This window comes from Henckelia pumila, chromosome 1 (assembly GCF_033568475.1).
Source record: "Henckelia pumila isolate YLH828 chromosome 1, ASM3356847v2, whole genome shotgun sequence".
In the NCBI taxonomy this organism is placed as follows: domain Eukaryota; kingdom Viridiplantae; phylum Streptophyta; class Magnoliopsida; order Lamiales; family Gesneriaceae; genus Henckelia; species Henckelia pumila.
In genome coordinates this window covers 152,182,595-152,254,683 of record NC_133120.1, presented here as the reverse complement: position 1 = coordinate 152,254,683, position 72,089 = coordinate 152,182,595, and positions in this window count along the sequence as shown.

Here is a 72,089-nt window from a genome sequence, read left to right as displayed (position 1 = left end):
GGCCCGGTCTATGAGTTTGTTTCTTGACCTGAGTTTTTGGTACCCAGTTCATCTGCATTCATGCACATTTAATAATATATAATCATACTCTCGTACTGAGCATGTTAGGCTCATTTTCGGTTGTTTTCTATTGGCTGGATGCCCTATTCCATGGGGAAGTTGCAGGTAGTTCTCCCAAGGAGAGAGAGGTTAGGTGGTGACTAAGGCTGGATAGCAGGGTTGACCACTAGGTTTTGCTTATCTGGTATTTGAATTATTTTAATTCCGTTGTTTCTCTGATTTAGATACTGTTTAATTGGATGCTTAAGTTGTGATTAGTAGGTGATCACGGTGCGGGTCACTACAATTACAAGGTGGAGAATGAAAGAATAACTTGAATTATAAAAAATTGATATTACCCGATTGAAGATAATCTAGGTAATTTGTGGAGATCCGAATGGTCGGATTTATACTCGAACTGTTCCGAAGAAAGAACTTCGTGAGTTGTTACCTGCATCACAAAGTAAATTGAGTGGCACCGGGGGTTGGCCGACAAAGACACTCCGACGCTCAATTCAGTATTTGCTCAATAAAAGTTCTAAAGAACTAGAGCATGTGACTATAGAGTAACAATGAGAGGACTTGAGCTATTTATAGATAGTCGGAAAGTTTCATGGGCTTGAGCCGCTTATGGGCTTTCAGGAATTTATGAACCTTGATAAAGTGTCCAAATAAATAACTAAATAATGTGAGACTCAAATGGATTGAGTCACTGGGCTTGGGCCTGAGAGAAAGTCAAATTGGGTAATAACACATCATAAGCCCCCCAATCTCGGGCATGTCTTGTTGAGTATAGATGGTCGAGAGTAGGAGTTTTCAGAGTAGTCTTTCAGTAGACATGTAGCAGGAGTCTGATTACAGGAGATAGTAAAATTGGGTCGTAACCTATCATAAGCCCTCCACTCTCGGGTGTGTCGCGTGCTTTGGGATGACCGAGAGTAGAAATTTCAAATTAATGTTATGTAATAATTCCAGTAGGAATGTGGTGCAATTAAATTGGAGATAGTAGGAATCAGAGTCATGTCTGAATAATGATTGTAGAAACCCAGTAGAACTCTGGCTTGATTACCATTATAAATTCAACAGCGTAGTGTTTGCATCACAACTTGCTAACTCAATATTGTTTTTGAATTTTTTATTGCAGTATTCGTGCGTCTAAAATTAACCAACCAACGAGAGTCAGAGTAATTCACATGATAGATACAAATCCATTTTTTTTGTTTTAAATTCCTCTCTCCTCTCTCCCCTCTCCCCTTTTCCTCTTCAACGTGACTTTGTGAATATGTTGTATATGTATATTTTGTGTGTATCCCCATCTATCTATCTCTACACCATCTCTATGGATATTTTTGCTCATCATCTTGCCGTCGGCGCCAGCGAGTTGTGTTGGAGGCGACAGCGTGAGCAGATTGAAGAGGGGAGGAGGGGCGGCGGCGAGGAGAAGGAGGCACGGATCTGAGAGAAGAGAGGCAGTGGCGGCAACGTAGCAGATCCAGAGAGAGGAAGGAGGCAGCGGCGGCTCTATGTGAAGGAGGAGGTGGCGGCGACTCAACAGATCTGGGCATGAAGGAGCGGTGATGGCGAGAAGCCTTGGAGGAGAAAGAATGTGCGGCGGCGTAGATCGGAGGAGAGAAGGAGGCGCGGCGGCGAATATTGGAGGATATGAATAATTGAAGATGCAACGGCATATTTAGGGAAGAAGGCGGCAGCGGCAGGTCCGCGATAGCGGCGACGACGACGCGATGAAGAATTCTTTGGGTCGTGAGAGGGATGGATAGATGCATGTATATACAAACCTATGCATATACACATATTTACATATATTATGTCTTAATTGTTAATTTGAAATTATTGTTTGTTGTGTTTATTGTTGATAATAATTATTTGTTTTTGGTTAAATGCATACCTAACAGAAAATCTTGAGAACTTTGACTTTCCCACTTTTACAACTTGTGTCAAATATTAGAAATATTATGACTTGGTTAGTTGCATTAATTGATAGTGGTAAGTGTGTTTATTATATATATATTTTTAAAATATATATTTGGTAAGGTGTCCGTCCTGGGGTAATGTGTTGTCCTTGTTGAGGGAGAACCGAAATACTAACTTATTTGTTGATCTAGCAGAACCGAGCGATGATAATGGATTTAATGAGTGAATTTTCATTATTTTCAAAAATTGTATGACGGAATATAACGCTGGTTATCGCTTTTGTCCACACACAGAAGTTGGGATGGCAACTGTTATTTCAGTGGGTTTTTTTCCTGGTGGTGATGGATTGTTTGAAGCCAATGAAAGAAGACGACGGCTTGTTCGAAGCCAACAACAGCGATGAGTCACAGACAGTGCTTGCTCGATTTTCAGGCAATGAAGGTGTAATCGAATAACATTCATGTCACATTTGTTTTCGGAGGTTCGGAGATCATGCGATGGGACCAACCGCACGATGGGTTGTTTTGGAGGCGTAGGAGCCCGACCCCTCTGATTGGTTTTGACCATGACAAGACTGTCAAATGATGATTTTTTCCAACACTTTTTAGAGGTAAGATGCCTTTGGATAGCCACGTATAATATTTCCAACGGTGAGTTTTTTTAATTCCCTTGTTATTTTTTTATTATATGAATTCACTTGAGGGAATGCATATCCTTCAATCATTTGAAGTAGTATGTTCGATGAAAATCTTTTAGTTTGTGTATTCCACGTAGCCTCTTAGGTTTGTGCATTCGATGTAACCCTTTAAGGTTATGATTTTTTATAGTCTTTAGGACTTGGTGAATTTTTATTTTAATTTTTTTTAAAGTCAACATGATTTGATGAATTTTTTTATAGTCGCTATGACTTTTCTTGAAAATTTTTTTATAGTCTCTATAACTTTTTATGAATTTTTTTCATATTCGCTACGACTTCTTCTGAATTTTTTTTCATAGTCGCTATGACTTCTTCTGAATTTTTTTTATAGTCGCTATGACGTCTTCTGAAATTTTTTTATAATCGCTACGACTTCATGAATTTTTTATAGTCATCATGACTTGATGAATTATTTATAGTCGCTATGACTATTTGAAATATTTTTTATAGTCACTATGACTTTTTTGAATTGTTTATGAAATAACGTGAATTATGAAAGACTCAAAAAGGATAATTATTGTAATCATCTAAGATCAAGAACATGAATTATGAACAATCAATTTACATATAGAATAAAAGAAAACAAATAACTAATTGGTATACATAATCAATTTTCTTTTTTATCTATATTATGGCCCCTCAAGATAGAGCTCCGAGAGGAAAGCCCAATCTTGTCCTTGAGCAACAAAAAACGTGGTTGTGGCAATGACTTGGTAAGCACATCTCCTAGTTGGTTTGTAGAGGAAACATGGGCAACGCGAAGGGCACTAGTTTGGACTCGATCTCGAATAAAATGGAAGTCAATTGCAATGTGCTTCATTCGATAGTGGAACAATGGATTGGAGCATAGGTGAGTAGTGCCAACATTGTCGCAATAAATGATCGGACATTGTGGGATATGAACATCAAGTTCTTGCAGAAGGGAGCATGCCCAGATTAGTTCAATCGTAGTGGTAGCAATTGATCTATATTCGACCTTCCAAACTCTTCGGTGGTTCCGAAGCCTTGTTTTCTTATTTTTTTTATCCGATTAAACACATGTTTCATTAGAATAATGATCCCTTAATCATATTTTACCATTTAATCTTGTAAAAACTGAGTGCGGGTTACTACACGACGAAACCCGAGATCCACTACCATCAAGAAAAATTAGGACCCGGGACCTATTTTGCCATGCCTTTTTTTCGCCTCACCTCGTCTCACTCCGCCCCGCCTCAAAACCCAGTAGTTCCAACCATGGATGGACCTGCGAACCTCCATACATTTAATTTTTTAAAAAAATTATTAATTTTATATATCTATACTATTAATAAAGAGAAAGAGGCCAATAATAAATGTAAGGTTCAAAAGTCCACTAGCTTAATCACGATAAATTAATTGTTTATATGATTTAATGCATGTTAGTTAAGAAAATTAAATTATTATGTTTAATTATGTGATTATATTTAATGCTTGAAATTTTATATGATGTGATGTTATTTTAAAGTTTTCAGTTTTGGTATTTAATTCTGGACCGTAGGGACGAGGCTAGTCTTCGAAGCGAGTTAAGAAAAATATTTTATGTTTAAATTATTAAGTTGGTATCAGAGCCGACCTCTTTTAGTACGTTATGGTTTGGGACGAACCAGGCGGAAGATGGTGGGCATGTGAGTGTTGGAAAAAACTGGTGTGTTCCCAGATCAATCACGATTGATACCCGGTGCAGCGGAAGTTTAAAAATTTTGTTATGGAACAATTCCATGGTGTGGGTATCAACCATTCAACGATTAAATTATAAGTGTGTAAAATTCAAATAACAATTAATTAAATTTTACCTTCAATCTCGAAGCGAGATTATTGGACACCAACAGAATTAATCTGCTCTTGTTGTCTCTCCCTGGAACCGATGAACTCCTTCAATCAGGTCCACGAATGAGGTTTAAATCCCTCTGACAGATTGCACTAGAAAATATGTCAGAAGTTTTCTGCGAAGAGATTAAACGAATCTGATTCGTTATTCCTGACTGCGATTCAAACTCACAGACCGAAATTTCTCTGACAGAGTGGGAGGGTGATCGGCCGAATTGAGAGAAATAGGGGCTAGGGTTTTCGAAATTTTTTCTCTCAAAATAATGACCTATCGTGTGTAATTTCTGTACTGCAATAACTTATTTATAATGCAGGCCACTAACATCTTAGGGCCCATTAGTCATAAGTTGAGGCCCGACAAGCAAAGCCCGCATGTTCAGAAATTAATATAAAATTCATCGTGACTCCGATTGATAAACCGATTTTACCAATGTGCACAGAAACCATTTCTGCACATTTTAAAGTCAAGATAAATTTTCCTGAATCCGAATTCAGTGGTTTCCAAAAATGTCCATCCCTATGTCATTTTAGGAAATCCTACTCCCTTACTCTTATTTAAGAAGTCCAACTCCTTAGTTCATTAAATTTAACTCTTTAAATTTAACTATCTCAACGGGGATTAAAACTCCATTACACTGTGTGACCCTCAATGGTTCAGGGATACAGCTAGCCGTGGGCTCACAACTCCTTGTGACTCGGAACAACACTTTCCGACTTGCCCAACGAATCATGGTAAAGCGCCTAGCAACATCGCCCCATGATTCCCTAGGTATCACTGATAGTGCCTACAAGAACCAGTAGATTTTGGTTAGCGTACAGTACGGTCCCTTCATCCAAATATCCCGATCGAATCAACAACCATTGGTATATCGAGAGTCGCTCAAGATTCGATAACTATGCAATACATCTTGAAGATCAAATTAGTGACATCGCATGTGCTACTAAGAAACCATTTCTTAAATCACATCAAGTACTCTGACCAGAGATTTGTCACACTAATATCTCCTCAGATCGCATAGGATATCCACACTCGCAAGTATGTGGTGAATCCTTGACAACAATGCATTGACTCCTATATGTGTCGTAACTGTACCCAATCTCGACACCTGATGACCCCCATAGAGTCGGTAAACGAGTCAAAGCACAGCACTAGCATATAGAGTCTCCATGATGTTTCAAGTCGTAAGGACTAATGGTGTACAACCAAAACCGCGGACTTTATCCACTCGATAAGTGATAACCACTTGGAAAGTCCGGATAGGGTAGTTCGATTATTCATCCTATGAATATCCATTTGCATGCTTCGAACATCTCCATGTTCCCTACCAATGAAACGTGGTACTCCGCATCGCAAATGCTAGTCTCAAACTCGAGCGATCCTTATCCTTATTATCGGACGGCTCAATCGACTAGGAACAGTTTAGAATATACAGTGACTATAAGATGTATTTCATGATAGACATCCCCATGTTCTACCACATCTTACATACACTATAGTATATTCAAGGTCTTTATCAAAACAACAATAGTATATCACAATATAACAATATGAAGTAATATAAAGTCATTGCCATAAAAGTGTAAATAATATTAAACAAAAGATTGTTTATACAAAGAGTCATCAAAGCCCATAGCCACACAGTTGGCTCACTGGGCACCCACTCTTACAATCTCCCACTTGCCCTATAGCCAACTAGTCATACTACGTAGACCCATTGCTTCGCGATGTTTGTCAAACAATGGTCCTGGCAAGGGCTTAGTAAGCGGATCAGCGATATTGTCTGCAGAGGCCACTCGTTCGACAATGATGTCTCCTCTTTCCACAATCTCCCGGATTATGTGGTATTTCCTCAGTACGTGTTTGGATCTTTGATGAGACCTTGGTTCCTTTGCTTGAGCAACGGTACCCGTGTTGTCACAGTACACCGGGACTGGACCAACAAATTCAGGAATGACGCCCAACTCTTGGACGAACTTCCTCATCCAAACGGCCTCTTTAGCAGCAGCTGATGCTGCAATGTATTCAGCCTCAGTGGTGGAATCCGCTGTGGTGTCCTGCTTGGAACTCTTCCAAGAGACAGCACCGCCATTGAGCATGAACACAAATCCAGAGGTTGACTTCGAGTCATCCACATCACTTTGGAAGCTAGAGTCGGTATAGCCTTCCAATTTGAGTTCTCGTCCTCCATAAACCATGAACATATTCTTAGTCCTTCGCAAGTACTTAAGAATGTCCTTCACGGCTTTCCAATGCATTTGACCAGGATTAGACTGATATCTGCTCGTGACACTCAGAGCAAATGCTACATCCGGTCTGGTAGATATCATCCCATACATGATACTACCTATAGCTGACGCATATGGTACATGTGTCATATTCTCTATCTCTTCATCAGTCTTGGGACACATAGACTTGGATAGAGAAACTCCATGACACATTGGTAGATGTCCTCTTTTGGACCCATCCATTGAAAACCGTTTCAATATGGTATCGATGTAGGTTGATTGAGTGAGTCCTATCATTCTATTAGACCTATCTCTATAGATCTGTATCCCAAGAATGTAGGATGCCTCTCCCAAATCCTTCATCGAAAATCTACCTGATAACCATATCTTTGTTGACTGCAACATCCCTACATCATTCCCAATGAGTAGGATGTCATCAACATAAAGTACTAAGAATGTCACCGCATCCTTAACTACTTTCTTGTACACGCAAGGTTCCTCCGGGTTCTTGATGAAACCAAAATCTTTTATTGTTTCATCAAATTTCTGGTTCCAACTTCTTGATGCTTGTTTTAGACCATAAATTGATCTCTGAAGCTTGCATACCTTATGCTCGCTTCCCATGGATGTGTACCCCTCAGGCTGCTTCATATAGATTTCCTCCTTAATGTCTCCATTAAGAAAAGCAGTCTTCACATCCATTTGCCATATCTCATAGTCATACCATGCAGCTATGGCAATTAGGATTCTTATGGACTTGAACATTGCAACTGGTGAAAAGGTTTCGTCATAGTCAACTCCTTGCCTTTGAGTATAACCTTTAGCCACCAATCGCGCCTTGTAGGTCAATACCTTACCATCAGGCCCAAGCTTTCTTTTGTAGATCCATTTGCTCCCTATCGGAACAATTCCATCGGGAGGATCTACTAAAGACCAAACTTGGTTTGTATGCATCGAATCCAATTCTGACTGCATAGCTTCAAACCATAAATTCGAATCCGCATCAGAAATTGCTTCCTTGAAGTTTCTTGGATCACATCCAATGTCGGGTTCATCTTGATCCCCTTCAAGAAGAAGACCATATCGAACTGGAGGTCTAGAAGTCCTTTCGGATCTTCTAGGTGCAGGCGTGTCCAGCAATGGTTCCTGAGGTGTAGGATCGTTATTTTGTATTTCGGGTTCTTTTCGAACTTCTTCGAGTTCCATCATCTCGCCTTTCTTATCCAATAAGAATTCCTTCTCCAAGAAGGTGGCATTCCTAGAAACAAACACCTTTGTTTCAGCAGGATAATAGAAATAATATCCGATTGAATTCTTCGGATACCCTACAAAATAACATAAGCTGGATCGACTATCCAACTTATCTCCCACTGTCCGCTTCACGTAAGCAGGACATCCCCAAATCCTCAAGTACGAATACTTAGGAGCTTTGCCATTCCATAACTCGTATGGTGTTTTGTCCACTGCTTTAGTGTGGACGTTGTTCAACAACAATACCGCCGTTTCAAGCGCATAGCCCCAAAACGAAGGTGGAAGCTCAGTGAAGCTCATCATAGATCGAACCATGTCCAACAAAGTTCGATTACGACGCTCCGATACACCATTAAGCTGTGGTGTCATAGGAGGAGTCCACTGAGAGAGAATCCCATTCTCTTTTAGATAGTCCAAAAACTCGGTACTCAAGTATTCTCCACCTCGATCCGATCGAAGTGCTTTAATACTTTTACCTAGCTTGTTTTCTACTTCAGCCTTGAATTCTTTGAACTTTTCAAATGCTTCAGACTTATATTTCATTAAATATAAATACCCATACCTTGAATAATCATCAGTAAAGGTAATGAAGTAGGTGTGGCCATGTTGAGTCCCTACTCTAAATGGACCACAAACATCTGTATGGATCAAATCCAACAGATTCTGACTACGCTCAGGTTTCCCCTTAAAAGGAGATTTAGTCATTTTTCCTTTTAGGCAGGATTCACAAGTAGGTAGAGAATTAATATCAGACATATCAAACATGCCCTCTCCCACTAGCTTGTTCATCCTCCTTGAGGAAATATGACCTAGCCTAGCGTGCCAGAGGTTTGCCGGGTTTTGACTATCGATTTTCCTTTTGTTTGTTGTCGCCGGTTTATCAATATAATTTATTGGAACGTCTTTTAGTTTTAAGTTGTATAGATCGTTTTCAAGTTGTCCATTTCCAATCAAACATTCATTCTTGTAAATATTGCAAATCCCATTCACAAAATTGCAAGAATAACCATCTCTATCAAGCATAGAAATAGAAATAATGTTTTTAATTAAATCTGGAACAAATAAAACATCTCTTAACAATAATTTAAAACCGTTCTGCAAAGTCAAACAAACATCTCCAATGGCCGTAGCTTCAACTCTGGAACCATTCCCGAGCCTCAGCTGGGTCTCACCCATTCTAAGCCTGCGACTTCTTGTCATCACCTGCAAATCATTGCAAATGTGAGATCCACATCCGGTATCCAATACCCAAGAAGTTGTATTAAGTGACATGTTTATTTCAATATAGAACATACCCTTTGCAGTTCCCAACTGCTCAAGATATTCCTTGCAGTTGCGCTTCCAATGACCCGGCTTCTTGCAGTAATGGCAAACATCCTTGGATTTTCCATTGTTTGAAGCCTTTGTCTTTTGCTTCTTCTCGGGCTCAACTTTCTTGGGTGGGGTAGAACGTTTCTTGCCCTTCATACTTGGCCCCTTCTTCGCAGAAGATGAGGAGCCCACCAAGAAAACTGGCTTATCCTTCTTAAGTGTGGATTCATATGTAACGAGCATATTGACCATCTCTTCAAGGGTGGCCTCTATCTTGTTCATATTAAAATTTATCACAAATCCATCAAATGAAGAAGGAAGAGACAGAAGCAATAAATCCACATTGAGTTCATGCTCCAACACCAAATCTAGGGTCGCCAACTTCTGTATGAGCCAAATCACTCGTACCCCATGATCACGGACCGAAGTCCCTTCACGCATGCGGCACGTCATCAACTCCTTAACAGTAGCGAACCTTTCAGCCCTCGACTGAGCCCCAAAAAGTTCCTTGAGTTGCGTGTGAATGTCAGCAGCATTCACCGTGTCCTCAAATCGCCTCTGGAGTTCATCAGACATCGAGGCTTGCATATAGCATTTGGTCTTGATGTCATGGTCACACCATGCATCAAGTTTGGCCAATTCCTCCGGACTTATGTCAGCTGGTGCTTCCTTCGGAGGTGCTTTCTCTAACACGTAGAGCATTTTCTCCGAAGTTAAGACAATCTTCAACTTCCGGAACCATTCCGTATAGTTGGCGCCAGTCAACTTGTTTTGTTCGAGGATCGAGAATAATGGATTTCGCGAATTCATTGTATGAAATACTGAAAAGAAAAACAGACATATATCAATGATTGTTTAACAATTTACTAAGACATAAAATAGGCGAATTTAATTTTATGAATCTCACTCCCACTATTTTAACGATTTCACCACCCTCTAGTGAAAACGGGAAACTTTTTCCTTAGTGAGAACATGGAGTCCAATTGACAAACTTATGGTCCCGAATAATATCAGCCAACCATAATTCTCAAAAGGTAGTGCCCAATTGCTTCCAAAGCAACCCCCATGTGTTTACCTCATGTCCAATAAGGGCCCAATAATATGACGCCGTTTAAAGTGACATGTCAAGATGACCCATCAATATTAAGTTGTGATGGACGGTCGCCATGTGGATCCCCCAATAATATGAGCCGATCCCATGGGAGTTCCACCCAACTTACAACATTTGTCGATCCAATGTACAGCTTTCCGACGGACGGGCCCCCCCAATAATATGAGCCGGACCATATCCGCGGGTAGCATCACATACATTGACCGTTGATGGAAGGTGGGAACATTTAAACAAATTTAAATTTCCTTTATTTATCTTGATATTAATTTTAAATAATATTTAAAATGAGGGATTTTTAATTATAAAAATATTTGTCTCATCATATTCATTTTATTGCATGCTTGCCGGATTCACGCAATTTATGTCTAAACATGCATACAATCATAATATCAAATATTATATAGGATGATCGATTCCATTTCTAATTGACCCGTGGTTGCCAATCACGGGTCTTAGTCCAATCCTAGGTAATATGCAGTATGCAAATGCAATCCTATTACATATGCTTCCAATTTACATTTCTTCAGTCTTCATTGTCTGCTGGGCCCACCATCTTCAAATCTTGATCTCCCACTAAATCTAATGTATTTACAATAAATAACAATGACAAGTAGGGGATACATTTTTAGGGGTGGGAACGGGCTATAAACCAAGCCCACTTTTATTACATATGACATTCATATCGGGCCATAAACCAGGCCCATTAATAAAACCAACAACAATAAAAACAAAATGTAAATTCCTAACATACACCTACAAAATTGGTCATGGCAATCGATCATCCTTATCCAATAACATTTAATTCAAAATTAATTTATTGGATAACATGCTGTGGCAATTCAAATTTAAACAAGATAAAATCATATTTTATATATAAAATCTCATTTCACATATAAAATCATATTTTATCTCTATATCAAATAAAATCATATTTTATCTATAAAATCCAATTTTACAAATAAAATCATATTTTACTTAATATATCATAAGATCATATCTTATCATCAATTGTACCAAAATAATTGATTTCAAAATTCAATTTACGGATAAAATATTAAAATTTTCCAAAAATTCAAATTTATCCAAAATCAATTTTAAAATTTACGGACTCGAACAATTCGATCCGAAATCTCGTGAACCAATCAAAAACAATTTTTGACCGGACCAAAAATAAAATTTTAAATATTAAAATTAATTTTTAAATAAAAATATAATTTTTCCCGCGGGCCGCCCGGGACACTCCCGGGCCGGCCCGCACCCGGGGCGCGGGCCGAGGGCAGCCCGGCTGCCCCCTTAGGGCAGCGCCTGGCGCCGCCCCTGGGCGGCGCCGAGCGCCGCCCTGCGCAGCGCCCAGCGCTGCGCTGGGCAGCGCACAGCGCTGCCCTGGGCGGCGCCGTGCGCCGCCCTGGGCGGCGACGGTCGCCGCCTTGGGCGGCGCCGTGCGCCGCCCTGGGCGGCGACGGTCGCCGCCTTGGGCGGCGCCGTGCGCCCCCTTTGGGCGGCGCCGTGCGCCGCCCGGGGCAGCAACAATTGCTGCCCCACCGGGCAGCGATCCAATCGCTGCCCGGGTTTTGCCCCGAAAAAATTTTTTTTATTTAAAAATATTTATTTTGTTTCAAAAAACCGAGACTCAAAAATTTTGTACAATTGATTAATTTAATCGTTTGATCTGAGCAACCTGGCTCTGATACCACTGTTGGAAAAAACTGGTGTGTTCCCAGATCAATCACGATTGATACCCGGTGCAGCGGAAGTTTAAAAATTTTGTTATGGAACAATTCCATGGTGTGGGTATCAACCATTCAACGATTAAATTATAAGTGTGTAAAATTCAAATAACAATTAATTAAATTTTACCTTCAATCTCGAAGCGAGATTATTGGACACCAACAGAATTAATCTGCTCTTGTTGTCTCTCCCTGGAACCGATGAACTCCTTCAATCAGGTCCACGAATGAGGTTTAAATCCCTCTGACAGATTGCACTAGAAAATCTGTCAGAAGTTTTCTGCGAAGAGATTAAACGAATCTGATTCGTTATTCCTGACTGCGATTCAAAATCACAGACCGAAATTTCTCTGACAGAGTGGGAGGGTGATCGGCCGAATTGAGAGAAATAGGGGCTAGGGTTTTCGAAATTTTTTCTCTCAAAATAATGACCTATCGTGTGTAATTTCTGTACTGCAATAACTTATTTATAATGCAGGCCACTAACATCTTAGGGCCCATTAGTCATAAGTTGAGGCCCGACAAGCAAAGCCCGCATGTTCAGAAATTAATATAAAATTCATCGTGACTCCGATTGATAAACCGATTTTACCAATGTGCACAGAAACCATTTCTGCACATTTTAAAGTCAAGATAAATTTTCCTGAATCCGAATTCAGTGGTTTCCAAAAATGTCCATCCCTATGTCATTTTAGGAAATCCTACTCCCTTACTCTTATTTAAGAAGTCCAACTCCTTAGTTCATTAAATTTAACTCTTTAAATTTAACTATCTCAACGGGGATTAAAACTCCATTACACTGTGTGACCCTCAATGGTTCAGGGATACAGCTAGCCGTGGGCTCACAACTCCTTGTGACTCGGAACAACACTTTACGACTTGCCCAACGAATCATGGTAAAGCGCCTAGCAACATCGCCCCATGATTCCCTAGGTATCACTGATAGTGCCTACAAGAACCAGTAGATTTTGGTTAGCGTACAGTACGGTCCCTTCATCCAAATATCCCGATCGAATCAACAACCATTGGTATATCGAGAGTCGCTCAAGATTCGATAACTATGCAATACATCTTGAAGATCAAATTAGTGACATCGCATGTGCTACTAAGAAACCATTTCTTAAATCACATCAAGTACTCTGGCCAGAGATTTGTCACACTAATATCTCCTCAGATCGCATAGGATATCCACACTCGCAAGTATGTGGTGAATCCTTGACAACAATGCATTGACTCCTATATGTGTCGTAACTGTACCCAATCTCGACACCTGATGACCCCCATAGAGTCGGTAAACGAGTCAAAGCACAGCACTAGCATATAGAGTCTCCATGATGTTTCAAGTCGTAAGGACTAATGGTGTACAACCAAAACCGCGGACTTTATCCACTCGATAAGTGATAACCACTTGGAAAGTCCGGATAGGGTAGTTCGATTATTCATCCTATGAATATCCATTTGCATGCTTCGAACATCTCCATGTTCCCTACCAATGAAACGTGGTACTCCGCATCGCAAATGCTAGTCTCAAACTCGAGCGATCCTTATCCTTATTATCGGACGGCTCAATCGACTAGGAACAATTTAGAATATACAGTGACTATAAGATGTATTTCATGATAGACATCCCCATGTTCTACCACATCTTACATACACTATAGTATATTCAAGGTCTTTATCAAAACAACAATAGTATATCACAATATAACAATATGAAGTAATATAAAGTCATTGCCATAAAAGTGTAAATAATATTAAACAAAAGATTGTTTATACAAAGAGTCATCAAAGCCCATAGCCACACAGTTGGCTCACTGGGCACCCACTCTTACAGTGAGGCCCGGGGCTAATAAGAGGGCGAAGAGTGATCGTCGGTGCCAAGAGGTTGCACGGACAAAGAGCGGCTCATGGCAGGCTTTTAGGCAAAGGGAGACATGAATGAACCGATATCGTACCGGAATGAGAGGGATTCTGAAATTGTGTAGGTATGAGACTGCACAGTTGAGGAGGGCTTAAAAAGATTTGATAAGTACTACTCATATCACGAAGGTGCATCTTCTTTTCGGGAGATCATCACATAAGTACTCCAAAGTTAACGTTCTTGACTTGGGGCAATTATAAGATGGGTGACCCCTTGAAAAGTTTCTCAGGGTGCGTGTGAGTAAGGACATAAGCATGCTGGAAAGACCCGTCTTGGTACAGTGGGGACAATCGTCAAATCTGGGGCGTTATAGTTTGGTATCAGAGTGCGGTTCGCTCTGGGAGTTAGCGCGCGCATGCATACTCGCCACGACTCGAATGCTTCATCTTCATGTGTGTAAGTTTTATGCTATTGATTGACTTTGATGCATGAAAGTACGTTAGAATTACGAGTTACACATGTTGAAAGTATGATTAATATGTTTAAAAAAAACGTGATTGAGTATGTGGACAATGTTGGACATCAGGAAATATGACAACTTGGAGAAGCCAGACCAATGAGACAAACGACCCAAACAATTAGGGTAATCAGAATAACCAGAACAACCAATTCTTGGCGGGACTAGCCGCTTTGTTGCAGGAGCGGAGTCATACTCGGGGGGCTCAGATTCAACATTTGATTCAGGCACAGGACACCAATGTGGGGAATAACCGCACGAGAGCGGTTAGGAACCCGATTTACAAGAAGTTCATGGATTTGGGGCCAACTGAGTTTAAAAAAGATTCTGATCCTATAGTCGCATAGGAATGGGTGCAGTCTTTGGAGACTATCTTCGAATTTATGCAGTTGACTGATGCGGATTGGGTGAGATGTGCTACTTTCATGATCCGAGATGATGCCCGTGTCTGGTGGAAAAGGGTCAAGTCTGCCGTGAACTTGACCACACTGAATTGGACAATGTTCAAAGACGTCTTCTATGGTAAATACTTCACGGTTAGTACGAGAACCAGACTTGCAAGAGAATTTTTGGAGCTGCAGTAGGGAAGCTTGACAACTGCTGAGTACATTAGAAAGTTCGAGAGAGGGCGGTACTTTGTGCCCATGATTGCTAATGATCTCGCGGAGGAGTTGGAGCACTTCATGGAGGGTCTGAATGCCTCCATACGAAGTGATGTTAGGTTAAGTAGGGAAGCTACTAATCATGCAGCAGTTGATGAGGATATTTTATCTGAGAAGGACAAGAACGATATTATCAAAGAACACAGGCCAAGAGGAAAAGTTACCAAGGTCGTGATCAGCAAGGGCCACACCAGAAGAGACCGTATCAGGCTCCAACACCGAATGAACCACATTAGCAGTTGAAACCGCGACCCCAAGAGCCAATACCTTTGGCAATTAATGCTCCAAAAGCCACGAAAGAAGCATTCTGTCAGATGTGTGGAAGATCCCACACGGACCAGCGCATGTTGGGAAAAAATATGTGTTTTCTGTGTAATAAGCATTATAATAAGTATTGCCCACGGTTCCAGAAACCCATCCCAAGATAGGATTTTGCTATGACATAGGAACAGGTGGATCCGAACTCTACAAATGTTTCAGGTATGATTAATATCGCTGGTTTTTCCTGCTCAGGTGCTGAATGATTCGGGTAATAGGGTACCCTTGTTCAACAACAACATGTTGAGAAATTGCATGGTTACAGGGTCATGAGATGTATGTGAATTTTGGGGTATGACACAATACTTTTTTTAGGGTCTGCTTAGCACATGAAGTTTATGAAAACAGTATTAATTTATCAGAGCGCAGAATGGAAGCAAGATTAATAGGACAATGGTGTTCGGGGGCTAGAAACGTAAGCGTGAGTATAATTAGTAAGATTTTTGAGAGCCTCTGTAATTAAAGTTGATCCATATAAGGTAGATGCGTTATTTAAGAGAGGTGGTGTAGGACTCCCTATCATTGGGTTGAAATTGGAGAAGGAGAGGTAACGGGACATGAGTTAGTGGCTCGGACTGTAGTGACCCACACCGTGATCACCTACTAATCAGAAGCTTAAGCTAGAATTTAACTTAAATAATAAATCTTCAGAATTAACAGCGGAAAAGCATACATAAATCCCCAATTAAAAATAATTATGATACAACCAAATCGAATAAATCCAATGTATTAACCCAAATACAACATAAACAAAAGCCTAGACAAAGCCTTGCTGGTCATCCAATGCCTAAGCTCTCCTGGAACCACCCGCATCGTCCAGCCGCAGACCTCATAAACTAGGCAAGCTAGACTAGCACTATGTCCAAGCCTACAATCCGCAATGCGTCCGTCGTCAGCCCGCTGATGACGACTGCCCCAAAACTTGGGCACCGCTCCGCTGCAACCTCGGAGCGCCTGTCCAACCTCCGGACCAAGCCTAAGAAGGCTGAAAACACCCCAAAACCCCTTGAAAAGCCTAAGAACCGAGAGAAAAATGAAATTTTGGTGTGAAATTCTGAAATTCGGAGGGTCTATTTATAGGCGGAGTTCGGACGGTCCGAACTGCCACTTGTTCGAGCCATTTTGACACCTGGGCTCTGCTGAGTTCGGATGGTCCGAACTGGTTTGGACTGCCCGAACTGGTTTGGATGGCCCGAACTGGTCCGTAAGCTCCAAACTATTTTGGTCCTTCCGAACTCATTTTGGACCCCCCCGGGACCAACCCTACCGTTTTCGGACGTTTCAGATTTGATTTTCCACTTATTTTCACCAAATAAGGACTCCTTAAACATGTTTTGACATTTTTAAAATTATATGTCATTTTCTAACATGTTTAAAATCACTTAATCTTGTAAAATGGAACCGGGCTACTACATTCTCCCCCATTTAAGATAATTTCGTCCTCAAAATACATCTTAAGTATCGATATGGACTTGAATAAGAACAACAAGTTCTTTATTCTCTTATATCATTTTACAAGACCTCATTGAATCCAAATAATTACTTGTAACATCATGGTCTCCAGACTGGGGTAACTTTCCAATAACCTTTCTGAAGTACAAAAGACTTCCAGAGCAATAATGGGAACACACACCACCACTTCCAATCCTGATTACATTCCACGTCTCTCATTATCAATCATCACTGTGTCCTGATAAAAATCGTCATCACTTGACAATTCAAAATCATATCTCTAATCTCATAGGGAAACCACCCAAATAAGTCTTACAATCACTTAATAAGAAACCTAAATCATCATGCTCATGTGCCCGATCACTATCTGTAATTCTAATAAGGCCAAATGATACTGATCAAAACTCTTGGTTCTCCCTCAGTACCTCCTGAAAATACTATCCATACAGAAAGTACACTTGTCAAAGAATCCTTCAACGAAAACTAAAATCTGTATATCTGATAAATTCAGACGATAACGTTCAAATCACTTGGCACTAATCCAGTACCAATATCAAATTTATAAGAAAATTCCTTTTGGTAATTATACCCCTTGCTATAACTGTGCAAAATATCAAGACTCAGGTAGCCTCCCCCATTAGCCTATCTGGAATAAACCTCCCAGAAAACACCGGCGTAGGTCGCGTTTCCTATCCTGTCTTGAACAAACCAGCACAGTCCTCAGCACCTGGTATAATTCATCACTGAATGTATGATGAAAATCCATCATCAATAACCAATGACCCAAACACTGAGTCATCTCAAACACTATGTCAAACCACTGAATTTTTGAATCATTCTAGAAAAAAAGCCTAGAACTATTCACTGAAAGCATGAAAAATTCTATCTCAATCATAAAATTGTCAATTCAGCATTCTATAGTCAAATAACAGATAAACTAATCTCAAATCTAGATAATCTTCATTGGTCACAAAATCCGAACCTCTGGTGACACAAAGGTTAATCCCAAGACGTACAAATCTATATCCCAAGATTTCTATGCATTCTCTAATACCATAAATGCAGTGACCCACACCATGATCACTACTAATCAGAAGCTTAAGCATGCATTTAACTTAAATAATAAATCTTCAGAATTAACAACGGAAAAGCATAAATAAATCCCCAATTAAAAATAATTATGATACAACCAAATCGAATAAATCCAATGTATTAACCCAAATACAACAGAAACAAAATCCTGGACAAAGCCTTGCTGGTCATCCAAGCCTATAATCCAAGCCTATAATCCGCACTGCGTCCGCCGTCAGCCCGCTGATGACGACTGCCCCAAAACTTGGGCACCGCTCCGCTGCAACCCCGGAGCGCCTGGCCAACCTCCGGACCAAGCCTAGGAAGGCTGTAAACAACCCAAAACCCCTAGAAAAGCCTAAGAACTGAGAGAGAAATGAAATTTTGGTGTGAATTTCAGAAATTCAGAGGGTCTATTTATAGGCGGAGTTCGGACGGTCCGAACTGCCACTTGTCCGAGCCATTTTGACACCTGGGCTCTGCTGAGTTCGGACGGTCCGAACTGGGTTTGGATGGCCCGAACTGGTTCGTATGGCCCGAACTGGTCCATAAGGTCCGAACTGTTTTGGTCCTTCCGAACTCATTTTGGTCTCCCCCGGGACTTACCCTACCATTTTCGAATGTTTCGGTTCTGATTTACCACTTATTTTCACCAAATAAGGACTACTTAAACATGTTTTGACACTTTTAAAATTATGTCATTTTATAACATGTTTAAAATCACTTAATCTTGTAAAATTGAACCGGGCTACTACACGGACAATGAGCTTGATGACAAATACTAGAGACAGAATGTTGTCATCTCATAGTCGATAGCGAAGCTATGCCGACTAGTGGCGTAGCGACTTGGAATTCGAGGTAGGTAACCAATTTGAACAGTATTTACGTGGTCGCTATACTGAACTGTTTTGTAAGTAGAATTTTGAGGACGAAATTTTTTTAAGGAGGGTAAAGTTGTAAGGTCCAAAATTCCACTAGTTTAATCATGATAAATTAATTGTTTATGTGATTTAATGCATGTTAGTTAAGAAAATTTAATTATTATGTTTAATTATGTGATTATATTTTATGCCTGAAATTTTATATGATGTGATGTTATTTTAAAGTTTTCAGGTTTGATATTTAATTCTGGACAGTAGGGACGAGGCTAGCCTTAGGAGTGAGTTAGGAAAAATATTTTTATGTTTAAATTATTAAGTTGGTATGAGAGTCGACCTCTCGTAGTATAGTATGGTTCGGGGATGAACCAGGCTGGTGGGCATGTGATGCCCGGGGCTAATACAAGGGCGGGGAGTGATCGCCGGTGCCAAGAGGTTGCACGGACAAGGAGTGGCTCTTGGTAGACTTCTAGGCAAAGGGAGACATGAATGAGCCGATCTCGTACCAAAATGAGAGGGATTCTGAGACTATGTGGGTATGGGACTGCACATTTGAGGAGGGCTTAAAAAGATTTGATAAGTACTACTCATATCACGAAGGTGCATCTTCTTTTTGGGAGATCATCACATAAGAACTCCAAAGTTAAGCGTGTGCTTGACTTGGGACAGTTATAGGATGGGTGACCCCCTGGAAAGTATCTCAGGGTGCGTATGGGTGAGGACATAAGCACGTTGGAAAGATCTGTCTTGATACAATGGGGACAATCGTCGAATATAGGGCATTACAATAACTACTTTTGGTGAGCTTTTTTTAATATTCCAAATTTACCCTTAGTTTGTTGTGTCTTTTGTTTTTTTATTCAACTTTGATTTACTTTTAAAATTTCTTTAAACTTTATTTCTTTTTCTTTAATGAAAGAATGTTTGAATTTGTTGCACTGTGCCACAATTATAAATCATTCAACTTTATATAATAATATTTCTTTATTAGAAAAAAAATCGTTCATATTTTATATTTTGTATACATGCATCGCGTGTGCCACAATTGCTAGTTTATATAATAAATATATGTATATATCTATCTATATTGTTCCCCTTCACACAACTGGAAGCCCAGAAACGTGATTTAGAATTAAGAAGCCCTCACTTATTCTCTTCCAAAGGGTTGACACAAGTATCTCACCCACCACGCCACCGTCGCCCATTCTTTGTCGTTCCGCGTTCCGATGAACCCACCAACGTGATCCGGTTTTGGATCCATAATTATTAATCTACTTGGGCTATGATTTTAAACACCAAAATCCTTTAATATTTTGAATTGAGTCACTCGGCTAAATTTATCAAAAAATGTGGCTCCGCCACTCTTATGACTCTTTGACCAAGGACGAGAGGATATCATTGAAACACTATTGATTTTGTCTTCTTATTATTTTGTGCTTGAATTAGGAGGGACCCTAGATCTAAAATTATTGGTGGTCGGGAACATGATTGGAGTCGGACGTTAGCAGTTTTTTCATGGGGTTGAGTGCATTCCAGATCGGGGTTTGGATGGTTAAGGGGAGGTCAGAGCTCGCCAAAATTGAATAGGATGATTCCAGAAGTGATTCAGAAAAATGGCTGAGAAATCAACGTTAAATCAAGGCTGGTTCATCAGGGTATGGTTGAATGGACCTGGGTAGGGGGATTTTGGGTTGAATCAACATTAAAGGTGCTAGAATTCGGCGAAATCAAGGGCTGGTTCATCGGGAATAAACAATGATATTTTGGTAGATTCATTTACGTGCCCAAAAGGGTATGATTGCACCGATATTTGGTTGGAAGAATCGTCATGGGGTGGCAACCTCGGTGGGGTGAGGTCGGGATCTGGCTTCAATTGTATAATAAAAATTTGAGTTTGTCAATTTTAGGGTTTTTGTTTAGTGATAAATTTTACCAGCTGTGAATTTTAAAAATTGATCTTTCCAATTCTAATGTGATTTTGTTTAAAAAAAATTAAAAAATAAAATAACACCTGGACGCCAGCTGTGCGGCACGTCAACTAGCGCCCATGGTACCCTTGTACACTAGTGTATAGGGGAACAATATCATATATCTATTCAATAAACCTCTCTAAATTAATAGTCAATAAATTAATAACATCTCTAAAATATTATTTTTTTCAGTCCCGACTTGGGCCAATTTAATAAATAAATAATTTTGATAAATTAATAAGATAATACATTTTCGAAAGATCCTTATATAAATTTACGGGCTCGTTCATATCATAAATTAATAATCCTATAAAATTACAAAATATTACTAGGACATGTTAGTAAAATGTGATTATAGTGTTATTTGTTTTTTCTTGTAATTAAAATCTAATTGAATTTTATCTCTAACTTTTTAATTGCATCCAAACACTCTGGTGTTGCATTCTAGAACTGTAATAAAAAAATTGTGAATAACTGATATCACTATGAATGCTACCTTTCATGTAATGGGTTCCAAATATATTGTATAATCATCAAATTCATCACCAACGGGAATTTCAATTGCTCTAGCTTGGTGTTAGGGTCACCCGAATGTGCGGATTCAAACCCGGTCAAATAGGTTGCAGGACACGGCGGCCAGAGCCAACAGGTCCAATTATGGATCCGAGAAGGGTAACGGTTTTAGGTGGAACCCCCACCATGTGTGTGTGTGTGTGTTTATATGTGTATACGGGACATGTCCATATAAAATCGTTACCCATCCTGGCTCCATCATTGGACCTGTAGTAGCCCGACTACTAATCCAACTAATCCACTCCCAAAAACATGATCAAGGAATTCTCAAACGAGTTAAAGGAATGAAAAATCGTATTCAGGACATTCAGAATGATCCAAGAGCAATTTCTAGTGCTGAAGAGTTCGGACGATCCGAACTAGGTATCCTGGGAGATCGGACCATCCGAACCCTTCGGAAGCTACATTTAAAATCAAAAGATCCGAGGAGATTAGACGATTCAAAGCTTGGATCGGATAATCCAATCTCCATTGGATATGATAAGATAAAATAGAGATTTTATTGGACAGCTGCAGGAGTTCGGACGATCCGAACTTGGGAATCGGATCATCCAATCTCCACCTATAAATAGAGGCGTGAGGGCCTCATTTCCAACCGCACCAAATACTTTCCCTCTCCTCTCCTAACCCGATCCTAAGGCCTTTTTAGCGTTCTTCTTAATAGCCAAGGGGCACCACTCCACTATAGCTTCGAAGCACCTCACCAATGCTTGGACTAAGCCAAAGGAAGGCCAAAAACCCTCAAAACTACACACTACACAAGAGAAAACCTGGAGAATTGGTGTACAAAACTAAATTTTGGATGCCCTATTTATAGGCAGAGATTGGACGATTTGATCTCCTACTTCGGATGATCCGTTCTTGCATGAAAGCAACGTTGCAGCATGCACAGTTTGGACGTTCTAATCTCACCTTCGGATGTTCCGAACTCCTGCATGTCCAAACAGTGATGACACCTCACTAGTGCGCATGACCTAACTAGTTCGGACGCTCCGATCTATGGTTCGGACATTCCAAACTCTCCAAAGTTTTCAAACTGCTTCGCCCCATCCGATCTCTTCGGACCATCCGATCCCTTAAGGCTTTGTAATTCGGACCATCCGAACTACCCGAGCCCAAATTTTCCCTCTAACCATTTTTGAAAATTTTGGATCCGGTTTCTTGGCCCGTTTAATCATATAAAATCCTTTAATCATGTTTTATTGATTCTAATCATGTTTAGTCAAATTAATCTTGTAAAATAGAACCAGGTTACTACAATACATGTTCTGTGTTTACATGTTTATGTGTGTATTTATTCCTGATTATTATGTTGCATGCATGATCATTTCGAGCCTGTTATTCTATTGATATTGTCGGTAGAGGGGTCGATCATCCCCAATATTTGTGGGTGGATTCCATGGTTTTGGATCCGGTGATAAGCCCACAGGATTTATGGTATAGGAGCCACCTCTTGAAGCGACGGGCCAGTGCTACATACCATGACACCTTGACTGAGCAGTTTCTGGATAGGTTTTCGGTACCCTACACTTGCATATGCATTCGTGCTTTTGTACTGGGATTTTATGCTCACGTCCATGGTTATTTTGGTTCGGAACACCCCATTCAACGGAGCGTGACTTAGGCTGGACGGACCAGGCAGTAGTAGGCAGTGTGCAGTAGGGTGGATAGGATTTTTGCCAGGTTTTCAGTAGTATTTTTATCGGTACTATTATTTTCGATTGGGTTGTAACCTAAATTTGATATTTGGGAAACTGGTTGTTCTTCCAGTAGAATTTTAATGTTTAAATTTAATTTTCCGCTGTGATTATTATTTATTTCAGTGTTTAAGTTAATTGCTTGCTTAAGCTCTATTTAGTTAGTGATTTCGGGTTGGGTCACTACATTTATTGTTATCAGATCATGCATTGATATTTGGGATCTAGATAATCATTTTTGAGGTTTTAATCTTGTAAAGTTTTGATTAGATGGCTGAATGTGGTGAAGAAAGCTATGGAAGTGGAGGAGGTAGTGGTAGCGCTTAGTCGTGTCGCGCCCAAATTAACCCAACTCAGATTAACTAAATAAACATGTAGTAGCGAGAGTAGGGATCGTTCCCACGAGGAAAGTGGAATTTATTTGTGTTCTTAAAAATATTGGAAATAAATAAAAGAGGATTTTTTGGATTTCACTAATTACTATGCTAGAATTAAAATAAAAAAGATCAATAAATTAACGAGACTTGGTATCTGTAACACCCGGTATTTTCAGTACGTAAATCCGCATGCATAATTAGGAATTTAATTAATTTAAAATTTTAGATTTATGGGTTAAATAATTATGTGAATTATCTGTGCTTATTTAAATGATTTTTTTAAGTATTTAACCCATAAATAGAGATTTTCTTGATTTATGATATTGTATTATTTTATCGCGTTGACGAGACCGTGGACGGACGAGATGACAACTTTCTACCCAAATTATTTTATGAGTCTTTTAGGAGCCCGAAAATATTATTTTGAGTTTTATTTCCTCAAAATTATCAGTATTTAATTTTATATAATTTTAGGAGTCCATTTTTACCCAAATTAAGCCAAAATAATGACTTTTAATTATCTTTAAAATTCCCTTAATATAATATTTCGGGATTTTTATGTTTATTATGATATCTATTATTTTTTTTAAAGCCTAGATATATTTTTATTTATGTCATTATCTTGAAAGTTATTCCCTATCTACCCCAAGGCCCACCCTCACACGCTCAACTCACTTCTCCCTCACCCTAGCCGTCTCCCTCACCTCTCCATTCTTTTCCATCGACAGCAACATCAAGGAGGAAGCATAGACCTTTATTTTTGAAGTTTTTTCGAAGGTTGCTCGTCGTAGTCGTCCGGAATCGTCTTCACATTCTTCCCATCTACTTTCTACGATTTAAAGGCATGTTTTTCTTCCCTTTTTAAGCACCATATCAGTATTTATTATGTAGGTGTTGTGTACGTGTCAAAATCCTCAAATAATTTCAGATTTTAAATGGTATCGTTTGATGTTTGCACCTTGTTTTTGTGTTTTGTCATCATCTTACGTTTTTTATTTAGCATGGGCGTGCATGGCTGCTCGGCCAAGATTCATGGGTGTCCTAGGGTCCCTAGAATTGGGCTAGCTGATCGGTTAAGGTTGGAGAAGGGCTGGAACGAAGCAAATCGAATTCTGTCATGGGTGGCTCGCGCAGGTTCGGTTCGCGCAGGTTTTGGGACTGTGGGAGAATGCTTCGTTCTCCCTACTCAGGCCATGGTTTAGAGTGAGGTTTGAAGGGTTAGAACCCCCTTGATGTTGCTAATATTGAGAAGTGGTTTCACAAAAAAATATGGTCGTAGTAGGGAGAACGATCAAATTTACGGCAGCCGCTCAGGGCTGGGCGCGAGCTGGGGGACAACCTGTTGCAAGGCTTCGTTCTCCTTCCTCGGACCACGGTTTGGGCTGGTTCTTGGCTTGATGGAAACTTCTAGATGTGGGCTAGATCCTAGGTGTGGTTCTCCGGCCGGTGGGTGGCCGGAGCAGGGCGGCCGCCGGTGTTCTTTGCAGCTGCTCGCGGCCGAGGGCTGTGCAAGAGGGGGAAGGAATTTTGGGTTTCGGGTAGTTGGGTTTCAAGGTGGTCCGGGTAGAGTCATGGGTTCGGGTCGGGTTCATTAAGTCATGGGTCAAGTCTAGTGGGTCCGGGTCCGGGTTAAGTTAGTCGGGCTCGGGTATTTTTATTTTTAAGTTATTAGTTAAATTAAGTATTTAATTGGGCTTGATTAAGTAATTAAATTAATTGGGCTACTTAGACTTTATTTCATGGACTTAAATAATTATTTTAAGTTAGTCCACTAATTTTTATGGGCCTCGGGGCCATGGAAATTATTGGGCCAGTCTTTGGGCTTTTGGGTCCAATGGGCCAGATTAAGTATGTTAATGGGCCAGAATTTAAGAAATTGGGCTTGAGTGTTAGGGCCAGCAGTTCAGCACAAACCATGAGAAATTGCATGTGTCCTGAATATATATTTAATTATTTTTATGCATGGAAGTTATTTTTAATATTTATATGTTAGTAAGAAATTAAATTAAATATATATGAAGGACACACATTTTATTGAAGTACATGCATTCATGAAATAATTTTTATGCATGATTTAATGTTTAAAGTTGAGCAAAAGAAAATAATTTTATGTTGAAAGTTGAAGTAGTGTGATAATTTAAGGGGGATTCGTCCCCATATGTGAACTATTGAAGGACAGTTTACTGCCAATTTAAGAGGTGATTCGTCACCGCCACGTATGTTGGTTTACCACGCTGATCAGTATTTAATGTATGTATGGTTACACTATGGATACGACCTTTCGATGTTAGAAAATACTTTTCTCAACAATGTTTATGTATTATTATGATATTCAAGTCTAATTTAAGTTTATGTTATGTTCATGATATTTTTAAGCATGCTCATTCATGTATATGTTATGTATTAGTATTAAAGTGATTTAAATTATTTCAAACCCTTGTTATGTTAGCATGTTGGGCCTCTAGGCTCACTACACTGATATGGTGCAGGTGAGTACGTAGAGGAAGATGTAGTACCCACCGGCGGCGAGGACCTATGAGCGGACAAGCAGTAACCCCGTGACCGTTGTCTGAGTCTACGTCATGTTTTGAATATTTTTATTATGTCATACATTTTAAATATTTTCAGTGCATGCAAACTTTATTTATTTTGCTTATGTCAGTATTTTATTAAATGTTTGACTCAGATATTTAATTTATTAAAGGTTGCATTTTTATTTAAGTTATTTATTTTTTAAATCTATTTATTCTGTGCATATATGTATGGGCATGTATGTACATATTTTTACTTAGTAAGTGTAAAAAAAAAATAAAAATTCCGCATATTTATTTACATTTAGAGAGTTAGGGTCGTTTCAGTATCGGTCGACTACACCCTTGAAATCATTCACTCGATCATTGATTCCCTAAAAATAATTAATTCACATCGAATATTCATCATTGGAAATTTAATTCCTGTTTCACCTTAATTTTAGTTAACTAGACAACAGCAGTCTAAGTTAACCCTTACCCCATAAACTAACCCAATACCAGCGATCAGATTTAAATCCACGGTAGAATTCAAACTAGTAAAACTGATAAAGCTAGACAACCCATACACAAGCGGATGAATTTAGCCTAGTCAATTGTTATTCCTACGAATTAATAAATTCAACAGCAGAAAATATCAAACGTAGTTGCTTCACAAATTAGATGGTTCAAATAATTACGGATTTAAATTCTAATTTAGCAGTAGATTGTATAGCGAAATCACATGCCAATAATCTCACATACAAGCATGAAATAAATCAGAACAACTCTTGATACCCAAATTGAATTAAACAATGAAAATCTGAATCTCACAAGATAAATAAATTCAAGGGTTCGTCTTCCTCAACAAAGAATAAAAACAAGAAGAATTAAAATCTAAGAACAAGAAAGATAAAACCTAGCCGCCAAGATGGTTCTTGAGCCTCTTCTACGTCTCCTATATCTTCTCAATCAATATCTGACTCTAAAATTCGAGATATATCTTTTAATTAAGGGTAGAGTCCTTAATAATAAAAATTCCTAAATTACAAATATTTTCCCGAACAGCACCTCTCGCTCGATCGGCAAGATGTTGCGGATCGAGCGAGCAACTTTTCCGAACCTACTGTTTTCAAATTTTTTTGGCCGCTCGATCCGCAAGATGTTGCGGATCGAGCGAGCAACTTTTCTCCCAGCGAGCAGCGATTTTGCAAAATTCATATCCGGAGATCTAGCTGTCGGATTGAGCTGAAATTTGGACAGCTGCTTTAAAACATCTTGGACTTTATTCTGGACAGTGAAAATTGGATTTGGACTTCTATAAAATTAAATATGATTTTCTGATCATTGCTGCTCCGTAATTCATTCTCGCGCAATAGCTTTTCCATATTTTCCTCGACAAAACGCTACGTCCTATACAATAAACACGGGAGCGTGTAATGTAGACACGATGTATGAAATATGAACACAATGCTTAATTAAAACACATAAACGCATGCAAAATAACAACACAATGATATTAAAATATGCAACACAAACATGCCCATCAAATACACCCACACTTAATCCTTGCTTGCCCTCGAGCAAGTCATGCAAAAACAAAATGAAACAACAACAAACACATAAGCAAGGACGAATCACTCATATCATAGCCTCAAAGAAAACCACTTTCATCTAAAAATAAGTTCATAGTGACTCTCAATCATCAATGATACACCTTCAGTCGAATGCGAACGTGTGTGGGTGCCATGTTACCCCAGTTACATGCAACTTCAAAAGAACAAAGTTTCAAGACTGTTCGCCGACCTATAACAATTCAGTGCAAGCCTCACCATCAAGAACTCTCCTCCCAACAATCCTTCAACACAACACAACTTCCTTGAGAATAATTACGCACCTCCATATTTTGCACCCGGTATTGCTTTAGCCCAAATAATTACCCGCATACTTAGCTATAACTAAGACAGGATTAGAATTTCAATCCCCTCGTCTATAGCCCGGATGGAGCATCAACCACATTTTATCCGCATACTTAGCCTTGAATTTGATCTTTTAGGATTAGGATTTCAATCCTTTTCAGGCCCGGATGGAGTTGTAAAATTTATTCTTTTTTTTTTCTAGGTGCGCCCAAGTTCGTTTATGCCATATCAAAGAAATCATCAAGATTCAAACACTATCAAGTTTCACAAAAACCTATTGTCGTGCAATGGTCCAACAGACATCCACAATATCTAATACATCGCTAAACTTCACTGGTTAAACATACGTGCTTAAGAATATTCAATAAACAACCTCCGGTTTCTCATTTCCAATCAAGAGTAAATTTTTTCACAAATTCATAATTTTTCAACTACCTCATCATAGGCTAACAATCATCATCCTACTCATTTAACACGACAGACACTAATAAACTAACAAATGATACGGAACGAACTATATGCATATACTCAACAAACGAATGCAAACAAAATGACAAACCATCGAATGAACTCCAAAATTTGGTAGCGCTTAGTCGTGTCGCGCCCAAATTAACACAACTCAGATTAACAAAATAAACATGTAGTAGCGAGAGTAGGGATCGTTCCCACGAGGAAAGTGGAATTTATTTGTGTTCTTAAAAATACTGGAAATAAATAAAAGATGATTTTTTGGATTTCACTAATTAATATGCAAGAATTAAAATAAGAAAGAACAATAAATTAACGAGACTTGGTATCGGTCGACTACACCCTTGAAATCATTCACTCGATCATTGATTCCCTAAAAATAATTAATTCACATCGAATATTCATCATTGGAAATTTAATTCCTGTTTCACCTTAATTTTAGTTAACTAGACAACAGCAGTCTAAGTTAACCCTTACCCCATAAACTAACCCAATACCAGCGATCATATTTAAATCCACGGTAGCATTCAAACTAGTAAAACTGATAAAGCTAGACAACCCATACACAAGCGGATGAATTTAGCCTAGTCAATTGTTATTCCTACGAATTAATAAATTCAACAGCAGAAAATATCAAACGTAGTTGCTTCACAAATTAGATGGTTTAAAAAATTACGGATTTGAATTCTAATTTAGCAGTAGATTGCATAGCGAAATCACATGCCTATAATATCACATACAAGCATGAAATAAATCAGAACAACTCTTGATTCCCAAATTGAATTAAACAATGAAAATCTGAATCTCACAAGATAAATAAATTCAAGGGTTCGTCTTCCTCAACCAAGAATAAAAACAAGAAGAATTAAAATCTAAGAACAAGAAAGATAAAACCTAGCCGCCAAGATGGTTCTTGAGCCTCTTCTGCGTCTCCTATATCTTCTCAATCAATATCTGACTCTAAAATTTGAGATATATCTTTTAATTAAGGCTAGAGTCCTTAATAATAAAAATTCCTAAAATACAAATATTTTCCCGAACAGCACCTTTTGCTCGATCGGCAAGATGTTGCGGATCGAGCGAGCGACTTTTCCGAACCTACTGTTTTCAAATTTTTTTGGCCGCTCGATCCGCAAGATTTTGCGGATCGAGCGAACAACTTTTCTCCCAACGAGCAGCGATTTTGCAAAATTCATATCCGGAGATCTAGCCGTCGGATTGAGCTGAAATTTGGACAACTGCTTTAAAACATTTTGAAATTTATTCTGGACGGTGAAGATCGGATTTGGACTTCTATGAAATTAAATATTATTTTCTGATCATTGCTGCTCTGTAATTCATTCTCGCGCAATAGCTTTTCCATCTTTTCCTCGACAAAACGCTACGTCCTATACAATAAACACAGGAGCGTGTAATGTAGACACGATGTATGAAATATGAACACAATACTTAATTAAAACACATAAACGCATGCAAAATAACAACACAATGATATTAAAATATGCAACACAACACATGCCCATCAAATACCCACACACTTAATCCTTGCTCGCCCTCGAGCAAGTCATGCAAAAACAAAATGAAACAACAACAAACACATAAGCAAGGACGAATCACTCATATCATAGCCTCAGAGAAAACCACTTTCATCTAAAAATAAGTTCATAGCGACTCTCAATCATCAATGATACACCTTCAGTCGAATGCGAACGTGTGCGTGTGCCATGTTACCCCAGTTACATGCAACTTCAAAAGAACAAAGTTTCAAGACTGTTCGCCGACCTATAACAATTCAGTGCAAGCCTCACCATCAAGAACTCTCCTCCCAACAATCCTTCAACACAACACAACTTCCTTGAGAATAATTACGCACCTCCGGATTTTGCACCCGGTATTGCTTTAGCCCCAATAATTACCCGCATACTTAGCTATAACTAAGACAGGATTAGAATTTCAATCCCCTCGTCTATAGCCCGGATGGAGCATCAATCCCATTTTATCCGCATACTTAGCCTTGAATTTGATCTTTTAGGATTAGGATTTCAATCTTTTTCAGGCCCGGATGGAGTTATAAAATTTATTCTTTTTTTTTCTAGGTGCGCCCAAGTTCGTTTATGCCATATCAAAGAAATCATCAAGATTCAAACGCTATCAATTTTCACAAACACCTATTGTCGTGCAATGGTCCAACAGACATCCACAATATCTAATCCATCGCTACACTTCACTGGTTAAACATGCGTGCTTAAGAATATTCAACAAACAACCTTCGGTTTCTCATTTCCAATCAAGAGTAAATTTTTTCAAAAATTCATAATTTTTCAACTACCTCATCATAGGCTAACAATCATCATCCTACTCATGTAACACGACAGACACTAATAAACTAACAAATGATACGGAACAAACTATATGCATATACTCAACAAATGAATGCAAACAAAATGACAAACCATCGAATGAACTCCCCCCACACTTAACCAAAGCATTGCCCTCAATGTTCTAGTACTAACGACACAAACACAAGTAACAAAATGATAACAAGATGCAAAATTAAAACAAAACTCCCCTGGTTCAAGTGCTGGCGTTGTCGTCCTCTTTGGCCTTAGGCTGAATAATGGGAGACTCATATTGAAAATTGGTCTGTATACGGGGCAGCTAGGCTCCTGAAAACAAAGAAAAAAAAAAAAAAAAAAAAAACAAAACAAAGAAAAACAAAAACAAAAAATGAAATAAAGGATAAAGACACTGGGTTGCCTCCCAGCCAGCGCTTGATTTTCAATCATCGGCTTGACTCTCAGAAGCACTGCTCAAAGAGCGGCTGATGCCCAAAATAAGTGTCATATGACACCACAAATGGGTCTTGGTTCCATAAGCCCTCAAGCTTGGCCAGATATAAACAGATTAAGCTCGTCATCTTAACAACACTCCGTAGCTGGTAAACATGGGAAGAGAATATCTCTGTAGGCTCTTGGAAACCAAAATATTTCGAAACTGGTACTTCATCATATGCTGTTTCTTCCAGTACATCTTCCGGCTGAGGTTCAATTAGAAGAGAAGACTAAAGCACCTCTAAATCTTCAGCAGGAATTGATTCGCACTCCCAATCCTGTTTCTCTGAATCATCATCATCGAGCCAAATTGGGTTGGTCACTTCTTGAGTATCTTGCTTCACCTCTTGTTCTTGGTGTTCATGGAGGAATGATCTGTTCATATTCTCTATTTGCTCCGCAAGGTGACATCTAGAAATTTTCAGATCTTCTATAGTTTCCACAGTCGATGCCACAAGCTTGCTCATGATATCTTCTAGCGGATGTAAGATCAACTGCGAACAACTTCCCTCCTCCTTTTGAAGCTCAAATGGTTGGTCTGTAAAATTCGGGTATTGAGAGTGTGAATACCAGTAATAGTCAAACTCGGCCATATCATCCAACAGGTGTCTCATGGTATCATCATCTCGGCAAAATATTGAAATACGGGCCGTGAAAGCTCCATCAATTACCCATCTTCTTGTCACTGCATCGAAACCATCAAAAAAATATGTAAGGAGAGAATATTTAGAAAAATCATGATACCGGAAGAGGGTTGCTAAATCATTGAATCTCTTCCATGCTGCGTAGAAAGGCTCTCCGTGTTGCTGGGTAAAACTTGTGAATACTTGTAGATTTGACATCTCAAAGTATTACACCGCAAGAATCCTCCTTCGCCTATGCAAAATTCTTTCTATCTCTGGGTCGTATGGAAATTCTTCTAATTCCGAAGATTCACCTGCACGCACGAACAAACCAGAGTAGCACTAGGAGGAATAGAAAAAAAAAACAAAGAAACAAAAAAAAAAAACACAAATAAATTAAACGCCTTTCCCCGGCAACGGCGCCAAAATTTGGTAGCGCTTAGTCGTGTCGCGCCCAAATTAACCCAATTCAGATTAACTAAATAAACATGTAGTAGCGAGAGTAGGGATCGTTCCCACGAGGAAAGTGGAATTTATTTGTGTTCATAAAAATATTGGAAATAAATAAAAGAGGATTTTTTGGATTTCACTAATTACTATGCAAGAATTAAAATAAAAAAGATCAATAAATTAACGAGACTTGGTATTGGTCGACTACACCCTTGAAATCATTCACTCGATCATTGATTCCCTAAAAATAATTAATTCACATCGAATATTCATCATTGGAAATTTAATTCCTGTTTCACCTTAATTTTAGTTAACTAGACAACAACAGTCTAAGTTAACCCTTACCCCATAAACTAACCCAATACCAGCGATCAGATTTAAATCCACGGTAGCATTCAAACTAGTAAAACTGATAAAGTTAAACAACCCATACACAAGCGGATGAATTTAGCCTAGTCAATTGTTATTCCTACGAATTAATAAATTCAACAGCAGAAAATATCAAACGTATTTGCTTCACAAATTAGATGGTTCAAACAATTACGGATTTGAATTCTAATTTAGCAGTAGATTGTATAGCGAAATCACATGCCTATAATCTCACATACAAGCATGAAATAAATCAGAACAACTTTTGATACCCAAATTGAATTAAGCAATGAAAATCTGAATCTCACAAGATAAATAAATTCAAGGGTTCGTCTTCCTCAACCAAGAATAAAAATAAGAAGAATTAAAATCTAAGAACAAGAAAGATAAAACCTAGCCACCAAGATGGTTCTTGAGCCTCTTCTGCGTCTCCTATATCTTCTCAATCAATATTTGACTCTAAAATTTGAGATATATCTTTTAATTAAGGCTAGAGTCCTTAATAATAAAAATTCCTAAATTACAAATATTTTCCCCAACAGCACCTCTCGCTCGATCGACAAGATGTTGCGGATCGAGCGAGCAACTTTTCCGAACATACTGTTTTCAAATTTTTTTGGCCGCTCAATCCGCAAGATGTTGCGGATCGAGCGAGCAACTTTTCTCCCAGCGAGCAGCGATTTTGAAAAATTCATATCCGGAGATATAGCCGTCGGATTGAGCTGAAATTTGGACAGCTGCTTTAAAACATCTTGAACTTTATTCTGGACAGTGAAGATCGGATTTGGACTTATATAAAATTAAATATGATTTTCTGATCATTGCTGCTCCGTAATTCATTCTCGCGCAATAGCTTTTCCATCTTTTCCTCGATAAAACGCTACGTCCTATACAATAAACACGGGAGCGTGTAATGTAGACACGATGTATGAAATATGAACACAATGCTTAATTAAAACACATAAACGCATGCAAAATAACAACACAATGATATTAAAATATGCAACACAAACATGCGCATCAGGTAGATGGGGAGACTAAGACGAGAATAGAGAGCGACCCTGGAGACACCACCGTCACCGTGAGGATAGGCACAAGTTCGATATCCGAAGATTTTTGCAGATTGCTCCGAAGCCATTGGTAGGCGGAGAGAACCCAAAGATTTAGGAGATTGGCTAGAGAGAATGGAGCATTGCTTCGAAGTATACAACTACACCAGGGAACAGAAGATTCAAGCTCTAAAATTTCTTTTAGAAGGAAGTGCACAAAAATTGTGGAAGTCTACTTCTACTCCTTGGATACATGAGGGTGGCCCAGTTACCTGGGGCAGAGTTTCAGATAGCTTTCAGGGATCCGTACTTTCCTCCTGCACTTCGCCAGGCCAAGATGAAAGAGTTGATGAATCTGAAGCAGGGCAACATGATAATAAATAAGTATCAGCAGAAGTTCTTTGAGTTGCTGCCTTATTGTCCATATGTTGCTAACAGCTCTTCTGTCAAGTATGATTTGTTTTTGCACAGTTTGAATCCGGAAATCCATGATGTTGCTAACAGCTCTTCTGTCAAGTATGATTTGTTTTTGCACAGTTTGAATCCGGAAATCCATGATCGTGTGGTTGTGAACGACGATCCGACATCGTACAAAGTGTTGGTGAACCGTTGCCGTCAAGATGAGGAGAGTCTCAAGCGCAACCGGGGTTTCTTTTCTTCTTCCTTCCGACCAGGCAGTTCTTTGGGGCCTAAAGCCCAGTATTTTAAGAATTCTGGTACGTCTTCTTCATCTGGATCGGGTTCAGGATCTGGAGGTGGAGTGTTTCATTTCGGTAAGAAGAAGGGACCCTGTGTGAAGTGCGGTGGATACCACCCTACTTATCGTTGTTGTGGAGGGAGCGGAGATTGTTTCCGTTGTGGATAGATGGGACACATGAAGAGGGATTTCCCCCAGAATTCCAGAGGATCAGCGTCTGTTTGGGATCTCAGGCATTAGTCCCGCAGAAAACACCAGGACAGTCGGTTGGGAGCACCAATCAGAGGCCGCTTCCAGGACAAGTCTTTGCCCTGAGCCTGGATCAAGTTCAAAAGGAGAATGAGAATGTCATTGCAGGTACATTTAATTTGTGTAGGATTCCTGCTTTTGTCCTCATTGATACAAGTGCATCTCATTCATTTCTTTCTGCTCGATTTGCCAAGAGCTATAAGCTACTGTATATACCGTTAGATGTGATTTTATCAATATCTACCCCTATGGGATATTATGCTTTGTCTAAGCGATTAGTCTTGGGATGTACTTTGGAGTTTGAAGATTCTGATTTGATAGCTAACCTTATGATCTTGGAGATGGAAGACTTTGACTGTATATTGGGTATATATGTGTTGACCTCTTATACAGCTACAGTGGATTGCTATCAAAAAGTGGTTTAGTTTTGTCTGATTTAGGGAGATAGTTGGTTTTTCTATGGAGAAGGAGCGCGACCGCTTATGCCTCTGGTATCGGCCTTAAAGGCTTGTCAGGAGTTAGAGGCGGGTGAGGAAGGCTACCTTATCCATGCGATTGTTACATCCATTGGTAGCATGACTGTAGAGGAGTTTCCAGTTGTTTGTGAGTATCCAGATGTGTTTCCGGATGAGATTCCAGGATTTCCTCCCATGCGTGAAGTAGAGTTCGGGATTTAGCTTGTGCCGGGGACAACACACATTTCCCGCGCACCATACCTTCTTGCACCAGCTAAGATACGAGAGTTTCAGCAGCAGTTGCAACATTTGTTGGATAAGGGATATATCCGACCGACCGTTTTTCCTTGGGAAGTGCTAGTGTGACGCCCGGGGCTAATAATAGGGCGAGGAGTAATTTCTGATGCACAAGAGGTTGCACTGACAAAGATCGGCATCTGAAAGGCTTCTAGGCGAAGGAAGACATTAACCAATCAAGCCCATGCAGGAATGAGAGGGATTATGAGACTGTGTAGGTATGAGACTGCATAGTTGAGGAGGGATTAAAAGATTTTATAGGTACTACTCATATCACGATTGTGCATTTTCTTTTCGGGAGCTCATCACATAAGAACTCCAAAGTTAAGCGTGCTTGACTTGGGGCAATTATAGGATGGGTGACCCCCTGAGAAGTTTCTCAGGGTGCGTGTGAGTGAGGACATAACCACGCTGGAAAGACCTGTCTTGATATAGTGAGGATAGTCGTCGAATCTGGGGTGTTACAATTGATATCAGAGCCGACCTCTCTTAGACTTAGTTCGGTATGGTTCGGGGACAAACCAGGAGGAAGCTGGTGGGCATGTGACGCCCGGGGCTAATAAGATGGCGGGGAGTGATCGCCGGTGCACAAGAGGTTGCACAGACAAGGAGCGGCTCCTGGCAGACTTTTAGGCGAAGGGAGACATGAATGAACCGAGCCCATGCCGGAATGAGAGGGATTTTGAGACTGTGTAGGTATGGGACTACACGGTCGAGGAGGGCTTAAAAGATTTTATAGGTACTACTCATATCACGAATGTGCATCTTCTTTTTGGGAGCTCATCACATAAGATCCAAAGTTAAGCATGCTTGACTTGAGCTAATTATAGGATGGGTGATCCCCTGGAAAGTTTCTCAGGGTGCGTGTGAGTGAGGACATAACCACGCTGGAAAGACCTGTCTTGATACTATGAGGATAGTCGTCGAATCTGGGGCATTACAGTTGGTATCAGAGCCGACTTATCTTAGACTTAGTAGGGTATGGTTCGGGGACGAACCAGGCGGAAGCTGGTGAGAATGTGACGCCCGAGGTTAATAAGAGGGCAGAAAGTGATCGCCGGTACACAAGAGGTTGCATGAACAAGGAGCGGCTCCTGGCAGGCTTTTAGGCGAAGGGAGACATGAATGAACCGAGCCCATGCCGGAATGAGAGGGATTTTGACACTGTGTAGGTATGAGACTGCACAGTTGAGGAGAGATTAAAACATTTTGTAGGTACTACTCACATCACGAAGGTTCATGTTCTTTTCGGGAGCTCATCACATAAGAACTTCAAAGTTAAGCTTGCTTGACTTGGGGAAATTATAGGATGGGTGACCCCCTGGGAAGTTTCTCAGGGTGCGTGTGAGTGAGGATATAAGCACGCTGGAAAGACCTGTCTTGATACAGTGAGAATAGTCGTCGAATCTGGGGCATTACAGCCAGTTCTTTTTGTCAAGAAGAAATATGAGTCTATGCCTCTTTGCATAGACTACAGGCAGTTGAACAAAGTGACGATTAAGAACAAGTATCCTTTGTCGCGGATATATGATCTGTTTGATCAGCTCCAAAGGACCTCTGTGTACTCGAAGATTGACTTAAGGTCAGGTTATCACCAATTGCGTGTTCGTGATACAAACATCTCGAAAACTGCATTTCGTACGAGGTATGGGCACTACGAGTTTTTAGTAATGCCTTTTGGTTTGACTAACGCACCAGTAGTGTTTATGGATTTAATGAACCGGGTCTTCAGAGATTATTTGTATAAGTTTATCGTGGTTTTTATTGAATACATCGTAATTTATTCTCGTAGCATCAACGAGCATGCACAACATTTTAGGCTGGTACTGCAAGTCCTTCGTGAGAGGCAGTTGTACGCCAAGTTCAGCAAGTGCGGGTTCTGGATTGATCGAGTGGTGTTCCTTGGTCATGTCATTTTGCAGGAAGGTGTTTCGGTTCACCCAAGTAATACGGAAGCTATAATGAATTGGTCGCGTCCGACGACAGCTTCAGAAATCCATAGTTTATTGGGATTGGCAGGATATTATCGGCGTTTCACTTCGAATTTTTCACAAATTTCTAGAACATTGACACATTTAACAAGAAAGGATGTTCCTTTTGAATGGTCAAGCGAATGTGAACAGATTTTTGACAAGTTGAAGAGCCGATTGGCATCTACACCTGTTTTGGCATTAACCTTGGGTCTGGATGTTTTGTGGTCTACACATGTTCTTCTCTTCAAGGGTTAGGCTGTGTTTTGACACATTGGGTATGTGATTGCCTATGCCACGAGACATTTAAAAACCCACAAAGATAATTACCCAGTGCACGATCTGGAGCTTGCGGCGATCATGTTTTCACTGAATATTTGGCGTCATTTCCTGTATGATGAGCGATTCAAAATTTATTCGGATCACAAGAGCTTGAAATAATTTTTCACTAAGCGGAGTTGAACATGCGCCAGTGACGTTGGATTGATCTTTTGAAAGATTACGACTGTGAGATTAAATACCATCCGGGTACTGCAAATCCGTTGGCAGACACTTTAAGTCCTAAGGTGAGTATTAGTGCACTCATCACTAGTGCTAGGGCTAGCACAATTCAAGACTTTGTTCCTCTGATTTTATGTTTCGGCATAAGAGGGTCAACAAGGAATTCGAGTGTTTTTAGTGTTAGCAGAGACATCATTGTTTGCTCGTATTCAGGAAGTACAATTTACGGATCCTAAGACGCAGAAGTTGGCAAGGCTTGCTCAAGGAGACAATACTTATGGATTTCATTTTCAGACATATGGATTGTTGTGCTTATCTGGCAAGGTAGTGGTACCTGACGATCCACCTTTGAGGGTATTCTGTCTCAAGCACATCGTAGTAGATTCTCTGGACACCTAGGCAATACAAAGATGTACCATGATCTATGAACCAGGTTCTAGTGGAAAGACATGAAACATAGTGTCTATCAGTATGTTTCCCGATGCCTTATTTGTCAGTAGGTGAAGGCAGAGCATCGAAGACCAGGTGGTCTGATTCATAGCTTGGAAATTCCATAGTGGAAGTGGGAGCATGTGACGATGGATTTTGTCACCCACTTGCCGATGACTTCCCGACAGTGCGATGCCATTTGGGTTGTTGTGGACAGGTTATCCAAATCCGTGCATTTTCTTCCGTGCAACCGTGAGTTTACTTTCGATCGTATGGAAAGGTTGTACATTCAAGAGATAGTGCGACTGCATGAAGTTCCTTTAAGCATAGTCAATTACAGAGATCCGATGTTTACCTCACAATTTTGTGGTAGCTTTCAGAGGGCCCTGGAAACTACTCTGAGCTTGAGTACAGCTGATAATTAAGTGTATTTTATACACTTAAATTAATTATGATTTTAATTGTTAATTATTTGTTTCAAGCAGATTTATGTGTGGGTTTTGTTGTTTTTGTGGGTGTAGAAAATTATTGAAGTGTTGTGGAAAAGGGAAGAAAAATGAGATTAGAAGAGAAGAAAATAAAAGAAAAGAAAAGGAAAGGAAATAAAGAAACGCTGTAGAAAAGAAGAAAAGGAAGAGAAGTGTTCATGGGCTTTCTATTGGGCTTCAATGTTTAACGCTTCTTTAAGCGCTAAAGCAGAAGAGTGAATCGCAAACGCGCTATTTGACGTGAAATTGGAGATTAAATCAGAGACTAGTGCGCGCCCGCCTAGGATTTCTGGAGCGCCCATGCATGACAAGATTTCAGCGTTTTAATTATCACGGGCAAAGAAAATTTGGGGTTTTTGAATGGGATTTTGGGTGATGTATAAAAAGAAATCAGATCGTGAATGGAGAGGGAGAGCCGCCACAACACACATTCGCACAAATTAGAGAGAAAGAATTGGAGAGTTGAACGTGTGATTTTCTAAGGGAAATCTGAGATTTATTTGAAGAACGAAGACGGAGATCGATAGTCCGGACACGACATCGCATCGACAGATTTGTTTTCTATCTTTTTATTTATTTTATTTTTATTTGATGTCTGGATTTTTGAATATGATTTGTTTTATTCAGAATTCGGTTATGAACTAATTTTTTAGAGTCTAGAGGTCGGATGGAACCTGGTATAGACACTTTCATGAATTTTTGATTTTATTGAATTGAGTTTCTTCTAGATTAATTGTTTTTTCTAGAATTGATTGTCTTTTCAATTACCTGATCAATAATTGAATTGTAATATTTATTTGAAATATGGGACTCGGGAGAGGAGATTTTGAATAGGACTATTAGAAAATACACTGTTAATTATTTATACAACTCGGGAGAGTGTATAATTTTAACAGAGCTTTTAAAAATAACATTGTTTTACATAGATCATTGCAAGTAGATTCTTAATAGGGATATTGGAATTGAATTGTAGTTGATAAAAATTATTTGTTTCTCGGGAGAGGGAAATAATAAACTTAAGTGTTCTTGGCTATTAATTGACTGGAATTCATGAAGATTGATTAATTAGGATTGATTGTTGTTGAAACCAGGTGAAATCTAAACCTCTAGAACATTTTTTCTCTGATTGATAAATATCTGAATATTGTGTGCGTGCTTTTAAATCCCCTGATTATTTTATTTTTCTGCAAAATTCTTGATTACTGATTTTCTAGATAAAATTAGGACTATTTTAATTACAAGAACTGAATATTTTTATTTTACTCTTTGTTGGAACGATACTTGATTTATCACTATATTAAAACTTGACACTCGTACGCTTGCGAGCATTTTTCACAACAACAACTTACCACTCGGAGACTAATGGTCAATCTGAAAGGACTATTTGGACATTAGAGGATATGCTAAAGACTTCAGTGATGGATTTTGGATTATCATGGCAGGATCAATTTCCACTGATAGAATTTGCCTACTACAATGTCTATCATCGTAGCATTGGTATGACATCGTTTGAGGCTTTGTGTGGTCGACGTTGTCGGACACCTCTATTTTGGGATGATGTATGGGAAAGACAAGTTGAAGGGCCAAAAATAATCCAAAAGATTGTGCATAAAGTGAAATTTATCAAGAAACGGATCAAGACAACACAAGATAGGTAGGTCAGTTATGCCAATACCAAGCGCAGACCCTTGCACTTTGAAGTAGGAGAGTATGTTTTTCTACGAGTATCATCTTTTCGAAAGGTGATGAGGTTCGGTTTTAAGAGCAAGTTGGCACCTAGATTTATTGGTCCGTACAAGATATTGGAAAAGTTGGAGATGTGGTTTATCGTTTGGCATTACCAACAGATCTCTCTTGATCCACAATGTATTCCATGTGTCTTTACTCCGTCAGTATGTTGCGTATGAGTCACATATTCTGCATCCGTAGGAGGTTGAAGTTGAGCATGACATGTCATATGTGGAGAGACCACTAATTATTCTTGACAGGAAAGACAAAGTACTACGGAACAAACGCATTTCACTAGTTATGGTCCAGTGCAGCGACGAGTAACGAAAGAGGCTACTTGAGAGTTAGAGAGTCGTATATGTTCCAAGTATCCAAAACTGTTTTGACTGTAACAACTCTTTGTAATCAAGATGCTTTACCTTTTAAACAACAAAGTTGTAATAAGATTTATTCAGTATTTGTTGTTTTGGGTTATCCTTGTTCTGATTTCAAGGAAAAAATCTCTTAAGTTGGGGAGAATGTAATAGTTTGACTACTAATCCAACTAATCCACTATCTAAAACATGATTAAGGAATTCTCAAACTATTTAAAGTAATGGAAAATTGGATTTAGGACATTCGGAATGATCCAGGAGCAATTTTTAGTGCTGAAGAGTTTGGATGATCTGAACTAGGTAGCCTGGGAGATCGGACCATCCAAACCCTTCAGAAACTACGTTTAAGATCAGAAGCTCCGAGGATATCGGACGATCCGATCTCCATTGGATAGGATAAGATAAAATCTATATTTTATTGGACAAATGTAAGAGTTCGGATGATCCAAACTTGGGATCGAACCATCCGAACTCTGTCGGTAACTAGCTATCAGAATAAGGGGACATGTGTTCGGAGGGGAATCGTTGGGACGATCGGACGATCTGAACTTGGTGATCGGATCATTTGATCTTTGCCTATAAATAGAGGCGTGAGGGCCTCATTTCCAACCGCACCAAATAATTTCCCTCTCCTCTTCTAGCTCTCGTAAGGCCTTTCTAGCGTTCTTTTTAATAGCCAAAGGGCGACGGGACGCTATTGAAGTAGTAGCAACGCAGTGTCCAAGTGTTGGGACTTTCTCCATCAGTGGGCTAACGAGGGACGCAGGTATAACAATAGACTCAGAATAGATTAAGTGAGTAGTTATTAGTCTAGTTAATTATTTTATAAGATAAATAGTGATGCAGTGAATTATGATTGTAGGCTTGGATAGTGGACTTGGACTGCTAGGATTTGACTACTTAGAGGTACGGAAGTACTATCCAAAATACCCTGGTAGAGTATACATGTTCTGTGTTTGCATGTTTATGCGTGCATTTATACCTGATTACTATGTTGCATGCATTATCATTTCGAGCTTGTTATTCTATTGATATTACCGGTAGAGGGGTCAATCAGCCCCAATATTTGTGGGTGAATTATATGAATTTTGATCCGGTGATAAGCCCACAAGATTTATTGTAGCGACCCTACCTGGATCCGCTACCTAATCAGAGTTAAGAGCATAATTAAACATGCATTAAATAAATTGCTGCGGAAGACTTAAATAAAAACAGACCGGCAGAATACAACCGGTTTAAATAAATTCGATTATACAACACAATCGAATAAATAAACCTAAAGGCAAAACCTACAGCTAATCACGATGTCCTCACTGGTCGCTGGCCAATCCAAGCTCCTGGTGCTCCACCCTACACCTACACCTGCCCCATCGAATGGAGTGTCCAGATACACAGAAAAGACAGGACGCGAGCTCTAAGCTCAATACGAAAGCACTGGGTAAAACATACAAATATGATGCATGCAAATGATAGGGTATCCATATCTGGGATAACTGTATATAACTGCTCAGTAATGGCGCCTAGGACATGAGTGGTATGACCCGGGGAGAAAACCCTGTCGACACTGCTCAATCCTATAGGACGTGGACTGTGTCCCCAGATGCTAACTACCCATGACCCTTCATTCACTAGGCACTAGACATCACCCATCCAGACAGGGCTGAACAGCCCTACATGGCTCATCTCACAAGATGGATAGGCACAATATGATATGCACATGCTGCATAATAAATGACATACAAAATGCAACATATAAGCATGCAAAACCCGCTGGCTATCTCAGTCTGTACTTACGTACCTTACTACAGGCAGTTCCTAGCAGTCCCACTCTAGGTTCCAAGCCTATATCAGCTCTACAATGCAAATATTCATGCATCATTATTTAAGCTCTAAAAACCTTAACTAAGCTATTGCATACTCCTAAATAATTTAAGGAGACCATAGCTATACATGCGTCCGTCGTCAGCCCGCTGATGACAATTGCCTCAAAACTAGGCCACAGCTCCGCTACGACGCCTGGATCGCTATGCCACTTCTGGATTCCCAATAGGATGCCTAGAACTCCCTAGATCTGAGTTAGAAGGCTTAGGAATCAGAGAGAAGAGAGGGAAAGGTGCACTTGAAAATAAAATCTCGGCCCTCTATTTATAGACGGAGTTTGGAGCCTCCGAACCCGGTTCGGAACGTCCGAACACGATCGAAACCTCCGATCCCATCTTCGGAGCATCCGATCGCCCAATATTACGTCAGCCATGACGTCTTTTTGCTGATGTCAGCGATGACACGTGCCCTGGTCCCGATCGGAACGTCCGATCTCACCGACGGAGCTTCCGATCCACTTCGGAGCCTCCGATCCTGAGTTCGGATCCTCCGATCCAGTTCGGAGCCTCCTGACTTGGTTCGGAGCTTCCGAACCCTCCGGATCCTCGAGACCTTTTCAGCTATTTTCGAGTGTCCTGAATCCATTTCTGGACTCCGTTAACCTATTTGGAATTTCCTTAATCATGTTTTACTTAATCTAAACATGATTACACGATTAATTATTCATTAATCGTTAATTCTGGATACGGGTCACTACATTATCCCCCCCTAAAAAATTTCGTCCTCGAAATCTAGGGTAAAACCTCGAGAACGTATAAGAAACCCTTGCTCGAGTGTCTGGTCGAAATATCCTCCGACACACTCAGACTCCCGTCGAATTCTCTATAAGCTCCATTAATGCTTAACCGCATTAATATTCTTCTAGCTGAAAAACCATTGCGCTACTGGTCGACAGTCGAACTCCTCTGGCGCTAGAGTACCACAGCACTGATACGTCTGCCCTTCTGACCACGATCCCACTGATTACGAAGGATACAAACATCCGCTTGACCGAGATCATCGTCTCAAGGAAAAGTCTTAGACTGACGAAGACCAAATCATAACCTGATTGGCTTACGACAATCGTCGAATCACTAATCAAAATTAACCATCTAATGGTTCCAAAATTTCTCGGTGCTCAACACCTCTAATAAGAAAATACTATTCCCAACACTGTGCTAACACAACAAAGCCCAAATTCTCCTCAAGAGAATCTAGTTGCTCAAGTCTATACTTCAACGTAACTGCTCACAATGTTCCCTAGACTGGTTACCCTCCCCACTCTCCCTGAAGCACAACCGGCTTCCCAAGGAATACTGGGAACTTAAACCATCATGTCTAGTACATTCTGTTGTCCACGTTTCTTAGTATAATCTCAACACTGTGCCCTGATGATAACTATCATCACTTGTAATTCATGACGCTACGTCATCTCTTATCCATTGGCCTGTGAAGTCACGCATACTTTGCAATAAAAGTCATTACGCCTCTGATGATCTACATCATCTCGATCATAGGTTATTCACCTCATGAATTTAATCGATAAACATCCTCCTGATAGTTATACATAATCGCAACCACTGTACACAAATCAAGACTAAGGCAAGCTTCCACCAATATGCTCGACTGGGACATTCCACAGTGCACAGACATATGGAATCGCTTCCTATTCTGTCTCGAAACTCGACAGTCATTGCACCTGGTATAACTCAACTCAGAGTCTCTGATAATACCATCAGCTCATACCAACCTCCCAAGGTTGAACATATTGATCCTGGAACTAAATCCCAACGGATTCTCAATAGTCAAATCGCTCCCTTGCCGAACGCATCAGTCTTAGCACTGAACGATCTAATTCATCGATTCCCTAGTCAATCCTGGGAAATACTTGTGCTCGAAGTAACTTGCCACCCAACGCAAATCCAGATATCGATCATTGCTAACGCGCAATATTCTTGACAAAACAATCCGCATAGATGTGACTCACTGACTCGAAAGAACAATTTCGATCTTGCGAAATCTTCGATCCCAAAGGCAAACCTCGTTGGCTACTAAGTCGACCCTTGACTATCTCTGTCATTTTAGAGACATCGTTCATCACACGCTAGGAGACTAGCGACACATTCTGCTAGATCTTGAGGATCAGATCCTAGCTAATGTCACACATATCAGACAACTGATGTTTCCTTGCTAATGTCCATTAGCATTTCCAACTACTCGTCGGATCCAACCACAACGGTACACATAGATGCCCTCACTTAACCGAAATGTTCGGTCAACAATTTTCACTATTGTTTTTCAATGGAAAACTCTCACATGAAACAACAACATGATCCTATCCTGACCTATTGCTATCATTAAGCAATTGATTGGATCAATATCCGCTTCTTTCTTAACAAGAATGCACTATACTGGAAACTACCAACCCCTTTGCTTGTCTCCACTGTCAAGTTAGCACCTAACTTGATCATACAAGTCCACTTGAAATCTTTCCCAATTACAGCAATCCTAGAAGATTCATCTCTTGTGATCATTGAGACTAAATAACTCAAATCTCCGATTTCTCTGAGATGGTATTCAGTACTCATCCCATAAGCATTACTTGACAAAATACTATCCCAAGTATTTCTTAATTGCTACATCCTGATCAACCCTAATTGGCTCAACCAATCGAATTCGTCGATCTACTTAAGCTCGCACTTATCAGATCAGACCACCGCTGATCATCCAACCTACATGGCTCGGTCAATAACCATGACTCAGTTGCCACAAAGAACCATTTCCAAACGGTGTCAGATCACAGTACATAAGTAGTTTACTTGGCACAAGTCCTGTGCCTTTTCAGCACTACTAACCGCTGATTCGTATTATGAACTTAATCATCCTAACTCTGACAGAGTTAGCCAATAACCACTAGTAGTCACTAGCACAGATCCCGTGCCACCTTAGCACTACTAATCGTTGTCTTGTTTACCCAAGGCAAACATCAAGATAAACTAAGCCCATTTCCATCCCATGGAAAATCCTACGCTCAATCTTTGAAAATATCAGGCAGTACTTAGTGCAATCACCGGACTCACTATCCTTGCCTCGTTCATTCAGAATGAACACCACGGCTCGTCAAGTCCAAGAAGAATAACTAAAGAATCCCAAAGATTTACACAATCTTCGAACACTCTCCTGATCATATCCCTTGTTAAGATTGTGCAACAGTTCAAGACTAAGGTAGCTTACCTCAATAACCCACCTGGACAACCACCAAGGTTTCACGGTAATAGGCCATGCTTCCTTCACATGTTAAATAGTCATGTACAATCCTCAACATCTGATATAATCCAATACTGATGAAGCCAATCATCAAGGAGTAGTCCTCGTATTTGAGTTGAAGTCTTAAAACAGCATTCCATCCAATATCTTGGATAATTCCTATCACAAGGAAATTCTAACCACAACTCTGATAACAACCCCTAGTCATCGCTGGTAGAAATCCGTCCACCTACTAGACCCACACGTCTAGCAATAACCCAAAGGTTAAAACCTATCTGCTCAGAGTATACACTTGTCAAGGAAATCCCCATGACTGGTTCCCATAGCAGAATACTCAAACTATATCTCTGGCACACCAGACGATATCGAACCATCGATATCAAACCTGATATCTAATCCAAGGTCATACCTCGTCGTGACTGCTACCAAATCCCTAGACTGAACAGCCTTCCCACTGCCAATCCTGAAGCACAAATGCTCCCAGATAACCTCTGAAGTACAAGGACTCCCAGAGTAACACTGGCATAGGGTCGCGCCTCATCACATCTAGTCCTGGTCATAGTCCACAACTCTCGGCATATACTGGACCTGGTATCCCTGATGAAAACCCATCATCTCAAGTCTACACCTACCAAAGGTCAGGCAGCCTATTATTCTAAGGAGACAACTTAGAATAAAGCCCAATGTTCTAAACCGAACAATATCCTTAATGCCTCTAGATGAGTCCACTCATCGCTGGCACTAACATATTCCACTGACTAACTAGGTCAATCCTAGGAAAACGCCTAGACTAACCACAAGTCAAACAGTCACAGTCGGCCCACTCAAATCCCATGAGCTGCAATAGTTGAACACTAATCAACTAAACCCCATCCAAACTTCCGCACAATCATGCAATCATCCACGAATTGCTGGATAAATAAAACAAGTATCACTTATTTCAAGTTATGTACAATTTCTTTATTACAAATCCATGTAATACATACAGTATTCAAAATACAATGAAATGTACAATCGAACTTGAAATGATACAGCCAAAGTATGATGATTCATTACAACTGAAATATTGTTTACAACTACATCAATACAGTATTTAAATCATCGTACTAGTCTTCGTTTCTTGAGCATGAAGCTTCTAATCGACACATGCATCGATACAAGCATACTCCCGACCAAGTCTCTCTACATGTCCTCCTACGAAGAACTCCGGAGAAATGGCTCGTGATAGCTAACCAGCTATGCTCTGCGTCAGTGGATGTCAGTCGACCCCTTTTGCTCACGATCTACCATCAGCATTCTTCTTGTATTCATATCATGCTTTTGAAAATGAAGTTTCCCGTGTGCCTACCGAAAGCATCGATATCAGCATACCGGCAAAACCATGTACTGCATGAGGTTAAAGACCTTACGCTCGAAACCTGTCATGCCTTAGGCACTCGAGGCATTCCCTGGTAAAGGTCTATCTGACAATCTCTCCAACTACTAGTGGAGAATCTTCAGAGTAGTGTCATCATGGTACGGATGATACAGATGCAAGCATCAAGTGCGTCCCTTCCAATCCTCTGCCACTGCCTCTAGCATCCAGTACTTGATCCAAAACTAGGATCCACCTGAGTAAAAATCTCGAAAACTTGGACATGATCCATCACTCCTGTCCGCACTTGCTGGTATCCTATAAGCCAAATATTTAGAAATCTTGCCGATGATGATAGTCTTCGGGCAACTTAATCGCCGCATCATCACCTCTTCCAAGGTCTCATCCATCCTATAAGGATAACCCAAATTATCATTACTATATCCCAAGTCTCTTGCATGCATATGCTCTGATACCAATAAATGTAGCGACCCTACCCGGATCCGCTACCTAATCAGAGTTAAGAGCATAATGAAACATGCATTAAATAAATCGCTGCGGAAGACTTAAATAAAAACAGACCGGCAGAATACAACCGGTTCAAATAAATTCGATTATACAACCCAATCGAATAAATAAACCTAAAGGAAAAACCTATAGCTAATCACGTTGTCCTCACTGGTCGCTGGCCAATCCAAGCTCCTAGTGCTCCACCCTGCACCTACACCTGCCCCGTCGAATGGGGTGTCCAGATACACAGAAAAGACTGGACGTGAGCTCTAAGCTCAATACGAAAGCACTGGGTAAAACATACAAATATGATGCATGCAAATGATAGGGTATCCATATCTGGGATAACTGTATATAACTGCTCAGTAATGGCGCCTAGGACATGAGTGGTACAACCCGGGGAGCAAACCCTGTCGACACTGCTCAATCCTATAGGACGTGGACTGTGTCCCCAGATGCTAACTACCCATGACCCGTCAGTCACTAGGCACTAGACATCACCCGTCCAGACAGGGCTGAGCGGCCCTACATGGCTCATCTCACAAGATGGATAGGCACAATATGATATGCACATGCTGCATAATAATGACATACAAAATGCAACATATAAGCATGCAAAACCCACTGGCTATCTCAGTCTGTACTTACGTACCTTACTACAGGCAGTTTCTAGCAGTCCCGCTCTAGGTTCCAAGCCTATATCAGCTCTACAATGCAAATATCCATGCATCATTATTTAAGATCTAAAAGCCTTAACTAAGCTATTGCATACTCCTAAATAATTTAAGGAGACCATATCTATACCTGCGTTCATCGTCAGCCCGCAGATGAAAATTTCCTCAAAACTAGGCCACAGCTCCGCTACGACGCCTGGATCGCTATGCCACTTCCGGATTCCCAATAGGATGCCTAAAACTCCCTAGATCTGAGTTAGAAGGCTTATGAATCAGAGAGAAGGGAGGGAAATGTGCACTTGAAAATGAAATCTCGGCCCCCTATTTATAGACGGAGTTCGGAGCCTCCGAACCCGGTTCGGAACGTCCGAACACGATCGGAACCTCCGATCCCATCTTCGGAGCGTCCGATCGCCCAATATTACATCAGCCATGACGTCTTTTTGCTGACGCCAGCGATGACACGTGCCCTAGTCCCGATCGGAACGTCCGATCTCACCGACGGAGTTTTCAATCTACTTCGCAGCCTCCGATCATGAGTTCAGATCCTCCGATCCAGTTCGGAGCCTCCTAACTTGGTTCGGAGCTTCCAAACCCTCCGGATCCTCGAGACCTTTCCGGCTATTTTCGAGTGTCCTGAATACATTTTTGGACTCCGTTAACCCATTTGGAATTTCCTTAATCATGTTTTACTTAATATAAACATGATTACACGATTAATTATTCATTAATCGTTAATTCTGGATACGGGTCACTACATTTATGGGATGGGAGCCACCTCCTGATGCGACGGCCAAGCGTGCTTGATAAGTGCAGTTTGTATGCATTAGTTTGTGATATTTTTATATATATTTTTGTGTGCATTCATATTATTTTTATGTGTTTTTATGTGTTTTAGTTCATGTGTGTGTATTTCACTTCCCCGGTTAATTTTGTAGGAAATTAGATTTTTGAAGAGCGAATAACAGAGCAGCCTTGATCTAAAAATCATATTTAATTTTTGAAAGATCCAAATCCAATCTCTACCTGTCAGAATGACGTTCAAGATGTTTTGAAGCTGCAGTCCAAATTTTAGGTCAATCCGACGGCTAGAACTCAATATATGAATTTTTCAAAATCGTCGCTCGGAGCAGGTTGAAGGTTGCGCTAATGATGAGAGTTGTTGCGCGTTTGCCCTTGTCTAGGCGCTGATAAGCATGGGAGAAGCGCTAACGCGTTGAGAAACAAGTTGTTAGCACAAGAATCAGTGCTATCGCGCTTTATGGTTGTGGTTGGCGCAAGAAGCAGCGCTATCGCGCATGTTCAGCAAATAAATAACGCGCGCGCGAGATAATCTCGCGCGCGCAGAAGAAAATTCCAGAGATTCGTGAGTGGAGCGCGCGCGAGCGGGACTATTTCTCGCGCGAGCGAGAGAGGAAGTTTGGGCCACTGTTTTATATAATTGCGCGCGCGCGAGGACTCCAAGGCGCACGCGCGCGTGTCGACGGGCCAGAAAATTCCGAAAATTATATTTCAACTAGGAAATTAATTTTTAAGGCTTTCCAAACATTATAAATAGGAGTTTTTATTATTTTACAAGGGTTCCAAAAATTTTAGAGGAGATTTTGAGAGGCGGCTACGGCACAGGCTTGGAAAATTTTTCTCTTCTCTTCTCTTTTATTTTATTTTATTTGTCAATTCATGATTAAAACTTGGTTTTGAATTATGAATTGTGAGTAGTTTTTCTTTTTTGATCAAGGCCACGTGATTGGGCCAGACAATTTATGTAGAAAACTCGTTTGTTTATTTGAGATTTTTAGACTTGATTTGATTTTATTAATTATCGAATTTATATTTGTCTTACAAATTTCTTGGCCAGTTATTTGTTTGCTTGTTAATCGATTCCAAGTCGACAGAGGAGGTCTCGATTTTGATCACTTCGATAATCAACATAGTGTAAAACTGACTAAAAATAGAATTCGGTTTCATTATGCGGTTTAGGTTTTTACTGAATTTTCACAGCAATTTATGCATTCAAATTTTATTAGAATTACGAAAGAATAGTTCATCAATATTTGAATAGGTTTGATTGTTCTAGAAATAGTCCTTCGAACAAATTAGGAAAATTCCCGTGAATTACGATTAAGTCTGATATCTTAGATTGACTGCTTGTTACAAGAATTGTCTGGTACCTACGTGTGTCCTTGATCGAAGTTTTTCCCAAATTTGAATTAATCCAATTTTTTCTGCTGCGTTTTTATTTAATTTAATTTTAATTACAATTTATTTGTTAGTTAAAAATCTGAAATCATCTTTTTATTTAGTCTAGATTAGGTAGAAATAAATATATTTTGGTAATCATTTTTATACAGTCCCTGTGGGTTCGACACTTGGACCTTTGTCCACTATATTATTACTTGACCTGGTACGCTTGCCAGTTGAATTTATTCACACCGATTAAAGTGGTCAAGTTTTTGGCGCCGTTGCCGGGGACTGTTTGATATCAAAATTTTTATTTCTCTTGAGATTAGACTGTTTTTTTTTATTTATCTGCTTTTTGAATTTTTTTTATTTTATTTGTGTTTGTCAGGTACTCATCTGCTAGTGCATGCATCGATCTCGACTATTCAAAAATCTCCTACGACTCGATTTGGAGATAGAACGCACGCTTAGTAGGATTCGGAGAACTAGGAAAGATCTTAATTTGGAGCTTGATTCTGAGTCTGAGGAAGAAATGGCAGAAGAAGTTGACAACCACACTGTTTGGGATCTTATTAGGCCTCCGGTTGAAGGTTATGGATCCGGCATCGTTCGCCCCGCTGTTGAGGCGAACAACTTTGAGCTTAAACCCTCAACTATTCAGATGATCCAACTTCAAGCACGGTTTGGAGGAACATCTACTGAGGATCCTTACGCTCATCTGGAGCAATTCTTGTCGATATGCGACACATTCAAGTTCAATGGGGTAACCTCTGATGCAGTAAGACTACGGTTATTCCCATTCTCTCTACAGTGCGAAGCCTTGGAGTGGCTTGATGACCTACCGACTAGTTTTATTACTAATTGGACGGGGCTTGTCCAAGAATTCCTAAAGAAATATTTCCCTCCTACGAAGATGGCTAAGTTATTCTCTGATATTATATCTTTCAAGCAAAGGAGGGAGAATCTCTACATGAGGCATGGACCAGGTTCAAAAAGATGTTGAGGACATGTCCTCAGCATAATCTTACTCAAAGCCAGCAGACCCAGACGTTCTACAACGGAGCCGATCAGTCGGTTCGATCTATGCTGGATGCTGCCGCCAATGGATTCTTATTTAGGAAGACGCCAGCTGAAGCTTGGGAGATCATTGGCAACATGGCAGAGAGTAATATTGGGTGTCCGGATGTAAATAAGGAAAAGAAGGGTGGAATTCTAGAGGTCGATGCTTTGATGGCCCTGAACGCTAAGATCGACTCTCTAACACATCAAGTGGCACTCATGAAAACAGCGCCAACACAAGGGAATCTGAAAGAGGATCAGCAGTTGTTTGAAGTTGATGCTGTAAATTTTATGGGAAATCAAGGACACCAGCCGTACAACTCCTACAACAATAATTATAATCAGAACTGGCAGTCCAAGCAAGAGGAGAAGAAGCCGAGCTTCGAGGAAATAATGATGAAATATGTGGCGGGTACTGAGGCTCGTTTACAAAATCAAGAAGCTATGATGCAAAGGTTGGAAAGTCAGATGGGTCAAATTGCTTCCCAATTGTCAAATCGTCCTACTGGATCTCTACCGAGCAACACTGAGCTCAATCCCAAAAGCGTGAATGCAATTATGGTAGTGACGAGATCACAATCTGAACAGTCTGAGAAGCAACCGGAAGACGAGAAGGCTGTGGAAGGGCCGAAAATTGATGAAGAAAAAGAGGAGGTGCGTACAAAAAAATCCTCCACGACAGGTAAGAAAGGTAAGACTTCAAAATTTGAAGTTAATAAAAATGTTGATTTATCTACTTTACCTTTCCCTTTTAGAGCTAAGCAACTATTATTTGATTCTCAATTTAAGAAGTTTCTTGAAATTTTCAAGAAACTGCATATTAACATACCTTTTGCAGATGCTTTAGCTCAGATGCCGAGATATGCAAAGTTTCTGAAAGACTTGCTGAAAAATAAAAAGAAGCTGAATGATCTTACGCAAGTCACAATGAAGGAAGAGTGCTCGGCGGTGTTGCGAAAGAAGCTTCCAACAAAATCTCAGGATCCAGGGAGTTTTTCTATATCCTGTCATATTGGAAGTTTGTCTTTTGAGAATGTGTTGTGTGATCTTGGGTCGAGCATTAATTTAATGCCTTATTCTATTTCTCGAAAATTAGGAGTTGAAAATATAGAACCTGCTGCTATCTCTCTTAAATTTGCTGATGGTTCTATTAAATATCCAAGAGGAGTAGTGGAAAATATTCTAGTCAAGATAGAACACTTTATATACCCTGTAGATTTTGTTATTCTTGACATGGATGAGGACTGTGAGGTTCCACTGATTTTAGGGCGTCCTTTTCTTGCTGCTAGTAGAGCCCTAGTTGATGTTGAGAAGGGAGAGTTGGTTCTGAGATTGAACGATGAACAAGTAGTTTTTACTATGTCTAAGTCGGCTATTGAGAGCCCAATTTTGAAATCTTGTTCTGTTATTCGTTTGGTTGATGAGATGCATGATGTTGGTGCATGTCTGTAGGTGCAGTTGTCTACAGGAATTAATCCCTTGCACAAGTTCTTTAATGATGTAGCATGCAAGTGCAGGACTGATTCGAGTTTTTCACAGACGGTGGATAAACCACCTTGAATTTCACCACTCAAAGAGGAGTATAGTCGGGCTATAGACTATAAATTTAGCGCTGACTGGGAGGCAACCCAGTGTTTTTGTTTTTTTTTATTATGTTTTTGGTTTTTATTTTTGTTTTTATTTGATTATTGTTTCTTTCCCATGCCAGTTGGTCGTTCCCGCCGATAATCTAGACTACTGATACCGTCCCAGAGGATACTGTCAAGAAGGAAGAGAATGCATCGAAAACCAGGGGAGTGTTATTTTTGTTTTTCATTACATTGTGTGTTTGTTTGCATTCTGTTCATTGTTCTAAAGCATTGAGGGCAATGCTTTGGATAAGTATGGGGGGTTAGACTAATTTATAGCATTTGTGTGTTTGTTTTGCATTTGTCGTGTTTCGTTTTTTTTTGCATATAGTGTGTTTTTGTTGTTGTTTGCATTGCATGAGTAGGATGAGTCATGATAGCCAATGATGATGAAGTTATGTTGAAAAAAAAAAAAAATTTTGAAAAATTTTTCTTTTGGCTTGACATGAGAAACTGTAGGTTGAACCGTGAATATTTTTAAGCACTAATGTTAGACCAGTGGACTGTAACAAAAGATTTGATGAAGTTTTTGTCTGTTTGACCATTGCACGACAATAGGTGGTTTGTGAATCTTGATTGTGTACTATGAATTATGATGAGGCTCTAGTTTACACTTATGATCTTGGGCGCACCTAGAGAAAAAAAAAAGAAAAATAGTTTTATACAATTCCATCCGGGCCTTGAAAGGATTAAAATCCTATAAAAGATTAAATTTAAGGCTAAGTATGTGGGTTAAATGGGATTGATGCTCCATCCGGGCTATAGATGAGGGGATTAAAAAGAAAAAATAGAATGATTTTTCATATCCTATCCAGTTATAGCTAAGTCAGCGGTAATTATTGGGGCTAATGCAATATCGGGTGCAAAATCCGGAGGTGTGTAATTCATTATCTCAAAGGAGGTGGGTATGTCTAGAGATCGTTGGAATGAATGGACACTTGAAAAGTGAAACTTGCACTGATTTGTCATAGGCTGCTAAACAGATTTGAGACGAATTCGGTCTAAGTTGTATGAAACTGGAATGACATTTCACACACACACGTTTACGTAAAACCGAAAGTGTATTATGAAAAGTTGAGAGCATGTCTATGATTTTTGTTGGTAATTGAACTTCTCAGAGGCTGTGCACATTCATGACTTGTCCTTACTTATGTTTTTGTTTGCATTTTGTTTTTGCATGTCTTGCTCGAGGGCGAGCAAGAGTTAAGTATGGGGGTGTTGATAAGTGCAGTTTGTATGCATTAGTTTGTGATATTTTTATATATATTTTTGTGTGCATTCATATTATTTTTATGTGTTTTTATGTGTTTTAGTTCAAGTGTGTGTATTTCACTTCCCCGGTTAATTTTGTAGGAAATTAGATTTTTGAAGAGCGAATAACGGAGCAGCCTTGATCTAAAAATCATATTTAATTTTTGAGAGATCCAAATCCGATCTCCACCGGTCAGAATGAATTCAAGATGTTTTGAAGCTGCAGTCCAAATTTCAGGTCAATCCGACGGCTAGAACTCAAGATATGAATTTTTCAAAATCGTCGCTCAGAGTAGGTTGAAGGTTGCACTGATGATGAGAGTTGTTGCACGTTTGCCCTTGTCTAGGCGCTGATAAGCATGGGAGAAGCGCTAACGCGCTGAGAAACAAGTTGTTAGCACAAGAATCAGCGCTATCGCGCTTTATGGTTGTGGTTGGCGCAAGAAGCAGCGCTATCGCGCATGTTCAGCAAATAAATAACGCGCGCGCGCGAGGGCATTATCTCGCGCGCGCGCAGAAGAAAATTCCAGAGATTCGTGAGTGGAGCGCGTGCGAGCGGGACTATTTCTCGCGCGCGCGCGAGAGAGAGGAAGTTTGGGCCACTGTTTAATATAATTGCGCGTGCGCGAGGACTCCAAGGCGCACGCGCGCGTGTCGACGGTCCAGAAAATTCCGAAAATTATATTTCAACTAGGAAATTAATTTTTAAGGCTTTCCAAACATTATAAATAGGAGTTTTTATTATTTTACAAGGGTTCCAAAAATTTTAGAGGAGATTTCGAGAGGCGGCTACGGCACAGGCTTGGAAAATTTTTCTCTTCTCTTTTATTTTATTTTATTTTATTTGTCAATTCATGATTAAAACTTGGTTTTGAATTATGAATTGTGAGTAGTTTTTCTTTTTCGATCAAGGCCACGTGATTGGGCCAGACAATTTATGTAGAAAACTCGTTTGTTTATTTGAGATTTTTAGACTTGATTTGATTTTATTAATTATCGAATTTATATTTGTCTTACAAATTTCTTGGCCAGTTATTTGTTTGCTTGTTAATCGATTTCAAGTCGACAGAGGAGGTCTCGATTTTGATCACTTCGATAATCAACATAGTGTAAAACTGACTAAAAATAGAATTCGGTTTCATTATGCGGTTTAGGTTTTTACTGAATTTTCACAGCAATTTATGCATTCAAATTTGATTAGAATTACGAAAGATTAGTTCATCAATATTTGAATAGGTTTGATTGTTCTAGAAATAGTCCTTCGAACAAATTAGGAAAATTCCCGTGAATTACGATTAAGTCTGATATCTTAGATTGACTGCTTGTTACACGAATTGTCTGGTACCTACGTGTGTCCTTGATCGAGGTTTTTCCCAAATTTGAATTAATCCAATTTTTTCTGCTGCGTTTTTATTTAATTTAATTTTATTTACAATTTTATTTGTTAGTTAAAAATCTGAAATCATCTTTTTATTTAGTCTAGATTAGGTAGAAATAAATATATTTTGGTAATCATTTTTATACAGTCCCTGTGGGTTCGACACTTGGACCTTTGTCCACTATATTATTACTTGACCTGGTACGCTTGCCAGTTGAATTTATTCACACCGATTAAAGTGGTCAGTGCTACATACCACGATGCCTTGATTGAGAAGTTTTTGGATAGGTTTCTGGTACCCTACACTTGCATATGCATTCATAGTACCTGTATACTCGTGCTTTATTACTTAGATTTTTATGCTCACGTCCATGGTTATTTTGGTTCTGGACACCCCATTCAACAGGGCAGGACTTTGGTTGGATGGACCGGGCAGTAGCAGGCAGTGAACAACAGGGTGGATAGGATTTTGGCCAGGTTTTCAGTAAAAGTTTTATCAGTACTTTTATTTTCTATTGAGTTGTAACCTAAATTTGATATTTGGAAAAACGTTTGTTCTACCGATATTATTTTAATGTTTAAATTTAAGTTTCCGCTGTGATTATTATTTATTTATGTGTTTAAGTTAATTTCATGTTTAAGCTTTGTTTAGTTAGTTATTTTGGGTTGGGTCACTACATGACCCGTTGACTCTAACTCGCCCCATCCCGCAACCTATTTGACCGAGTTTGACCCGCCACGTTGGGGGTGGGTTTAACAGTACGGGGCCATATTTAAACCCAACCCATTAGTCATCCCTACACATGAAATTTTCTTACTCATTGTCTGAAAGAGTGGGTGCCTGGTGAGCCAACTTGTGGCTAAGGGCTTTTATGACTCTATGTATAAACAATCTTTTGTTTAATATAATTTACACTTTTATAATGGCGTTTACTTTATCTTTTATCATATTATTATGTTGTGACATACTATAAGATGTTTAGATGAAGACCTTGAATATAATATAGTGTATGTAAGATGTGGTGGCACATGGGGATGGCTATCATGAAACACATCTTATAGTCACTGTATATTCTAAAAAGTTCCTAGTCGATTGAGCCGTCCGTTAATAAGGATAAGGATCGCTCGAGATTGAGACTAGCATTTGCGATTCCGAGTACCACGTTTCATTGGTATGGAACATAGAGATGTTCAAAGCATGCAAATGGATATTCATACGATGAATGATCGAACTACCCTATCCGGACTTTCCAAGTGGTTATCACTTATCGAGTGGATAAAGTCCGCGGTTTTGGTTGTACACCATTAGTCCTTACTACTTGAAACATCATTGAGACTCTATATGCTAGTACTGTACTTTGACTCGTTTACCGACTCTATTGGGGTCATCAGGTGTCGGGATTGGGTACAGTTACGACACATATAGGAGTCGATGCTTTGTTGTCAAGGATTCACCACATACTTGCTAGTGTGGATATCCTATGCAATCTGAGGAGATATTAGTGTGACGAATCTCTGGCCAGAGTACATGATTTGTTTTAAGAAATGGTTTCTTAGTAGCACATGCGATGTCACTTTTTGATCTTCAAGATGTATTGCATAGTTATCGAATCTCGAACGACTCTCGATTTACCAATGGTTGTTGATTCGATCGGGATATATGGATGAAGGGACCGTACTGTACGCTAACCAAAATCTATTGGTTCTTGTAGGCACTATTAGTGATACCTAGGGAATCATGGGGCGATGTTGCTAGGCGCTCTTACCATGATTCGATGGGCAAGTCGGAAATTGTTGTTCCGAGTCACAAGGAGTTGTGAGCCCACGACTAGCTGTATCCCTGAACCATTGAGGGTCACACAAGTAATGGATTTTTAATCCCCGTTGAGATAATTAAATTTAAAGAGTTAAATTTAGTGAATAAAGAAGTGGGACTTCTTATATCAAAGTAGAAGAGTAAGATTTCCTAAAATGACATAGTGATGGACATTTTTGAAAACCACTGAATTCGGATTCAGAAAATTTATCTTGACTTTAAAAGATGCAGAAATGGTTTCTGTGCACATTGGTGAAATTGGTTTATCAATCTGAGTCACGATGAATTTTATATTAATTTCTGAACATGCAGGCTTTGCTTGTCAGGCTTGAACTTATGACTAATGGGCCCTAAGCTGTTAGCAGCCCACATTATAAATAAGTTATTGCAGTACAGAAATTACATAACAGAGGTCACAAAATTTTCGAAAAACCCTAGCTTTTCTCTCTAATGGCCGCCGCCCCTCTCCTCTCTCTGTCGAAAATTCCAGCCTGTGAATTTCGAATTTGCAGTCTGGTTTAACGGATCAAATTCGTTAATTCTCTTCGTAGAAACTTCTGATAGATTTTCTAGTGCAATCTATCAGAGGGTTTAAACTTCTGTTCGTGGACCTGATTGAAGAATTGTTCGTCCATCAGTTCCTGTGATATACAACAAGAGCAGAGTTATCTGTTGGTGTCCATAATCTCGTTTCGAGATTCAAGGTAAAAATTTAATTGTTATTTAATTTTTACACGCACAATTTAATCGTAAAGTTTTGATACCCATGATATGGAATCGTTCCATATAAAATTTTAAAACTTCCGCTGCACCGGGTATCAATTCTGATTGATCTGAACACTGTTCTCCAACAGTGGTATCAGAGCCAGGTTGCTCAGATCAAGCGATTAAATTAATCAATTGTACGAAAATTTTTAAGCCTCGGTTTTTGAAACAAAACAAATTTTTAAAAATAAATTTTTGTCTGGCAAAACATGGGCAGCGATCTTCGCTGCCCAAGGGGCAGCGACGGGCTGCCCGGCCCGAGCCCCTTTTGGGGCGCGGGCTGCCCGGTATCGTCCCGGGCGGCCCGGGAAAATTAATTTTTTATTTTTAATTAAAATTTTAATATGTTAAAATTTTATTTTTGGTCCGATCGAAAATTGTTTTTGATTGGTCCACGAGGCGTCGGATCGAATTGTTCGAGTCCGAAAATTTTAAAATTGATTTTTGGATAAATTTGAATTTTTGGAAAATTTATAGATTTTATCCGTTAAATCAGATTTTATGAAATTAATTATTTTTGGTACAATTGATGATAAGATATGATCTTATGGAAATATTGAGTAAAATATGATTTTATGTATAAAATTGGATTTTATATGTAAAATATGATTTTATTTGATAAAAAGATAAAATATGATTTTGTATGTAAAATAAGATTTTATATATGGAATATGATTTTATCCTTTTTAATTTAATTGCCATTGCATGTTATCTAATAAATTAATTTTGAATTAAATATTATTAGATAAGGATGATCGATTGCCATGACCAATTTTGTAGGTGTATGTTAGGGAATTTACATTTGTTTTTATTGTTGTTGGATTTATTAATGGGCCTGGTTTATGGCCCAATATGAATTGTCATATGTAATAAAAGTGGGCCTGGTTTATGGCCCGTTCCCACCCCTTAAAATGTATCCCCTACTTGTCATAGTTATTTATTGTAAATACATTAGACTTAGTGGAAGACAAAGATTTGAAGAAATGGTGGGCCCAGCAGACAATGAAGACTGAAAAAATGTAAATTGGAAGCACAATGTAATAGGATTGCATTGCATACTTGCATATTACCTAGGATTAGACTTAGACTCGTGATTGGCAACCACGGGTCGATTAGTAATGGAATCGATCATCCTAAAATATAATATATGATATTATCGTTGTATGCATGTTTAGACTAAATTGTATGAATCCCGCAAGCATACAAATTTTAAATGATGAGACAAATTTTCAAAATTAAAATCCCTCATTTTAAATATGATTTAAAATTGATATCAAGATAAATAAAGGAAATTTAAATATTGTTTAAATGTTCCTACCTTCCATCAACGATCAATGTATGAGATGCTACCCGCGGATACGGTCCGGCTCATATTATTGGGGGGGCCCGTTTGTCGGAAAGCTGTACATTGGATCGACACATGTTGTAAGTTGGGTGGAACTCCCATGGGATCGGCTCATGTTATTGGGGGATCCACATGGCGACCGTCCATCACAACTTAATATTGATGGGTCATCTTGACATGTCACAATAAACGGCGTCATATTATTGGGCCCTTATTGGACATGAGGTAAAAACGTGGAGGTTGCTTTGGAAGCAATTGGGCTCTACCTTTTGAAAATTATGGTTGGCTGATATTATTCGGGACCATAGTTTGTCAATTGGACTCCATGTTTCCACTAAGAAAAACAGTTTCCCGTTTTCACTAGAGGGTAGTGAAATCGTTAAAATAGTGGGAGTGAGATTCATAAAATAAATTTCGCCTATTTTATGTCTTAGTAAATTAATTAAACAATCACTGATTATTGTCTGTTTCTTTTCAGTATTTCATTAAGATTAATTCGCGCAATCCACTATTCTCTATTCTCGAACAAAATAAACTGACTGGCGCAAACTATACGGAATGGTTCCGTAAGTTGAAGATTGTCTTGACCTCGGAGAAGATGCTCTACGTGTTAGAAAAATCTCCTCCGAAGGAAGCACCAGCTGATATAAGTCCGGAAGAGTTGGCCAAACTTGATATATGGTGGGACCATGATATCAAGGCCAAATGCTATATGCAAGTTTCGATGTCTGATGAACTCCAGAGGCGATTTGAGGATACCGTGAATGCTGCTGACATTCACGTACAACTCAAGGAACTTTTTGGGGCTCAATCGAGAGCTGAAAGGTTCGCTACTGTAAAAGAGTTAATGACGTGTCGCATGCGTGAAGGGACTTCGGTCCGTGATCATGGGGTACGCGTGATTTGGCTCATTCAGAAGTTGGTAACGCTTGATTTGGTATTGGAGCATGAACTCAATGTGGACTTATTACTTCTCTCTCTTCCTTCATCGTTTGACGGTTTTGTGGTGAATTTCAATATAAACAAGATAGAGGCCTCCCTTGAAGAGATGGTCAATATGCTTGTAACTTATGAAGCCACTTTAAAGAAGGATAAACCGGTTCTCTTGGTAGGCTCCTCTTCTTCTGCTAAGAAGGGGCCAAGTACAAAGGGTAAGAAACGTTCTGCCCCATCCAAGAAAACCGGACCCGAGAAGAAGAACAAGACAAAGGCTTCAAACATGGAAAAGTCCAAGGATGTTTGCCATCACTGCAAGAAACCCGGTCATTGGAAACGTAACTGCAAGGAATATCTAGAGCAGTTGCGAACTGCGAAGGGTATGTTTTATATTGAAATAAATGTTTCACTTAATACTACTTCTTGGGTATTGGATACCGGATGTGGATCTCACATTTGCAATGATTTGCAGGTGATGACAAGAAGTCGCAAGCTTAGAATGGGTGAGACCCAGCTGAGGCTCGGAAATGGTTCTAGAGTTGAAGCCAAAGCTGTGGGAGACGTTTATTTAATTTTGCAGAACGATTTTAAGTTACTTTTGAGAGATGTTTTATTTGTTCCAGATTTGATTAAAAACATTATTTCTGTTTCTATGCTTGATAGAGATGGTTTTTTTTGCAATTTTGTGAATGGGATTTGCAATATTTACAAGAATGAATGTTTGATTGGAAATGGACAACTTGAAAACGATCTATATAACTTAAAATTAAAAGACGTTCCAATAAATTATGTTGATAAACCGGTAACAACGAACAAAAGGAAAATCGATAGTCAAAACCCGGCAAACCTTTGGCATGCTAGGCTAGGTCATATTTCCTCAAGGAGGATGAACAAGCTAGTGGGAGAGGGCATGTTTGATATGTCTGATATTAACTCTCTACGTACTTGTGAATCCTGCCTGAAAGGAAAAATGACTAAATCTCCATTCAAGGGGAAACCTGAGCGTAGTCAAAATCTGTTGGATTTGATCCATACAGATGTTTGTGGTCCATTTAGAATTGGTACTCAATTTGGCCACACCTACTTCATTACCTTTACTGATGATTATTCAAGATATGGGTATTTATATTTAATGAAATATAAGTCTGAAGCATTTGAAAAGTTCAAAGAATTCAAAGCTGAAGTAGAAAACAAGCTAGGTAAAAGTATTAAAGCACTTCGATCGGATCGAGGTGGAGAATACTTAAGTACCGAGTTTTTGGACTATCTGAAAGAGAATGGGATTCTCTCTCAGTGGACTCCTCCTATGACACCTCAGCTGAATGGTGTATCGGAGCGTCGTAATCGAACTTTGTTGGACATGGTTCGATCCATGATGAGCTTCACTGAGCTTCCACCTTTGTTTTGGGGCTACGCGCTCGAAACGGCGGTGTTTTTGTTGAACAACTTCCACACCAAAGCAGTGGACAAAACACCATACGAGTTATGGAATGGCAAAGATCCTAAGTATTCGTACTTGAGGATTTGGGGATGTCCTGCTTACGTGAAGCAGACAGTGGGAGATAAGTTGGATGGTCGATCCACCTTATGTTATTTTGTAGGGTATCCGAAGAATTCAATCGGATATTATTTCTATCATCCTACTGAAACAAAAGTGTTTGTTTCAAGGAATGCCACCTTCTTGGAGAAGGAGTTCTTATTGGATAAGAAAGGCGAGATGATGGAACTCGAAGAAATTCGAGAAGAACCCAAGATACAAAATAATGATCCTACACCTCAGGAACCATTGATGGACACGCCTATACCTAGATGATCCGAGAGGACTTCTAGACCTCCTATTCGATATGGTCTTCTTCTTGAAGGGGATCAAGATGAACCCGACGTTGGATGTGATCCAAGAAACTTCAAGGAAGCAATTTCTGATGCGGATTCAAATTTATGGCTTGAAGCTATGCAGTCGAAAATAGATTCGATCCATACAAACCAATTTTGGTCTTTAGTAGATCCTCCCGATGGAATTGTTCCAATAGGGTGTAAATAGATCTACAAGAGAAAGCTTGGGCCTGATGGTAAGGTATTGACCTACAAGGCACGATTGGTGGCGAAAGGTTATACTCAAAGACAAGGAGTTGACTATGATGAAACCTTTTCACCAGTTGCAATGTTCAAGTCCATAAGAATCCTTATTGCCATAGCTGCTTGGTATGACTATGAGATATGGCAAATGGATGTGAAGACTGCCTTTCTTAATGGAAACATTAAGGAAGAGATCTATATGACGCAGCCTGAGGGATACACATCCATGGGAAGCGAGCATAAGGTATGCAAGATTCAGAGATCGATCTATGGTCTCAAACAAGCATCAAGAAGTTGGAACCAGAAATTTGATGAAACAATAAAGGATTTTGGTTTCATCAAGAACCCGGAGGAACCGTGCGTGTACAAGAAAATAGTTAAGGATGCTGTGACATTCTTAGTACTTTATGTTGATGACATCCTACTCATTGGGAATGATGTAGGGATGTTGCAGTCAACAAAGATATGGTTATCAGGTAGATTCTCGATGAAGGATTTGGGTGAGGCATCCTATATTCTAGGGATACAGATCTATAGAGATAGATCTAAGAGAATGATAGGACTCACTCAAGCAACCTACATCGATACAATATTGAAAAGGTTTTCAATGGATGGGTCCAAGAGAGGACATCTACCTATGTGTCATGGAGTTTCTCTATCCAAGTCCATGTGTCCCAAGACTGATGAAGAGATAGAGAAAATGACACATGTACCATATGCGTCAGCCATAGGTAGTATCATGTATGGGATGATATCTACCAGACCGGATGTAGCATTTGCTCTGAGTGTCATGAGCAGATATCAAGCCAATCCCAGTCAAATGCATTGGAAAGCCGTGAAGGAAATTCTTAAGTACTTACGAAGGACTAAGAATATGTTCATGGTATATGGAGGAAGAGAACTGAAATTGGAAGGCTATACCGACTCTAGCTTCCAAAGTGACGTGGATGACTCGAAGTCAACCTCTGGATTTGTGTTCATGCTCAATGGCGGTGCTGTCTCTTGGAAGAGTTCCAAGCAGGACACCACAGCGGATTCCACCACTGAGGCAGAATACATTACGGCATCAGCTGCTGCTAAAGAGGCCGTTTGGATGAGGAATTTTGTCCAAGAGTTGGGCGTTATTCCTGAAGTTGTTGGTCCAGTCCCGGTGTACTGTGACAACACGGGTGCCGTTGCTCAGGCAAAGGAACCAAGGTCTCATCAAAGATCCAAACACGTACTGAGGAAATACCACATCATCCGGGAGATCGGGGAAAGAGTAGACATCATTGTCGAGAGAGTGGCCTCTGCAGACAATATCGCTGATCCACTTACAAAGCCCTTGCCAGGACCATTATTTGACAAACATCGCGAAGCAATGGGACTGCGTAGTATGACTAGTTGGCTTTAGGGCAAGTGGGAGATTGAAAGAGTGGGTGCCCGGTGAGCCAACTTGTGGCTAAGGGCTTTTATGACTCTATGTATAAACAATCTTTTGTTTAATATAATTCACATTTTTATAATGGCGTTTACTTTATCTTTTATCATATTATTATGTTGTGACATACTATAAGATGTTTAGATGAAGACCTTGAATATACTATAGTGTATGTAAGATGTGGTGGCACATGGGGATGGCTATCATGAAACACATCTTATAGTCACTGTATATTCTAAACAGTTCCTAGTCGATTGAGCCGTCCGTTAATAAGGATAAGGATCGCTCGAGATTGAGACTAGCATTTGGGATGCCGAGTACCACGTTTCATTGGTATGGAACATAGAGATGTTCAAAGCATGCAAATGGATATTCATACGATGAATGATCGAAATACCCTATCCGGACTTTCCAAGTGGTTATCACTTATCGAGTGGATCAAGTCCGCGGTTTTGGTTGTACACCATTAGTCCTTACTACTTGAAACATCATTGAGACTCTATATGCTAGTACTGTACTTTGACTCGTTTACCGACTCTATTGGGGTCATCATGTGTTGGGATTGGGTACAGTTACGACACATATAGGAGTCGATGCTTTGTTGTCAAGGATTCACCACATACTTGCTAGTGTGGATATCCTATGCAATCTGAGGAGATATTAGTGTGACGAATCTCTGGCCAGAGTACATGATGTGTTTTAAGAAATGGTTTCTTAGTAGCACATGCGATGTCACTATTTGATCTTCAAGATGTATTGCATAGTTATCGAATCTCGAACGACTCTCGATTTACCAATGGTTGTTGATTCGATCGGGATATATGGATGAAAGGACCGTACTGTACGCTAACCAAAATCTATTGGTTCTTGCAGGCACTATCAGTGATACCTAGGGAATCATGGGGCGATGTTGCTAGGCGCTCTTACCATGATTCGATGGGCAAGTCGGAAATTGTTGTTCCGAGTCACAAGGAGTTGTGAGCCCACGGCTAGCTGTATCCCTGAACCATTGAGGGTTACACAAGTAATGGATTTTTAATCCCCGTTGAGATAATTAAATTTAAAGAGTTAAATTTAGTGAATAAAGAAGTGGGACTTCTTATATCAGAGTAGAAGAGTAAGATTTCCTAAAATGACATAGTGATGGACATTTTTGGAAACCATTGAATTCGGATTCAGAAAATTTATCTTGACTTTAAAAGATGAAGAAATGGTTTTTGTGCACATTGGTGAAATTGGTTTATCAATCTGAGTCACGATGAATTTTATATTAATTTCTGAACATGCAGGCTTTGCTTGTCAGGCTTGAACTTATGACTAATGGGCCCTAAGCTGTTAGCAGCCCACATTATAAATAAGTTATTGCAGTACAAAAATTACATAACAGAGGTCACAAAATTTTTGAAAACCCTAGCTTTTCTCTTTAGTGGCCGCCGTCCCTCTCCTCTCTCTGTCGAAAATTCCAGCCTGTGAATTTCGAATTTGCAGTCTGGTTTAACGGATCAAATTCGTTAATTCTCTTCGTAGAAACTTCTGATAGATTTTCTAGTGCAATCTATCAGAGGGGTTAAACTTCTGTTCGTGGACCTGATTGAAGAATTGTTCGTCCATCAGTTCCTGGGATATACAACAAGAGCAGAGTTATCTGTTGGTGTCCATAATCTCGTTTCGAGATTCAAGGTAAAAATTTAATTGTTATTTAATTTTTACACGCACAATTTAATCGTAAAGTTTTGATACCCATGATATGGAATCGTTCCATATAAAATTTTAAAACTTTCGCTGCACCGGGTATCAATTCTGATTGATCTGAACACCGTTCTCCAACATTGTCTTGACGTGGGTCTAACCGGAAAAAAAATGTCTGAAACCACAAATAAAGTTTAACCTAAAAAAGAATCATTTTTTTTTTAAAAAAAAGATACAGAAAACCTTTACGAGGTCGTCTTATTAATAAATTTTGTGCTAAGGATATCGGACCCTACTAATGGAAAAATATTATTATTATTATGTTAAAAGTATTATTTTCAACAATAGTTATGGATCAGTAGACCCATCTCACATATATAGATCCGTCAGACAATCTTACAAAAGACCTACTCTAAAAAAATCTTTCAAACCGAATTGCACATGTAAGTCGATTTGAATATACTGAAGATATATATGTATATATACTATTAATTAAATTTAAACATCTTATACTAACCTAACTTTGGTTTGTTAGAAAAACTTTTTCATGATTCTTAAAATATATCTTAACCACGAAATTTCATAGTTTACAAATATCTTATCCTCATATTTCTTATCTCCTATCATTTCAATTTCAAAAACTGATTACTTTAATTTAAGTTTTTTTTTAAAAAAAATCTATATATTTTTGCGGATCACACATGATCGCAGAAACAAATACATTTTCAAATTAAAGTAGTTGACATTTTACTAAATTAACTTCAACTATTATTTACTGTATATATGAAATTAAATATTTGGGTTAATTGCATACACCACTATTTGAAATCCCGAAATCATTAAAAATTTCCTATGAAAAAAATGATATATTAATTTTTTGTGTTTTTAAATCTTAAGTACATACATTGTCATGTTTTTAAGAATGAATCAAGCTCTTTAAAGATTATGAATGCTTGATGAATCTTGAACTTTAGAGTTTGGATTTGTAAACATATAACGAATCACTGAATCACTCAAGCTCACACGCAGCAAACATGTATGAAATGAAGATGATGATCACACGAGAATTTTACGTGATTTGGTATGCAATACCTACTCCACGGCAGCCAACATCCAAGAGAGTTTCTTATTCAATCGAAAGAGAAGAAAAGTATTCTATACAAGTACAACTTGAAGCTAATATACATTTGAGTATACACTATACAGTTATGCCAATTAACTGAATCCTAACAACTCAGCTAACTTCCAATGCAACTGACTCAGCTTGTACTATGCACCAAGTGATGCCCTTCTCGCGAGAATTGATTGTACTTATACCAGAAACATGACCAAGTCTCATTAATATCCACTTTGGTTTTGTCCCCTGTTCCTTCTTTTGTATAATATGTGTTAGCTGCATACCTGTAGTAGCCCGATTCCATTTTAAAATATTAAGTGATTTTAAACATGTTAGAAAGTGACATATAATTTTAAAAGTGTCAAAACATGTTTAAGGAGTCATGTTTTGGTGAAAATAAATGGAAATCAGATCCAGAACGTCCAAAAATGGTATGAGGGGTTTCGCTTGTCTCAAACAGTCCAAAAACAGCCAAACCAGTTCAGAAGGACCGAAGCTGATCGGAGCGTCCAAACCAGAATGGACGCAATGATCCGAGAACGGACGCAACATTCTCTTAGGGATAGCCAGGCATGAGGTGGCTTGATGACTAAGCCACACTTATTGACAAGTGTAAAAAATGCACAGAACGAACGCAACGAAGCAAGAACGGATGCGACGTTCTTGGTCGAGTTTTGTCCTATAAATAGAGGATTTTCGATTCAGGTTTTCATATAAGATTTTCGAGTTTTCTTCTTCAGTTATATATAGAGTGAGGTATACACTTGAGGGACCTATCGGTTAATAGAAAGGTTTTGGAATAACAAAGGTGTTGTTATAGTCCTCCAGAACGAGCAACTCCAAAGGGATAACTACGTATGAAGGTATGGTCCGGGAATATTATTAAGTTTTGGGAGTATCAGTTAGCTTAGTTAAGGCTTATAGAACTTGTGTAGTGATACGGTGAACTTTTGATTATAGGCTTGGAACCTAGGTCCTACTAGACTCAAACTAGCTTGGAGGTACGTACACATTGACTGAGATTTCCAGCGAGTATGCATGTTTATATGTCGCATTTCTGTGGCATTATTATGTGGCATGATGTATGGTTTACTGTTTTTCATATTCATATGTCATGTGCGCATACATGTTGAGCCTATTCCTTTGTTATACATGTATTTAGTCTAGATCCGGATGTACCGCTATAACGGGGGGTTCTAGGAGATATTCTAGAACCGGATGTACCGTTATAGTAGGTGGTTTTAGGCGAGTGTGGTTGCACCCAGAGGTTTGATCCGAGCATTCACAACACTCATTGACGCCGATTATCATCATGAATTTCAGATGAATTATTACCCGTCATCACGAGTGCATGCATCATATATATATGTTGACTCATGTTTAGGTACTGGTGGTAGAGCTTAGTCGTGTCACGCCCAAATTAACCCAACTCAGATTAACTAAATAAACATGTAGTAGCGAGAGTAGAGATCGTTTTCACGAGAAAAGTGAAATTTATTTGTGCTCTTAAAAATACTGAAAATAAATAAAAGGGATTTTTGGATTTTAAAAAAAATAACTACTAAAAAATTAAAATAAATCAAAATAAATTATTCCAAGTCTTGGTATCAGTCGACTACACCCTTGAAATTATTCATTCGATCATCGATTCCCAAAAAATAATTAATTCTCATTGAATATTCACCATTGGAAATTTAATTCCTGTTTCACCTAAATTTTAGTTAACTAGACACAAGCGTTCTAAGTTAACCCTTACCAATGAATTAATCCAATACAAGCGATTAGATTTAAACCCACGGTAGCATTCAAACTAGCAAAACTGATGAATCTAGACAACACATACACAAGCGGATGTATTTAGCCTAGTCAATTGTTATTCCTACAATTCATAAACTCACAAGCGGATGATTATTAATTGTAGTTGCTTCGCAAATTAGATGATTCAAACAATTACGGATTTGAATTCTAATTTAACATTAGATTGTGTAGCGAAATCACAGGCCTTATAATCTCACACACAAGCATGGAAATCAATTCAGAACAACTCTTGATACGCAAATAAAATCAAACAATGAAAATCTGAATCTCACAAGATAAATAAAATCAAGGGTTCGTCTTCCTCAACCAAGAATAAAAACTAGAAAATTAAAAACTAAGAACAAGAAAGATAAAGCTTAGCCGCCAGATGAATTCTCTGCGTCTATAGTCGTCTCCCAAATCTCTTCTGCGTTCGATACCCACCGAATCCCCTCTATTGTGTCTTTGAAATCTCTTTTATATGTCCTCAAAGCCCGTCAAAGAAAGCCCGACAAATCCAGTGTTTTAAAGTTACAAAAATCGGCCAATTTCTCGCACAGAGCAGTGCGGGCGCACCTACGGAATAGCACGGGCATGCTTAAGCTACGAATTTTCACTTCTTTTCACGTCCAGGGATGGCGTGGGCGCGCGTATAAATCGGGAGGGCGCGCATGCCTCTCGCATGTGTTATTCTGCAGCGCGTTACAATGTTCAAAAAATCATATCTCACAATCTAACTGTCGGATTGAGCTAAAATTTTGACATCTGCTTTAAAACATCTTGAACTTTATTATGAACGGTGAAGATCGAATTTTAAATTTTCTACAATTAAATATGATTTTCTGATAATTGCTGCTTTGTAATTCTTCTCTTATCTCGGCTCTTTCTTCCATCTTTAGTTCCATTTCTTTTTTTTTTTCCTATATCAAATCATATACAATGATTAATAACTATAAAACCAAATTTATCTTTTAAAATGCATCGAATTATAACAAATTATAACAATTAAACATAGGAAAATATGGACACATCAACTGGGCATTAGTCGCTCACGTCCTAGTTATTATCTTGGACAACTCATTCCACGGGATAGGTCGCATGATGGACGGAGCTGGGAGTTCGAGGCAGGACTAGGGGACAAGAGTTATCGGTGGATATTTTATACAGCAGTATTCGATATAACTGTATAATGTTATAAACAGTTTATTTTGAGTTATTCGATATGGTTGTATCACTACTGAGAATAAGCTTTGAACTATTGTACTGAGTTTGTTATGTAAATTATAAGTTATGTTTTTGCAAGTTTTACTCTGTTAATTGGTTTGATATTAATTAAGATTAATGCATACCATAGTTGTCAGTTAGTAGGTGATTCAATGCAGGGTCACTACAATAGCCTTATTTTTCAAGGTTTTGTTACCTTTAACAGATCCAAGCACCTCTGAAACTTGGAAAATGGTAATCTTTTAGTCATCATATCTGCATGATTATCTTCTGATGAAATATTTTCTACTTTGATTGATCCTTTTGCCACTACCTCTCGAATAAAATGAATCCTGATGTCAACGTTTGATCTTTCATGAAACATTGGATTTCTGATAAGGTGTAAGGAAATTTGACTGTCACAATGTATAACAACTTCTCCTTGACCAAATCCAATTTCATTGATGAAGCCATGAAACCAAATACCTTATTTTATACCTTCAGTAGCTGCCATATACTCTGCCTCTGTGGTGGACAAGGCAACAACCTTCTGTAAGCTGGCTCTCCAGCTTATGGCTCCACCATAGGTAGTAAATATGTAGCATGTGAGTGACTTTCTTGAATCAAGACAACTAGGATAATCCGAGTCTACAAATCCCTCAATCACATTCATGTTTCTGTCTTCATCTCCATAACAATGTCCTATGTCTTTTGATCCATTCAAGTATCTTAAGATCCACTTGAGTGTTTGTCAATGCTCTTTGCCTAGACTTTCCATGAAACTGCTGACAATGCTTATTTCATAAGCTAATTCGAGTCTTGTACACACCATGAAGTACATCAAACACCCTACAACATTTTCATATGATACCTTTTCCACACACTCCACCACATCAGCATCCTTTGGTGACTGAGTAGTAGATAGTTTAAAATATTGTCCAATGGGAGTGCTCACTAATTTTTAAGTAAGAATAGAAAACTTGTGAAGTAACTTGACATCTTCTGTTATTTCTATCTTGCGTGATGTTAATTCCTAAAATCTTGCTAGTACTTCCCATATATTTCATGTCAAATTCTGCCTTTAACTTTGATTTTAGTGCATTTATCTCCTGTCTAGCTTTGCTTGCTATTATCATATCATCGACATAAAGCAAGAGATATATTGGACAGCCTTAGACTTCCCTCTTGAAATACACACAAGTATGCTTAGACCTCTCATACCTAACTTTCTCCATGAAGCTATCAAACCTCAAATACCACTGTCGAGGGGCCAGCTTCAAACCATAAATGAACTTCTTCAGCAAGAACACTTGATTTGAGTTTCCCTGTTCAAAGCCATCAGGTTTTTTCATGTAGATAGTCTCCTCCAAGTCACCATGAAAGAAAGTTGTCTTAACATCCATTTGACAAGTTCCATATCCTATTGAGAAACCATTGAAAGTATCAAACGAATGGATGCTTGCTTTACAACTGGTGAAAAAATCTCACTGAAGTCTACTCCTTCTCTCTGTGTGAATCCCTTAGCTACTAGCCTTAATTTGTATCTTACTCCTCCAAAACCAAGAATACCTTCTTTTTTCTTAAAAATCCATTTGCAGCCAAATAGCTTATGATTTTTAGGTTTATCAGCTATGTTGAAATATGCTTCTATCAGATTGAATAAGAATAGAGAAGAGATCGGATCAAATAGTTCAGATCAGATGAGTTCAGTGATCAGATGAATTCATGGTGCAGATCGAATACTGGGATCAGATCGAAGTGATGGTCAGATGAGTCTTCGGATGAGTTCATGCAGATCGATTGCTCGAGTACTGTGACTTGGTTAAAAGTCAGATGAAGTG